We start from the raw sequence: 72,089 nt of genomic DNA, 5'->3' as shown, positions 1-72,089 counted from the left end.
CACCAGAAAACATCAAAAGACTAAAACCAGCTCATATTGCATTTTTTTATTAAAACAAGACTTCAGTTCACTTGTGTTATCCTTAAAATGAGGGACATACATAAATTAATCACTAATCACATGAAATAACTTTGTCAAAGCAACTAAATAGGGCCCTACAATGATAGCGAAACTTGGAGACGTGTGTTAAAAAATGCTTAATTTTGCCACTTTAGCAAATGTTTTTTGGGAGGGAATTCTCTATTGGTTTATTAAAAGGCACTTCATATAAGAACATTGGTGCACAATTTCTACTTAAAATATCTAGAAGGAACTCATTTCGTGGAATGACCCACTTATTCTTTAGAATGCTGTGACATTTAAACCTATGGTTGGGAGCGTTTGCATCTTGTGAAGGTTTCCTACACTGCTTATGAAATTATTTTGATCATTATTAGCTACATATACCAGAGTAACGACAGTGGCTCAGTACAGGTACCCTCTGTATATAGCATATTTTATTGCGTTACTTTTTTTAAATGTATTTTTTACTTTAGTTTATTTAGTAAATATTTTCTTAACTCCATTTTTTGAACTGCATTGTTGGTTAAGGGCTTGTAAGTAAGCATTTCACGATAAGGTCTACACTTGTAGTCAGAGCTTGTGACAAATAACATTTGATTTGAATAACCAATGCAATGACCTTGAAACAATGTTGCCCTGTACATTGTAAGTACCTTTATCTATACTGAACAAAAATATAAATGCAAATTACCCCTTTTTCCTCCCCCAATTTTTGTGATATCCAAATTGGTAGTTACAGTCTTGTCCCATCGAGAGGCATGCGTCCTCTGAAACACTACCCCACCAAGACGCACTGCTTAACATACAACAATTTCAATGAGTTACAGTTCATACGCATTTAGGAAATCAGTCAGTTGAAATAAACTCAGACCCTTATCTATGTATTTCACATGACAGGTCAGGGGCACAGCACAGCCATGGGTGGGCACAGCACAGCCATGGGTGGGCACAGCACAGCCATGGGTGGGCACAGCACAGCCATGGGTGGGCACAGCACAGCCATGGGTGGGCACAGCACAGCCATGGGTGGGCATAGACCCACCCACTGGAGAGCCAGGCCCACCCAAACAGAAATAGTTTGCCCCCACAAAGGGGCTTTATTACAGACAGAAATACTCCTCAGTTTCATCAGCTGTCAGGGTGGCTGGACTCATCCGATCCCGCAGGTGAAGAACCTGGATGTGGGGTTCCTGAGCTGATATGGTTACACATAGTGAGGCTGGTTGGCCGTACTGCTGAATTCTCTAAAACGACGTTGGAGGTAGAAAAATGAACATTACGTTCTCTGGCAACAGCTCTGGTGGACATTCCTGCAGTCGGCATGCCAATTGCACACTCCCTCAAAACATGAGACATCTGTGGAATTTTAGAGTTGCCTTTTATTGTCCCCCAGCACAAGGTGCACCTGTGTAATGATCATGCTGTTTCATCAGCTTCTTGATATGCCACACCTGTCAGGTGGATGGATTATCTTGGCAGAGGAGAAATGCTTACTAACAGGGATTAAAAAACACATTTGTGAACAACATGAGAGAAATCTGCTTTGTGTGTACAGAAAAATTCTGGGATCTTTTATTTCAGCTCATGAAACATAAGACCAACACTTTACATGTGCGTTTATATTTTTGTCCAGTATAGTTTGGATGACTTAACTTAAAATCACTAGTATGCAAAACATACAATTTGCAAACATGTTCAGATTTACATAATAGTTTGTGTGAACTTTTTTTTTTTTTTACTATGAGAAATTACTCAAACTTGCAGGAAGCAATTGTTTTTACTGGGTCAGGAAAAGTGTAGGTTCATCTAATTACAATTAAGTTGCATCACAAAATTGATCATTGTGTTCTGGTGTGCATAAAAAAAAAACTCTTCCTGGACACTAGTGGATTAGAGGTCAACAAGCACAGTATCCTGACCTACAGTATCCTAGCAGTACAAGGTGACATGCAGGATGGCAGTCCAGGATATGAGTCTTTAAAACACGATTCCCCAATTTCGGCCTACAGGTAATTTTATATATATATTTTGTTCTTGGACATAAATGACTGTAAAATCACCAGGAAACGAGCTCAAAGTGATTTTAATTAAAAATATTTGTTCCCAAGTATTCCCCCACAGAGGCATGTGATCATATCACAATGTAATCAAGGTTTTAAATTACTCTGTTTTTCTCAAATATGTTTATCCGTTTAGAATCCTTTCGGTGAATTTTCAGCGCACAAATGATTTATTACTATGTTCCGGCCCCGACCACCCATTCAAGGGGCGGAAAAAATGGCTGAATGGAATAGGGGACCCCTGCTTTAAAGTTTCCCTCAGATAGTTTTGGAAACACTCTTAGGATGCTTATTACGTTGCATAAACAGAAGTGCTTTTTTATTCCCCACAGGAACTTTTCTGGTTTCAATACAGCACTGTTCTCTTCAGTCTCTTGTTCCACACAATGGTTTCTAGTCAATATAACCTCGAGAAAAAGGTTATGCAACTTGTCTACACCCGAAGACGCTGTCAAAATGCTACAATTCACTGACATATGGAACTTAAGCATCATATTAATTTTAAATAGCCAACTACACAAATACACAGTATTTTTTTTATTTTACCTTTATTTAACCAGGCAAGTCAGTTAAGAACAAATTCTTATTTTCAAGTAATATGTATAAAACCATTTCATAAAAGTACTTCAAGTAAAATTCTTAGTCAAAAGTACCATTGATGGAACAGAAAAACAATAGTATTAATTAAATAAATATCCTCACAAATGTTTGGCATAATGGATCTATCAAAACAAACTTGTGTCTAATGCAAATCAAAGGCTGTCACCACTTGCTTCGTCAAATTGATATTCCCCAAAATACCACTATTCTCTGAGCCTGAACTTTCCCCTACTTCACACACGGCCTCTGTTTGAAATCAGCTTTCCAAAACACATAATGATGATGACTGTCCTGTTAGCTTGAGTGCACCAGAATAACAGGATCTAATAGGATAGGCTATATCTGTTGTGCAACACTGCTAAACAAACAATAATGAATGTGAAAAGTAATTTAGTTTAACAGCAACTTCCTTCAGAGATGAGGTGAAAACTAACTTCCTTAAAAGGAAAATCAAGATAGATAAAACACATCTCATATCTTCTTTCCCAAAATAATGTCAGCAATAAACAGTTTTGTTGAATGTGGCCCAAAGATTGGGAAAATGGGACCTGATGAGTCTCTGCTTGGCACTCAGAACAGCGTCCTATCCAGGGGGTGTACTTGTACATCAAGCTGCCTCAGGCTACTGAAACTCATTTGAGACGTTCTGGATCACACAAGCCAAAGCTACTCACTTTATTTTTTATAACGTCACAATAATGTACTATGAGGGTGTATTAGACAGCTTATTGCTCATCAAGGTCCTGTCAATAATGTACTATGAGGGTGTATTAGACAGCTTATTGCTCATCAAGGTCCATGTTCCCTAAAAGAATGTGATGTAATTTCAAAGTGTATTTCCAACTACATTCTAATTCCTAGTCGTTTTAAAAAAAGATTGAAATACTTCCAAATGTCTTTAGAAGTCATTGAAGTACCCTAAATAGTATTTGAACACAGGTTTCACTAACATCCATCTTGTGATGGACAGTGAAGTTATACAAGTCACGCTTCAATATACTGCAATTACGGAAAGTACATCCGTGCCCCACATTATCAATATATATATACTATAACAGAAAACAGATCTCATGTGTCACTTCTTTCCTCAGAGGTTACTGGAGGCACAGAATAAATGGATAGATTACCTGGTGGACAGAATAAGGCAACAGCAGGACAAACTGGGGAAACAGAACATGTACCTACAGGCACTCCAGGGCGAGGTATGTACTGTACAATAACCCCTATTGCGTGTAGGTGTGTGTACAATATCTGATGGAATATGTTTGTCTTTTCCCTCAGGTTAAACAGAGGAGAGTGAAGTCCGTTGTCAGGCGGAAACATCAGGAAATAGCAAAGAAGGATTACACTAAAGGAGTCGCTTCTCTAACTGGTAAGCCTAATACATCATAATAGAATATGGACATCAAGACCTCTGCAGGCTTTTATTGACAATTACATGAAGTTGGTGCAAAGAGTCAATATTTGCAGTGTTGACCCTTTTCAAGAACTCTGCGATCTGCTCTGGCATGCTGTCAATTCACTTCTGGGTCACATCCTGACTGATGGCAGCCCATACTTGCATAATCAATGCTTGGAATTTGTCCGAATTTGCGGGGTTTTGTTTGTCCCCCCGCCTCGAGGATTGACCACACATTCTCAATGGGATTAAGGTCTGGGGAGTTTCCTGGCCATGGACACAAAATATTGATGTTTTGTTCCACGAGCCACTTAGTTATCACTTTTGCCTTATGGCAAGGTGCTCCATCATGCTGGAAAAGGCATTGTTCGTCACCAAACTGTTCCTGGGTGGTTGGGAGAAGTTGCTCTCGGAGGATGTGTTGGTACCATTCTTTATTCATGGCTGTGTTCTTAGGCAAAATTGTGAGTGAGCCCACTCCCTTGGCTTAGAGGCAACCCCACACATGAATGGTCTCAGGATGCTTTACTGTTGGCATGACACAGGACTGATGGAAAGCTCACCTTGTCTTCTAAAAGCTTTTTTCCGAACAATCGGAATGGGGATTCAGAGAAAATGACTTTACCCCAGTCCTCAGCAGTCCAATCCCTGTACCGTTTGCAGAATATCAGTCTGTCCCTGATGTTTTTCCTGGAGAGAAGTGGCTTCTTTGCTGCCCTTCTTGACACCAGGCCATCCTCCAAAAGTCTTTGCATCACAGTGGGTGCAGATGCAGTCACACCTGCCTGCTGCCATTCCTGAGCAAGCTCTGTACTGGTGGTGCCCCAGTCCCGCAGTTGAATCAACTTCAGGAGACGGTCCTGGCGCTTGCTGGATTTCCTCGGGCGCCCTGAAGCCTTCTTCACAACAATTGAACCGCTCTCCTTGAAGTTCTTGAAAATCCAATAAATGGTTGATTTAGGTGCAATCTTACTGGCAGCAATATCCTTTTCTGTGAAGCCCTTTTAGTGCAAAGCAATGATGATGGCACGTATTTCCTTGCAGGTAACCATGGTTGACAGAGGAAGAACAACGATTCCAAGCACCACCTTCCTTTTGAAGCTTCCAGTCTGTTATTCGAATTCAATCAGCATGACCGAGTGATCTCCAACCTTGTCCTCGTCAACACTCACACCTGTGTTAATGAGAGAATCACTGACATGATGTCCGCTGGTCCTTTTGTAGCAGGGCTGAAATGCAGTGGAAAAGTTTTTGGTAGGATTCAGTTCATTTGCATGGCAGAGGGATTTTGCAATGAATTGCAATTCATCAGATCACTATTCATAACATTCTGGAGTATATGCAAATTGCCATCATACAAACTGAGGCAGACTTTGTGAAAATTAATATTTGTGTAATTCTCAAAACTTTTGGCCATGACAGTAGACATTTATAAACTTGTGCATTGCCCTAGACCAGGTATACCCAAAGTGGGGTACGTGCAATGCCATTTGGGCTAAGCAAAATATACACTGCTCAAAAAAATAAAGGGAACACTTAAACAACACAATGTAACTCCAAGTCAGTCAAACTGTCCACTTAGGAAGCAACACTGATTAACAATAAATTTCACATGCGGTTGTGCAAATGGAATAGACAACAGGTGGAAATTATAGGCATTTAGCAAGACACCCCCAATAAAGGAGTGGTTCTGCAGGTGGGGACCACAGACTACTTCTCAGTTCCTATGCTTCCTGGCTGATGTTTTGGTCACTTTTGAATGCTGGCGGAGCTTTCACTATAGTGGTAGCATGAGACGGAGTCTACAACCCACACAAGTGGCTCAGGTAGTGCAGCTCATCCAGGATGGCACATCAATGCGAGATGTGGCAAGAAGGTTTGCTGTGTCTGTCAGTGTAGTGTCCAGAGCATGGAGGCGCTACCAGGAGACAGGCCAGTACATCAGGAGACGTGGAGGAGGTCGTAGGAGGGCAACAACCCAGCAGCAGGACCGCTACCGCCGCCTTTGTGCAAGGAGGAGCAGGAGGAGCACTGCCAGAGCCCTGCAAAATGACCTCCAGCAGGCCACAAATCAAATCAAATTTATTTATATAGCCCTTTGTACATCAGCTGATATCTCAAAGTGCTGTACAGAAACCCAGCCTAAAACCCCAAACAGCAAGCAATGCAGGTGTAGAAGCACGGTGGCTAGGAAAAACTCCCTAGAAAGGCCAATACCTAGGAAGAAACCTAGAGAGGAACCAGGCTATGTGGGGTGGCCAGTCCTCTTCTGGCTGTGCCGGGTGGAGATTATAACTGAACATGGCCAAGATGTTCAAATGTTCATAAATGACCAGCATGGTCGAATAATAATAAGGCAGAACAGTTGAAACTGGAGCAGCAGCACAGTCAGGTGGAAGTTGAAACTGGAGCAGCAGCATGGCCAGGTGGACTGGGGACAGCAAGGAGTCATCATGTCAGGTAGTCCTGGGGCATGGTCCTAGGGCTCAGGTCAGTTGAAACTGGAACAGCAGCATGGCCAGGTGGACTGGGGACAGCAAGGAGTCATCATGTCAGGTAGTCCTGGGGCATGGTCCTAGGGCTCAGGTCCTCCGAGAGAGAGAAAGAAAGAGAGAAGGAGAGAATTAGAGAACGCACACTTAGATTCACACAGGACACCGAATAGGACAGGAGAAGTACTCCAGATATAACAAACTGACCCCAGCCCCCCGACACAAACTACTGCAGCATAAATACTGGAGGCTGAGACAGGAGGGGTCAGGAGACACTGTGGCCCCATCCGAGGACACCCCCGGACAGGGCCAAACAGGAAGGATATAACCCCACCCACTTTGCCAAAGCACAGCCCCCACACCACTAGAGGGATATCTTCAACCACCAACTTACCATCCTGAGACAAGGCTGAGTATAGCCCACAAAGATCTCCGCCACGGCACAACCCAAGGGGGGGGGCGCCAACCCAGACAGGATGACCACAACAGTGAATAAACCCCCTCAGGTGACGCACCCCCTCCAGGGACGGCATGAGAGAGCCCCAGCAAGCCAGTGACTCAGCCCCTGTAATAGGGTTAGAGGCAGAGAATCCCAGTGGAAAGAGGGGAACCGGCCAGGCAGAGACAGCAAGGGCGGTTCGTTGCTCCAGAGCCTTTCCGTTCACCTTCCCACTCCTGGGCCAGACTACACTCAATCATATGACCCACTGAAGAGATGAGTCTTCAGTAAAGACTTAAAGGTTGAGACCGAGTTTGCGTCTCTGACATGGGTAGGCAGACCGTTCCATAAAAATGGAGCTCTATAGGAGAAAGCCCTGCCTCCAGCTGTTTGCTTAGAAATTCTAGGGACAATTAGGAGGCCTGCGTCTTGTGACCGTAGCGTACGTGTAGGTATGTACGGCAGGACCAAATCAGAGAGATAGGTAGGAGCAAGCCCCTGTAATGCTTTGTAGGTTAGCAGTAAAACCTTGAAATCAGCCCTTGCTTTGACAGGAAGCCAGTGTAGAGAGGCTAGCACTGGAGTAATATGATCAGATTTTTTGGTTCTAGTCAGGATTCTAGCAGCCGTATTTAGCACTAACTGAAGTTTATTTAGTGCTTTATCCGGGTAGCCGGAAAATAGAGCATTGCAGTAGTCTAACCTAGAAGTGACAAAAGCATGGATTAATTTTTCTGCATCATTTTTGGACAGAAAGTTTCAGATTTTTGCAATGTTACGTAGATGGAAAAAAGCTGTCCTGGAAATGGTCTTGATATGTTCTTCAAAAGAGAGATCAGGGTCCAGACAAATGTGCATGTGTCTGCTCAAACGGTCAGTAACAGACTCCATGAGGGTGGTATGAGGGCCCGACGTCCACAGGTGGGGGTTGTGCTTTACAGCCCAACACCGTGCAGGACGTTTGGCATTTGCCAGAGAACACCAAGATTGGCAAATTCGCCACTGGTGCCCTGTGCTCTTCACAGATGAAAGCAGGTTCACACTGAGCACATGTGACAGACGTGACAGAGTCTGGAGACGCCGTGGAGAACGTTCTGCTGCCTGCAACATCCTCCAGCATGACCGGTTTGGCGGTGGGTCAGTCATGGTGTGGGGTGGCCATTCTTTGGAGGGCCACACAGCCCTCCATGTGCTCGCCAGAGGTAGCCTGACTGCCATTAGGTACCGAGATGAGATCCTCAGACCCTTTGTGAGACCATATGTTGGCCCTGGGTTCCTCCTAATGCAAGACAATGCTAGACCGCATGTGGCTGGACTGTGTCAGCAGTTCCTGCAAGAGGCAGGCATTGATGCTATGGACTGGTCCGCCCGTTCCCCAGACTTGAATCCAATTGAGCACATCTGGGACATCATGTCTCACTCTAGTCCAGGTCTGGGAGGAGATCCCTCAGGAGACCATCCGCCACCTCATCAAGAGCATGCCCAGGCGTTGTAGGGAGGTCATACAGGCACGTGGAGGCCACACATACTACTGAGCCTCATTTTGACTTTCTTTAAGGACATTACATAAAAGTTGGATCAGCCTGTAGTGTGGTTTTCCACTTTAATTTTGAGTGATTCCAAATCCAGACCTCCATGGGTTGAAAAATATGATATCCATTGATAATTTTTGTGTGATTTTATTGTCAGCACATTCAACTATGTAAAGAAAAAAAGTATTTCATTCATTCAGATGTAGGATGTGTTATTTTAGTGTTCCCTTTATTTTTTTAAGCAGTGTATATTTTTTTCCATTTCTTCACATCTTCAAAACAGCCCCCCCTCGCAGAGTAGCCTTGGTATTTTTTACAGTGAAACATAAAAAAAGGTAGCCTAGTCAAATAACTAACATCCAATCACATTAACCGTTACTCTCTCGCGGGAATTCCACTAACGGTCCGTAAGTAGCTGCTGCTCATTCCGTTTGCTCGAAAATGGATAAACGGTAAAAAAAATATATATTAATAATAATAATAATAAGTAGCTCCTGCGTTCATAAGAGACAAATACCAGATCTACTGGTAGTACTGCTACTACCAGCAGTACTACACCTGCACCTGTCGACATCAAGTTGTTCTGCTTCCATGAGCACATCCAAATGCTAGCATCAGTAATTCTCCATTTGTTGTTAGCCCAGCTAGCATGGACACTGGCAGTTGTGAATGGGCAACAGACAGGGAAGTTGGACCATCAAAGAAGCTCAAATATGAGGAGAACTACATTGATTTGGGGTTCACTTATATTGGGAGTAGTGTCTTTCCTCAGCCCCAGTGTGTTATATGTGCAAAAGTACTCTCGCACAACTCGATGAAACCTTCACTTTTGTGCAATTTGAAAAATAAGCCACAGGAGTTTGAGCGAGAATTAAGACTACGTTTGAGTAGTAAGACATGTATAAAGGCAACAGATACCATTAATAAGAAGGGGCTAGAAGCGTCTTATATGGTGAGCTACCGAGTGGCTAGGACAGGCAACCCCCATGCTATTGTGGAGGACTAAATTCTTCCTGCTGCCGCAGATACGGCTGGGACAATGCTGGAGGAAAAGGCCCAAAAAAACTATACAGACAATGACTTCATCAAACACTGCTTCACGACGCATAAGTGCCATGATAGGCGATGTTTTGAAACAATTACTGCTTCGCATATAAGCCAGTGAATTTTATGCTTTACACTAAATACAGGCACAGACTGTGGGAAATTATTTAAGACTGAGACTCTCCAATACAAACCAACAGAGTTATGAGCATACTTTCAAGCACACCCTTCTCATTAACCTGTGGTGAGTTCACAATTATTGATGAACAAATAAGGTTGTGTGTGCAAGATGGTTAAATAAAGAGCAAAATTATTGATTATTATTATTTGTGCCCTGGTCCTAACTTTGTCACTTCCCACGAGCCGGGTTGTGACAAAAACTCACTCATTCTTATGTTTAATAAATGTATCATACAGTGTGCGTGTGTGTGTGGCAGGCTTGCAATGGTAAAAAAAAAAAAAAAAAAACATTTCAGAGTGCGCTGACCCTGGTGCTAGAGGGGGTACGCAGCTGGAGGTTGAATGTTTGGAGGGGTACGGGACTAAAGTTTGGGAACCACTGCCCTAGACCATTATACAAGTAGCCACCGAATAAGTTTAATGAATGGTTACTGATCAACATGTTTCGTTTTTGCGGTTTCAGAGTTGGCCACGGACTGCCATGACTTGTTCCTGAAAGGGGAGAGAAATAATGGAGTGTACACCATGCAGCCACGCAACTCTCAGCCCTTTGACATCTTCTGTGAAATTACTGCTGAGTGAAAGGAAAACTAACTTGGTTGCTATAAACTTCGATATCGCCAATGACTGGAATTTGTCCTGGCGGATACAGGCTTCTCCAAGAAAAGTTGCTTTGCACAGAGAAAACCCCATCGGCTGTGGAACAATTGGAACATTACTTGGCTAATTCCTTCTCTTCCCGTCTTTTCTTTTACACAAGGTGGATGGACAGTCATCCAAAGACGGCAAGATGGATCCCAAAACTTCAATCAATTATGGGAGGCCTATCAAAAAGGCTTTGGCAGCCTGAAAGGTGTTATTTCATTAGAGCAAATGTATATGGAAACCCTTTCAATACAGCCAATATTCATGTTTAAATAATGCACACGTTCATGTGAATAATCTGGATTCTAATTCTCTTTTAGGCGAGTTTTGGCTGGGACTGGACAACATCCACAATCTGACCAAACAGGAAGAGCTCACATTGCTGGTGGAGCTGTCTGATTGGATGGTAGAGGCTCAGTCTGTGCAGTATACATTCCTATTGGATGGAGAAGAGAGTAACTACACCCTCTACCTCCCCGAGAGTTCATGTGATAGACTGGAAAGTGGCTTAACCACCGAGCCCTCAGTGGAGGACAGACCTATTGACAGAGACAACGATCTGAACACAGACGTCAACTGTGCCAAGCAACTCTCAGGTATTTTAGTGTTTCTTGAACATTTTACTCTAAAAATGTCCTTTTTTTTTTACCTCACTGAACTTATATAAAAGTATGTTGTTTTCTAACAAGTGTTTTGTTTCCTCATAGGTGGCTGTTGGTTCAGCAACTGTGGCCAATCCAACCTGAATGGCAAGTACTGTAGAAAACCCAACATACTTCAAAGATGACAGCAAAGGAGTTTAAGAACTTAATTTCCCACCGTCAACAAGATGTTAGCAGAATTACCATGAATTTTGTTGTTCATAACATCTGCTTTTGTGTAGCAATCTTGCAAGAACATCTCATTCACTTTGGATCAATGTCTCAGTGGACACTATTTCAGTCACATTGCCTGATACATTGTAGCACTTTACACCCTTTGGAAGGGTCCTACTGTTTATTTTAGTTATTATACTTTGTCAGTCGAATGTGAGAAACTCAACGTCATATTGTCACTTCTATACTTCCAATAGTAATATATTGTACATTAATATCCATTTTCAATGGAATTAAACTACTTCAAACAAAATATCTTAAAGAAATGTAAAAGTGACAGTTATATTTGCAATGGTTGATTGCTTGGGTGAAATGAGTCCTTAAATCTATGACTTATTTTGTCTGGATCCTTAAGGTTTATAGTTGTACTCAAGATGGCACAAAGAATCATAAAACATACCGCTCCCCTAGTGAAATAAAAAACGATACAACCGCTTCACTTAAAATTACAGACAGATACAAGCACAACCAAGCTTAGTATTCCCCAAGTTATAAATTAAGGGTTATCATGTCTAATTTGCATAAATGGCCTACACCCCATAGAAACAGAACACAGTGCATAGAACATAAATGACAGACACCCTTACAATAAAGGCATAAGAATTCCAGGGGTTGTTTTTGTACCATATGACTGATAACGGAGTTACAGTGCATTCGGAAAGTATTCAGACCCCTTGACTTTTTCCACATTTTGTTTTACGATACAGCCTTATTCTTACCCCCTTTTCATAATATCCAATTGCCATCTTGTCTCATCTCTGCAACTCCTCAACAGGCTCAGGAGAGGCGAAGGTCAAGTCACGCGTCCCCCAAAACATGAACTGCCAAGCCGCGCTTCTTAACTTGGATGTTAGCCACACAAAAAAAGTGTCTTTTAAGTAGCCACCCTTTGCCTTGATGACAGCTTTGCACACTCTTGGCATTCTCTCAACCAGCTTCATGAGGTAGTCACCCGGAATGCATTTCAATTAAGCTCAAGGATCGGACACTTTTTTTCAATTTTCGCCTAAAATAACACCCAAATCTAACTGCTTGTAGCTCAGGACCTGAAGCAAAGATATGCATATTCTTGATAGCATTTGAAAGGAAACACTAAAGTTTGTGGAAATGTGAAATTAATGTAAGAGAATATAACATTAGATCTGGTAAAAGATAATACAAAGAAAAGAACATGCTTGTGTCATCTTTGAAAATGCAAGAGAAAAGGTCACTATGCATTAGTCCAGATTAGGCACAATTTTGTCCACTAGATGGCAGCAGTGTATGTGCAACATTTTAGAGTGATCTAATGAACCATTGTATTTCTGTTCAAATTGATGTATCAAGACTGCCCAAATGTGCCTAACTGGTTTATTGATACATTTTCAAGTTCATAACTGCTAATCGCATAAGCCTATGTTAGCTCAACCATCCTGCATTGTGGGGGGGGGGGGGGGGGGGGGGGGGGCACCGATCCTGTAACAGGTGTGCCTTGTAAAAAGTTCATTTGTGGGATTTATTTCCTTAATGCATTTGAGCCAATTTGTTTTGTGACAAGGTAGGGGTGGTATACAGAAGATAGCCCTATTTGGTAAAATACCAAATTCATATTATGGCAAGAACAGCTTGAAAGTTTCTTCAAGTGCATTTGCAAAAACCATCAAGCGCTATGATGAAACTGGCTCTCATGAGGACCGCCAATGGAAAGGAAGACCCAGAGTTACCTCTGCTGCAGAGGAAAAGTTCATTAGGAGTTACCAGCCTCAGATATTGCAGCCCAAATAAATGCTTCAGAGTTCAAGTGACAGACACATCTTAACATCAACTGTTCAGAGGAGACTGCATGAAATCAGGGCTTCATGGTTGAATTGAACTACTAAAAAGGACACCAATAAGAAGTGACTTGATAGGGCCAAGAAACACGAGCAATGGACATTCGACTGGTGAAAATCTGTCCTTTGATGTGATGAGTCCAATTGAGATTTTTGATTCCAACTGCCGTGTCTTTGAGACACACAAGAGCAGGTAAACGGATGAACTCTGCATGTGTCTCACCGTGAAGCATAGAGGACGAGGTGTGATGGTGACACTGATTTATTTTGAATTCAAGGCACACTTAACCAGCATGGCTACCACAGAACTCTGCTGTGATAACCATCCTATCTGGTTTGCTCTTAGTGGGACAATCATTTGTTTTTCAACAGGACACTGACCTAATACACCTTCAGGCTGTGTAAGGGCAATTTGGGTGGGGTTATATCCTTCCTGTTTGGCCCTGTCCGGGGGTGTCCTCGGATGGGGCCACAGTGTCTCCTGACCCCTCCTGTCTCAGCCTCCAGTATTTATGCTGCAGTAGTTTATGTGTCGGGGGGCTGGGGTCAGTTTTTTATATCTGGAGTACTTCTCCTGTCCTATTCGGTGTCCTGTGTGAATCTAAGTGTGCGTTCTGTAATTCTCTCCTTCTCTCTTTCTTTCTCTCTCTCGGAGGACCTGAGCCCTAGGACCATGCCCCAGGACTACCTGACATGATGACTCCTTGCTGTCCCCAGTCCACCTGGCCATGCTGCTGCTCCAGTTTCAACTTCCACCTGACTGTGCTGCTGCTCCAGTTTCAACTGTTCTGCCTTATTATTATTCGACCATGCTGGTCATTTATGAACATTTGAACATCTTGGCCATGTTCTGTTATAATCTCCACCCGGCACAGCCAGAAGAGGACTGGCCACCCCACATAGCCTGGTTCCTCTCTAGGTTTCTTCCTAGGTATTGGCCTTTCTAGGGAGTTTTTCCTAGCCACCGTGCTTCTACACCTGCATTGCTTGCTGTTTGGGGTTTTAGGCTGGGTTTCTGTACAGCACTTTGAGATATCAGCTGATGTACGAAGGGTTATATAAATAAATTTGATTTGATTTGATTTGAATTTGACCAAGAAGGAGAGGGATGGAGTGCTGCATCAAATGACCTGGCCTTCACAATCACCCGACCTCAATCCAATTGAGATGGTTTGGGATGAGTTGGACTGCAGAGTGAAGGAAAAGCAGCCAACAAGTGCTCAGCATATGTGGGAACCCCTTCAAGACTGTTGAAAAAGCATTCCATGTGACTACCTCATGAAGCTGGTTGAGCGAATACCAAGTGTGTGTCCAAAGCTGTCATCAAGAATGAAGAATATCAAATATATTTAGATTTTTTTAACACTTTAGGTTACTACATGATTCCATGTGTTATTTCATAGTTTTGATGACTTTACTAATATTCTCCAATGCAGAAAATAGTCAAAAAAATACATTTTAAAATCCTTGAATGATTGACTGGTACTGTCACTATTCAGACCCTTTATTCAGTACTTTGTTGAAGCAACTTTGGCAGCGAATAACAGCATCAAGTCTTCTTGGGTATGACGCTACAAGCTTGGCACACCTGTATTTGGGCAGTTTCTCCCATTCTCTGCAGATCCTTTCAAGCTCGGTCAGGTTGAATGGGGAGCGTCGCTTCACAGCTATTTTCAGGTCTCTCCAGAGTGGTTTGATCCGGGCCACTCAGACTTGTCCCAAAGCCACTCCTGCACTGTCTTGGCTGTGTGCCTGGGGTCGTTCTCCTGTTGGAAGGTGAACATTCGCACTTGTCTGATTTCCTGAGCGCTCTGGAGCAGGTTTTCTTAAAGGATTTCTCCATTCACGTTTCTCTCGATCCCGACTAGTCTCCCAGTCCTTGCTGCTGAAAAACATCCCCACAGCATGATGCTGCCTCCACCATGCTGCACCGTAGGGATGGTGCCAGGTTTCCTCCAGATGTGACACATGGCATTCAGGCCAAAGAGTTGAATCTTTGTTTCATCAGACCAGAGAATCTTGTTTCTCATGGTTTGAGAGTCCTTTAGGTGCCTTTTGGCAAACTCCAAGCGGGCTGTCATGTGCCTATTACTTAGGACTGGCCACTACCATTAAGGCCTCATTGTTGGAGTGCTGCAGAGATGGTTGTCCTTCTGGAAGGTTCTACCATCTCCACAGAGGAACTCTGGAGCTCTGTCAGTGACCATTGGGTTATTGGTCACCTACCTGACCAAGGCCCTTCGCCCCCGATTGCTCAGTTTGGCCAGGTGGCCAGCTCTAGGAAGAGTCTTGGTGGTTCCAAACTTCTTCCATTTAAAAACGATGGAGGCCACTGTGTTCTTGGGGACTTTCAATGCTGCAGAAATGTTTTTTTTTTTACCATTCCCCAGATCTTGGCCTTGACACAATCCTGTCTTATAGCTCTACGGACAATTCCTTCGACATCATGGCTTGGCTTTTGCTCTGACATACACTGTCAACTGTGGGACCTTATATAGACAGGTGTGTGCCTTTCCAAATCATGTCCAATCAATTGAATTTACCACAAGTGGACTCCAATCAAGTTGTAGAACCATCACAAGGATGATCAATGGAAACATGATGCACCTGAGCTCAATTTCGTGTCTCATAGCAAAGGGTCTGAATAGTAATGTAAATAAGGTAACTGCTGTTTATTTTAAATAAATTTGCAAAAATGTAAAAAAATAAAATAAAAAATAAAAACCTTTGTCATTATGGGGTATTGTGTGTTGACTGATGAGGGAAAAAAATAAAATAATCCATTTTAGAATAAGGCTGTAACGTTAAAAATGTGAAGGGGTCTGAATACTTTCCGAATGCATTGTACATGTGACCCTATTGATTCATCTCAATCGCAATGTTAAATGTAAGTCAGTAAAAGTTATCAAAAGCTAAAGAAGCCTGCTTCTTCTGAGGCGACAAGCTCAGCAAAGACTTGATCACTAGAGTGAAATGGCATTGGAGATAGTAGTCTTAATGACTTACTACATTTAGACACTCGTTATAAATGAAGAATTCCTAAAAATACTTTTTTTATTTTAATACACACTTAAAATACCAGTTGCAGGTAGTGTGTGGTTTCCGTCCTCAGCGGCCACACCATTTGGCTCACCACACAACACTGTAATCCATCATGACTTACAACAGCACAGTCCAAAGTATGAACAAAAAAATCATTTACATTTTAGTCATTTTCAGATGCTCTTATCCAGAGCGATCAAAAGTAGTCCATATACTTTCATACTGATCCCCCTTGCTAACAGGGTGTGGCACAAATATCCCAAATAAAAACAGAAAATCACTCCTTGATGCTAACAAGCTCTTTTTCTCAAAATGCTCATGTTTGCTCTATATTTTCTACTTCTCTCCTTCTTTGCAGTCATTGTCCAGTTAAAAACTGACAGGTGACGACCCTCTGCTCTCGGCGTGGGAAGGGGTTGGTAGCATGGGAGGGCTTCTCCAGGCTGTTATAAAAATTCTTGTTTTTTAAGTGTGGTGTGAGGGATCGGATGCAAATCGCAGATGGGGCACAGTGTTTATCACAGGTGGCACCTTAATTGGAGAGGACCAGCTCATAGTAATGGATGAAATGGAATGGTTTAAAATACATCAGACATGTTTGATACCAATCCATTCACTCCATTCCAGCTATTATGACCAGTCCTCCACTCACCAGCCTCCTGTGGTATATGTGAAGGGGCATGGTAACATTGGGCAGTGGTTCTGTTCATTCAACTGCAGCCCTCAGAGGTACTGCTGGAGGAAGTGCAGCAGCATAATCTCATAGTGCTCTCCAGACTCTGGGCAGCGGATGCTGTGTCTCTCATTGGGGTAGATCTGAAGAGATGGAGACAAAGGAACAGATGGAGGAAAGAGAAAGCCCCCGGAAAGGAAGCACCGGTCTTCCTCATTTATAAAATGTTTATTTTAATGTGCTCTGAAAAGAGGCCTTGAAAAATAAATGAGTCCCATACTTTTCTTCTTTGTAGCGAATGCGTTTGTTTGTTTTCAACAACGTGTCAGCCTGGGAAAAGGTTCCACTCCATATATTCAATTCTCTCATCATCGCGCGCCATTTTATACAGTGAAGTTGAATGAACACTGTTGTCGGTCTGTGTACACAACTAAACCCACTGCCCTCCTACCTGTAGCTGATACGGTTTCCCCGCACGGATCAGTTGAGACACCAGGAAGTTGGTGTGGAAAAAGTGCACATTCTCGTCAAGGAATCCATGTAATATAAGTAACCGGTTAGGCCTGGGTAGGAAAACAAAATATAAAAGATTATCCCTAGAAAAGTTTTTAAAAAACACATTTTAGTTTCCCCTCGCATCAGAACTTATCCTGGTCCCAGATCTGTTCGTTATGTATAGCCAACTCCTATGGTCATTGTCATAAGAGTTGCCTATACAGCAGCTGAAACAGAGCTGGGATCAGGCTAATTGAGACATACATTCCAAGCAAGTCTGTCCCATCAGGACCATATCAAAAACAAGTGATGAGCAGTGTTGCAGGACAGCCGCACTTTGGAATCTCTTTACTGCTGCCTTTACGTATTGCCTGTGAAGCACCCTGAGGTTGACAGTAAACGGTAATGAATGGTGATGACTCACTCGCTGGGCAGCTTGTCTACGTGCAAGGCGACAGAACCGGCTTCGTATCCCTGCTGGTTGTTCTCAGGTAGGTCCATGTAGCGCTCCGTGTAACCGGTGTCATAGGCCATCCACACCGTCACAGGGGCACCCGCTATGGCCACCTAGACCATACAAGGACACCTCAAATCAACCAGGCTTTAAAATTAATGCTAAAATGACTTAATTTTAACTGATTGAGTGAACAGTAACCATATGTACAGTACAACCAGTCAAGATTTTGGAGCGTTAAATTCAGTTTTAGAGTCAATATTTTGAGCTTGTTGATTTAAACCAGGGCTGGGCCACATTGCTACCCCTTCATGGTTCAAAGCCATAGAACTTCACAGCCTGCAGTCACGATTAATTTCTTACACAGAATGCATGTGAGGTGAAGTTGTGCGGCGACTTCGACCTTTCCTCTCACCTTGAAGACGTTGGGCCTGTGGACGAGGCCCATGAGGGAGAGGAAGCCGCCGTAAGACCAGCCGTGGATGGCCACGCGACTCAGGTCCACAAAAGTGTAGTTTTCAGCCACGTACTGCAGCCCCTCCACCTGGTCCTCGATCTCCACCTGGCCCTGAGAACCACAGGTGAACCTAGGTGAAAGACTGACACCTACAACACTGGTGTATGGTTAGTAGAGATGTGAAGTCGTGTTACTGTTTACCATTTTGTTTTTCAGAGCCCCCTCGAACTTGAGGCCTCTCTGACAGGAGCCTCTCCCATCAATGACCACGACGGCGTAGCCTAGTGACGCTAGCGTATTCAGTCTCAGGTACTTCACTCCTTTGTATGTGTTATTTACTAACTGCACCTGGAGCACACAAACCCCCCCCCTCAACATTAAAAACATACGAGATAAAACCTTTAATATTAATATTTTTTTATATAACTAGCCTTGAAATCCAAACTGTCACAAACAAGACTATATTACAGAATACAATTTTTTTATTGAACGAACCTGGGGGCCTCCATACACAAAGAGGATTGTAGGGTGCTTCCTGCCAGGTACCAAGTTGTGTGGTTTGTACAACATGCCGTAGAGGTGGAACCCTGAATTCCCTGGGAAAGTAAAGATCTCTGGTGGGATGTAATCTCCTGGGCGCCCTGAGAAATAACATTAACACCAATATGAAGTCAAATGCATATCACTATCGAGGTTAACTGTAGATACTATAGATGTTCATTCCATTGGGGGAGTTATTATTGCAAGGGCAGATTCTATTGATGTGACTGCCCTGGGAAAGTGACTCATTCAACTATAAATAAGCAACATTGAATTTGCAGGGCCATTCTGTAGTCTCAACATGTGAGTTAAGTGTGATGCCGACAGCGTGCTTATGGTAACACAGTTCATTGATACATTCATGTTTTGTAGTCAGAGGTGAAAAGCCAACAGAAGATTTCAATGCATTGACCCTAGTGATGAGGGGGATACTTAGATATTACAATATTATTTTGGACGATATTAGAAAATTGATAAGTTCACACACAGAAAATATTCAGACCCCTTGACCTTTTCCACATTGTTAACTTAGCCTTATTCTAAAATGGATAAAATACACACACCACCCCCCCCCCCTCTCAATCTACACACAATACTCCATAAAGACAAAACCAAAGCAAAAACAGGTTGACATTTTTGCAAATGTAATAAAAATAAATAAAAACCCAGAAATACCACATTTACATAAGAATTCAGACCCTTTACTAAGTACTTTGTGAAAGCACCTTTGGCAGCGATTACAGCATTGAGTCTTCTTAGCCCCTTTTCTCTCAATTTCTGCCTGAATGACATGCCCAATGTAAACTGTCTGTTGCTCAGGCCCTGAAGCCAGGATATGCATATAATTGGTACCATTGGAAAGAAATCACTTTGAAGTTTGTAGAAATGTTAAAATAATGTCGGAGAATGTAAAACACAATAGATATGGTAGGAGAAAATCCAAAGAAAAACCAACATTTTTTGAGAGAGAGACCATCCTCTTACAATGGCAAGTATAAGGTCACACTGAAAATTGAATTGCACGCACTCAAGTTTCACTGGAAGTTGTCCCGCTAGCTGGAAGCATAGCCCTAAAAAGGTTAGCCTTATTCTAAAATGGATTCCATTTTTCCCCCCCTCATCAATCTACACACAATACCCCATAATGACAAAGCAAAGCAAAAACAGGTTTAGACATTTTTGCAAATGTATTCAAAAAAATATATATAAAAAATTAATAAAAAAATAAAAAAAATCACATTGACATTAGCATTCAGACCCTTTACTAAATGCTTTGTTGAAGCACCTTTGGCAGCGATTACAGCATTGAGTCTTCTTGGGTATGACGCTACAAGCTTGGCCCACCTGTATTTGGGGAGTTTCGCCCATTCTTCTCTGCAGATCCTCTCCATCTCTGTCAGGTTGGATGGGGAGCACTGCTGCACAGCTATTTTTAAGTCTCTCCAGAGATGTTAGATCGGGTTCAAGTCCAGGCTCTGGCTAGGCCACTCAAGAACATTCAGAGACATGTCCCTGAAGCCACTTCTGTGTTGTCTTGGCCGTGTGCTCAGGGTCATTGTCCTGTTGGAAGGTGAACCTTCGCCCCAGTCTGAGGTCCCGAGCACTGTGGAGCAGGTTTTCCTCAAGAATCTCTGTATTTGCTCCGCTCATCATTCCCTCAATCTTGACTAGTCTCCCAGTCCCTGCTGCTGACGAACATCCCCACAGCATGATGCTGCCACCACCATGCTTATTTGCTTGACAATCACCGGTTGACTAAATTTTGTGACCGCCACAGACCTAGCCACCACCATGCTTCACCATAGGGATGGTGCCAGGTGGCTTCAGTCTAGCCACTCTACCATAAAGGTATTGGTAGGGTGCTGCAGAGATTGTTGTCCTGCTGGAAGATTATCCACAGAGGAACTCTGGAGCTCTGTCAGCATGACCATCGGGCTCTTGGTCACCTCCCTGACCAAGACTCCTCTCCCCCAATTGCTCAGTTTGGGCGGGGCATTCAGCACTAGCAAGAGTCTTGGTGTTTCCAAACTTCTTCCACTTAAGAAGTGAGGCCACTGTGTTCTTGGGGACCTTCAATGCTGCAGAAATGTTTTGGTACCCTTCACCAGATCTGTGCATTGACACAATCCTGTCTCGAAGCTCTACAGACAATTCCTTTGACCTCATTGCTTGGTTTTCACGCTGAAATAAAAGGTGGGACCTTATATAGAAAGGTGTGTTAGGACACCTACTCATTCAAGTGTTTTTCTTTTTACTATTTTAGAATAATTGAGGACATCAAAACTATGAAATAACACATGGAATCATGTAGTAAGCAAAAAAGTGTTAACAAATCAAAATATATCCTATATTTGAGATTCTTCAAAGTAGCCACACTTTGCCTTGATAACCGCTTTGCACACTCCTGGCATTCTCTCAACTAGCTTCACCTGGAATGCTTTTCCAATAGTCTTGAATTAGTTCCCACATATGCAGAGCACTTGTTGGCTGCTTTCCTTCACTCTGTGGGGTCCAACTCCTCCCAAACCATCTCAATTGGGTTCAGGTCGGGTGACTGGATGCCAGGTTCACTGATGCAGCACTCCATCACACTCTCCTTATTGGGCAAATAGCCCTTACATAGCCTGGAGGTGTGTTGGGTTATTATCATGTTGAAAAACAAATGATAGTCCCACTAAGCACAAACCAGATGGGATGGCGTATTGATGCAGACTGTAGTAGCCATGCTGGTTAAGTGTGCCTTGAATTTTAAATAAATCACCAACAATGTCACCAGCACCCCCACCTCCATGCTTCACGGTGGGAACCACACATGCAGAGATCATCTGTTCACCTACTCTGCGTCTCACAAAGGCACAGTAGTTGGAATCAAAAATCTCAAATTTGGACTAATCAGACCAAAGGACATATTTCCACCGGTCTAATGTCCATTGCTCGTGTTTCTTGGCCCAAGCAAGTCTCTTCTTATTATTATTGGTGTCCTTTAGTAGTGGTTTCTTTGCAGCAATTCAACCATGAAGGCCTGATTCACGCAGTCTCGTCTGGACAGTTGATGAATCAGATACGTCTGCTACTTAACTCTGTAAAGCATTTATTTGGGCTGCAATTACTGAGGCTGGTAACTCCACTGAACTTCTTCCTTTCCTGTGTCAGTCCTGTCATGACGTTGGCCTCTTTGGGTATAGCAAGCCACATCCCCCTCTCCCTGCCTCCCCCTTTCCTCCTTCAACTAGGTTGCTGTGGTCAGAGAGACGTCGTAAATTCCTGAGGATCTCCTCATGGACACACAGTACAGAGAGAGTACATTTTCATAGAGGACAAAGGAAATCCTTCCACCTCACAGAACTTGAGGTACGAACAAATATCATGTTCCGGAGAAAGTATAAAAGATTGAAGAATCCAGCTACGAACTGGTCCGTTTGTCACAACTTGGGGAAGCTCATGGGAGAAGATGTGACCACATTACCATAACGTTGTTTATATAATAGCCTCAGATATGAGGTTTACATCTAATTGTTGTATAAGATGAATGAGTGAGTATGATACTGTTTGTATAATTGTGTAATATGATTTTGGACTGTTTAATGAAGAAAAATACAATTACCTTTTGATTTGAACTAAATCAGAGGACTGCCCCTGAGCCCAGTTAGGGTCAGGCCTCCTGGAACAGCCCTTTTTAAGCTCTTCCGAATAAAACCCCCACTCGGGTTTTCGATCAGCAGACCGAGCTTACCTCAATTACGACATGGCTAAAGGTTACAGACCATGTTTTTCTCCATTAGGGGAGACAAAGGTTGTAGACCATTGCTGAATCTTTTAACCATACCATGTGGCTAAACTCTTAGACTATCGATACCGACAGAATAAGAACAAGTCTTTGATATTAATTACTAGTCTGCAGCTAGGAATTCGATATCATTGAATGTGAAGAACGACAACTGCCGAAACATCCATTCTATAAGGTAATGAATGAATGTCACTGAACTATCCACTATAACCACGGCAGAGAGACAAGGAGAGAGACGGACAAGTCTACAAAAGAAACAAACTTTTCACCAGGGATCAAGACGACACACTGAGCGTAAATATATATATTGATTGCAATTGTTCTCGAATGAGTGAGCGTTCATGTGTAAAGGATTAGCATTTCAATTGTTATAATTATCACTCTGTAGTGACTTCTTAGGTCAACCCTCACTTCCCCTTTTGTCTAACAAGCCGCCATGCCGGTTTAGCCCACTAGGGCACATTCTCCTATCATTTCATGTAACCACATTTACCTTGTTTGTTTGTTTGTTTATACATTTCTGTGAATTACTAAGTAATAAATAAATTATTTAAGACAAATGATGTATGGATGACTCATAGTGAAGACTGGGTTCGTGCAGATAACCAACGTTTGGAATGAGACTAACGTGAGGTAAAGTAAATAATTCATTAATTCGAAGACTAATTGATCAGATAAAATATCTGAAAAGTTATATTAGGAAATTATAAATTTGTAATCTGAGTATTCTTCCTTGGTGCCGACTTCCTAGTAATTACAGTTACATGATTAATCAGTCTAATCGCGTAATAACTAATTACAGAGAATCTTTGATAAAAACTATCAGTCTTCAGTTAATGATAGTAAAGACACGACAGTCCTCATGAGAGCCAGTTTCAACATAGCGCTTGATGGTTTTTGTGACTGCACTTGAAGAAACTTTCAAAGTGCTTGAAATGTTCCAGATTGACTGACCTTCACGTCTTACAGTAATGAAGGACTGTCGTTTCTCTTTGATTATTTGAGCTGTTCTTGTTACCAACACTACTGATTGGCTCAAACAAATAAAATTAACAAGCATTCCAGGTGACTACCTCAAAGCTGGTTGAGAGAAAGCCAAGAGTGTGCAAAGCTGTCATCAAGGCAAAGGTTGGCTACTTTGTAGAATCTCAAAATATAAAATATATTTAGATTTGTTCAGCACTTTTTTGATTACTACATGATTCCATATGTGTTATTTCATAGTTGATGTCTTCACTATTATTCTACAATGTAGAAAATAGTAAAAATAAAGAAAATGTGTGTGTGTATATGCATGTCTGTATGCATGCATGCATGCCTGTATGTATGTATGTATGTATGTATACACACACATACGCCAAAACTCAGGTATTTTTCATCCTATAGCTTGTACTCCATATTTTTTAAATAGTGAGCCAACATGTTTTCAGCACTTTCATTTCCATAACTGATCAAACTAATTTTCTCATGCTCTCTCGTCTCTCTGAGGCAGACATATAGTAAGCAATATGTTTGCAGCACTAAAATCGCAATAAAATTGCAGCATTGAATCGCAATACATATAGAATCGTGAGAACCGCAATACATATCGTATCGGCACCCAAGTATCGTTATAATATCGTACCGTGAGGTCCCTGGCAATTCCCAGCCCTAACTGACCCCCTTTCTTACTTACCTGTGGCCTCCATCATGCTAGCCCAGAACTCAGGCTCTTTGTGCAGTGGATCACTCTCTGGGCCCATCAGCTTGTAGATGTGGACACAGGGAGGTGTGCTGACATTACTGTAATGGCTGACAAACATGTCAAAATTCTACAGAAAGATAGAGCAGAAACATAAGAACAGGTGCAGTCAACTAAATCTTCAAAAAGCTAAAATGCCAAAACCTCCAAGCTTAATTTCAAGGAAAAAAGAAGATGACAGAGCTTGTCGCTAAGGTAATGTACCTACCTGGCTTACAGAGCAGCTGTGGGAGAAGCCTGGCTTGGTCAGCCTGACCATATCCCCCGGGGAGTCGTAGCTCACAGTGTATAGGTGATGCTCCAGGGGCGTGTCCCGCGTGCCTTGGAAGTACACCAGCTGGGTAGCCTCGTTCACCCAGATCTGAGTTGGTAGGGATGCTAAAATGCTAAAACCCTTTAGGCATTCATTTTAGATAAGAGGTGTGTGTCTAGGGCTTACCTTGGAGCCATGTCTGGCCAACACCTCCCACTCTCCACTGGTTAACGTCACCTCTTCCTTGATCGGGCACTTAAAGTCCTCTGAAAGGAACAACCAGTAGACTAAATGAGTTGACCACAGGTGGCTGGAGGCACCTTAACTGCAGAGGATGTGCTCATAGTAATGGCTGGAATGGAATAAATGGAATGGTATCAAACAAACCAAACACGTGGTGTCCATGCATTTGATACCCATTCCATACATTATCATCAGCCGTCCTCCCCTCAGCAGCCTCCTATGGAGTTGACCTCCCAAAATATTATCAGAAATAGATTTGGGAAGGTGCACCTCTATTCACATCTTTACCATTAATCCATAAATCAGAGTATAAACAGTGTATTCTGCTACCCTCTGTCTGCATGTAGTCTCTGGTCCACTGGTAGCAGCCCTGTTGTAACAGCGTGGTGACTTTGTACAAATGGCAGAAGCCAGTTTTGGACTCGTTCGCCCAGAGGAAGGTGATCTCATCATCGTTTGTTTGAATGAAAGGATAAAATATGTCATGGACCTGAAACAAAGAAAAGGCCTTGCCATAACATGAGTCCTAGAAGAAAGAGCATTTTCTGGTTTCAAAAGGTTAAGACTAAATCTTTTCATTTCAAAATGTATAATTAGAAGAGAATTTTAACTTAACATTCATGTGACAACAAATTAACCAATAAAAACTACAGTACAAGTAACAGCAATATCAAACAAAGACATGTAACTACAACTTCGTGAAAATCAGGGCACTGCAAGCAGTAAGGATGATTTCTATTACATATTGAGTTCCATGCTTAGATCTCAAGTCAAAATCTAGGCCTTAGAGCCGAAGCCAGTTTTATTTTAACTCACGTTGATCCAGATGTCGGTGATCTCCTCGTAGATGATGAAGGGGTGAACCCCCTCTGGCACAGCCTCCACACTCTCCTCCCGTTGGGCCTGGTCCTGGGTTACAGGGATGAACAGGGCCGGGGGCAGCAGGACCAACTGGAGCCTCTGTTGGCTCCTGTCCAGCAGTACCGCCCATGCACTGCACAGAGGAACAGTGGGTTGTCAGGGTCAAATAATTAGCTGGCTAACGTTGCTAAATCGCCTCATGAATTCCATATTTCCTAGTTGATGTAGAGAAAGACGGCCTTGAAATTGAAAGGGTATATACACTATTTTAATTAAATTAAAAATCATTTGTTACAGTATACAGTGGGGCAAAAAAGTATTTAGTCAGCCACCAATTGTGTTCTCCCACTTAAAAAGATGAGGCCTGTAATTTTCATCATAGGTACACTTCAACTATGACAGACAAAATGAGAAAAGAAAATCCAGAAAATCACATTGTAGGATTTTTAATGAATTTATTTGCAAATTATGGTGGAAAATAAGTATTTGGTCACCTACAAACAAGCAAGATTTCTGGCTCTCACAGACCTGTAACTTCTTCTTTTAGAGGCTCCTCTGTCCTCCACTCGTTACCTGTATTAATGGCACCTGTTTGAACTTATTATCAGTATAAAAGACACCTGCCCACAACCTCAAACAGTCACACTCCAAACTCCACTATGGCCAAGACCAAAGACACCAGAAACAAAATTGTAGACCTGCACCAGGCTGGGAAGACTGAATCTGCAGGTTTGAAGAAATCAACTGTGGGAGCAATTATTAGGAAATGGAAGACATACAAGACCACTGATAATCTCCCTCGATCTGGGGCTCCACGCAAGATCTCACCCCGCGGGGTCAAAATGGTCACAAGAACAGTGAGCAAAAATCCCAGAACCACACAGGGGGACCTAGTGAATGACCTGCAGAGAGCTGGGACCAAAGTAACAAAGCCTACCATCAGTAACACACTACGCCGCCAGGGGCTCAAATCTTGTAGTGCCAGACGTGTCCCCCTGCTTAAGCCAGTACATGTCCAGGCCCATATGAAGTTTGCTAGAGAGCATTTGGATGATCCAGAAGAAGATTGGGAGAATGTCATATGGTGAGATGAAACCAAAATATAACTTTTTGGTAAAAACTCAACTCGTCGTGTTTGGAGGACAAAGAATGCTGAGTTGCATCCAAAGAACACCATACCTACTGTGAAGCATGGGGATGGAAACATCATGCTTTGGGGCTGTTTTTCTGTGAAGGCACCAGGAAGACTGATCCATGTAAAGGAAAGAATGAATGAGGCCATGTATCGTGAGATTTTGAGTGAAAACCTCCTTCCATCAGCAAGGGCATTGAAGATGAAACGTGGCTGGGTCTTTCAACATGACAATGATCCCAAACACACCGCCCTTGGCAACGAAGGAGTGGCTTCGTAAAAAGCATTTCAAGGACCTGGAGTGGCCTAGCCAGTCTCAACCCCATAGAAAATCTTTGGAGGGAGTTGAAAGTCTGTGTTGCCCAGCAACAGCCCCAAAACATCACTGCTCTAGAGGAGATCTGCATGGAGGAATGGGCCAAAATACCAGCAACAGTGTGTGAAAACCTTGAAGACTTACAGAAAACGTTTGACCTCTGTCATTGCCAACAAAGGGTATATAACAAAGTATTGAGAAACTTTTGTTATTGACCAAATACTTATTTTCCACCATAATTTGCAAATAAATAAATTTAAAATCCTACAAATGTGATTTTCTGGATTTTCTTTTCTCATTTTGTCTGTCATAGTTGAAGTGTACAGGCGTCATCTTTTTAAGTGGGAGAACTTGCACAATTGGTGGCTGAATAAATACTTTTCTGCCCCACTGTATATGAATATCAAATCATAGTTACTGTAGCTGGCTAACTTTTTGGTCATGCTCTGTGATACACCCCTCTGGAGAGAAGAGATAAGTGCTGTTCAAAAGATAACCAGCCCGCATTAAGATTGATTGGCTATTGGTTTCTTGATGCGGTGACGTTTGCCTTAGCGGAGACCAAGACAACTGTCACCCACCAGGAGTGGTTAACTTGCCATTTCAGCCCAGCCGGTAGCACAATGGTGTGAGAACTAGTCCAGATTGCTGGTGAGTGTGGGATGGAATAGAACTTTAGGTGGTGTTGACCTACGTAACACGATCGGGCTGTCATTGTAAATATACATTTGCTCTTAACTGACTCGCCTGGTTAAATAAAGGCTAAATAAAAAAATATCTGAGATGAAACCACAAGGCTTGGTGAGGTTTTCATATTTACAAGGACTTTACTCAATGACAGGAACAATTACACCTTTACATCACAGATATAATCCACTCCATGGCACAGATAGCTTTGCTTAGTTGTGTTTGTTCCAGTCTTTTGAACTCACTATTTGCCGTCTTTTGTCCAGCCGGCGCGGGCGATGTACTCAACCCCAGGGAACAGGGTGGTAAAAGGCAGGACCAACTCCTTGTCCTGGGTGCTTACAATCTAATGATAACAAGGACTCATAAGAATAGGCAGAAAGGCATTGAATGACATACAGAAACATATGGAACACATAAAAGACCACAAAAAGGGAACAGAAGGCAACATACAAGATGACATGCAGAATACGAAGACAGACCAATACAGTTCAAAACCATGATAACTTTTTAAGCTGTTCTTACTCTGCCAAGGTGGTCGGTTCTGATTTCTACCAGTTTGAAAGTAATTTGAGGATTCTTACTCCCTGAAAAGAAAAATGGAGAGGAGGGCAATACAAGTTACCCGTCTTAGATATCACGTCTTGTCTGGCACTCCTGTCTAATAGCTCAAGTTACTCAAATGTACAGTACCAGAAACACCTACTCATTCAAGGGTTTTGATTTATTTTGACTCTTTTCTACATTCTAGATTAATAGTGAAGACATCAACACTATGAAATAACACATATGGAACCATGTAGTAACCAAAAAACTATTAAAAAACAAATAAAAATATATTTGAGATTTTTCGAAGTAGCCACCCTTTGCCAAGAGTGTGCAAAGCTGTCAAGGCATTCTCTCAACCAGCTTCATGAGGTAGTCACCTGGAATGCATTTCAATTAACAGGTGTACCTAGTTAAAATGTAATTTGTGGAATTTCTTTCCTTCTTAATGCGTTTGAACCAATCAATTGTGTTGTGACAAGGTAGGGGTGGTATACAGAAGATATCCCTATTTGGTAAAAGACCAAGTTCATATTACATCAAGAACAACTCAAATAAGCAAAGAGAAGCGACAGTCCATCATTACTTTAAGACATGAAGGTCAGTCAATACATAACATTTCAATCACTTTGAAAGTGTCTTCAAGTGCAGTCGCAAAAACCATCAAGCGCTATGTTGAAACTGGCTCTCATGAGGACCGACACAGGAATGGAAGACCCCAGAGTTACCTCTGCTGCAGAGGATAAGTTCATTAGAGTTACCAGCCACAGAAATTGCAGCCCAAATAAATGCTTCAGAGTTCAAGTAACAGAGCCATCTCAACATCAACTGTCCAGAGGAGACTGCGTGAATCAGGCCTTCATGGTTGAATTGCTGCAAAGAAACAACTACTAAAGGACACCAAAAATAAGTCTTTCTTGGGCCAAGAAACACGAGTAAATGGACATTAGACCGGTGGAAATCTGTCCTTTGCTCTGATGAGTCCAAATTTGAGAATTTAGGTCCAACCGCCTTTTCTTTGCGAGACGCAGAGTAGGTGAACGGATGATCTCTGCATGTGTGGTTCCCACCGTGAGGCATGGAGGTGGTGGTGTGATGGTACTTTGCAGGTGACAGGTCATGATTTATTTAGAATTCAAGGCACACTTAACCAACATGGCTACCACAGCATTCTGCAGTGATTGTTTGTTAAATGTGATAAGCCATGTGTAATATCAATTTGTATAGTTTACTTAGCTACTTGAGTCATCTCTCTCCACTCTTTCTCTCCGTGCCACTTTCCACACATAGCCACGCCCCCTTTCACTCAAGGAGCGTATTTGATGTTCCTCAACCACGACACACTTGCACTCAGTCTGCATGGTCAATGCAGCACATACAACAATGCTGATGATGACAAGAATGCCGTTTTCACTTTGCAGCTTAATATAAATCCACTAGCATTCTATAATGACACTATTAGTTTGTGTTTCTTACATCAACAAACAGCTAGTTTGTCTTCACTTAGCAAATTGCCCTGAATCTTGAGATATTAAATGTTAGCCACTAATACTAATAGCTAGCTAGTGAGATGTACTGAGTAAGAGCAAATGTAGCTAGCTAATATGGCCTGATAATACCAGTGATGGTGTAGACCTAAATCAGCATGTTGTTTGTGCAACAGTATCTTCCAAATCAAAGAGGAATATGCAAAGCAGGAATATGTTAGCTACATGAAATAGCTAAGAGAAAACATGCAATGTATTTAAAGCTTGTAGGATCCCCTAGGAAACACTTAAACACTTTGGTTCCTACCCTGTCCCAATAACACCTCCCTGGCATTTTAATTTGCCGTCATCTCAAACCCTATTCAAAGTGCACACTATTATAGTCTAACTATAGAATTAGAATAGACATTATATTTCCATGATTCCAACAGTTTTGCTCTACTTCTCAAGTCAAATCGCAATTGGTAAAAAATAAGTCCTAGATTATTTGCCCATATCGTGCAGCGTGAAATTGTCAATTGAGCAGTGGTGTAAAGTACTTAAGTAAAAATACTTTCAAGTACTACTTAAATATTTTTTTGGGGTATCTGTACTTTACCATTTTTGACAACTTGTACTTCACTACATTCCTAAAGAATATACTGTACTTTTTACTCCATACATTTTCCCTGACATCTAAAAGTACTCGTTACATTTTGAATGCTTAGCAGGACAGGAAAATGGTCCAATTCACGCACTTGTCAAGAGAACATCCCTGGTCATCTCCTGCCTCTGATCTGGAGGACTCACTAAACACAAATGCTTTGTTTGTAAATGATGTCTGAGTGTTGGTATGCCCCTGGCTATCTGTAAATATATTTAAAAAATGAATTTTAAATGACTTTTACTTAAGTATATTTTATCAATTACATGTACTTTTGATACTTAAGTATATTTCAAACCAAATACTTTTACTCAAGTAGTATTTTACTGGGTGACTCACTTTTACTTGTGTCATTTTCTATTAAGGTACCTTTACTTTTACTCAAGTATGACAATTGGGTACTTTTTCCACCACTGCAATTGAGTGCAGGAAAGTTGAAGTTGAATTGAACAGTAGAAAACAAGAATGGAATGGAGAAAGACTCACTTATAATGTATGTGCTGCCACCCTAGGATCATGTAGAACTTTTACTTTTCAAAAACAAAAAAATACCATGATATAATATTTTGGCCATATCGCCCAGCCCTAGCTTAGCATATATGGGAACTCCTTCAAGACTGTTGGAAAAGCATTCCATGTGAAGCTGATTAAGAGAATACCAAAAGTGTGCAAGGCTGTCATCAAGGCAAAGGGTGGCTACTTTGAAGAATCTAAAATATATTTTGATTTGTTTAACACTTTTTAGCTTAATACATGATTCCATATGTTATTTCATAGTTAATGTCTTTGCTATTATTGTACAATGTAGGAAATAATACAAATAAAAACATTGAAAGACTAGGTGTTTGCAAACTTGACTGGTACTGTATATTGAAGTATAAAATCCAACTCTGCCTAGCCACAATAGTCACATGAAAATGTAGATAGTAGCCAATACAGTTCAATAAAAGGTTATGAATCAGTACTACTAATACTTAAAAAAGGCGATTTGGGGTGGGGATGAGGGTGAGCGCGGACCTGTGCGGGGGTATCTGTAAACATCAGCCTTGCGCTCCTCCAGGGCTGGGGAGGGAACGTGAATTAACTCCACCTCTGACTCATCCACCTCCTCATACAGTAACTGGAGGGTCTTCCCCCCATCTGGGTCTGAAAGAGAAACTTATTGAGTTGACCATTTTATTCAAAAGCAAGTATGTGCTAAAGTCTTTGTTGGGTATCTGTATTTTACTATTTATATTTTTGCAACTTTTACTTCACTACATTCCTAGAGAAAATAATGTACTTTTTACTCCTTACATATTCCCTGACACCCAAAAGTACTCGTAACATGTTGAATGCTTAGCAAAACAGGAAAATGGTCTAATTCACACACTTAAAAAGAGAACATCCCTGGTCATCACTACTGCTTCTGATCTGGCAGACTCACTAAACACATGCTTCATTTGTAAATTATGTCTGAGTTTTGGAATGTGCCCCTAGCTATTTGTTTAATACAAGACATTTGAAATGTTTTGTACTTTTGATACTTAAGTATGTTTTACCAATTCCATTTATTTTTGATACTTAACTATATTTAATACCAAATACTTTTAGACTTTTACTCAAGTCGTATTTTACTGGGAGTAGCCTAACCTGGTTTAATTTGTCTTCAACAATCCAGTAAGATTTAACTAACCTTTTTTAAATTATTAAACTTACAGTAGTAATGAAAAACAAAATGCATTTTATTGATAAGATAAAGAGAAATCAGGAGTCCCTGTTCAGTCAAAAGCTACATCTCTGGTAGAGGGAAAGGAAACATAAGGACAAGCATCACAAAAACCATCCAGAAAAGACTAACCTTCAGGAGCAGCTGGCGACCACCAGTAGCCCGTGAAGCGGTCAAACTCCTCCTGGATTACAAAGGTGGCAATGCCTGCAGACTTGGGGTCCTCCTTCACATTATTCATCCCTAAGAAAAAAGGTAGAGAAGGATGCACTGTCAGGAGAATGCTCTCTGCTTTCCATTTTACGTTAAAAGATGATGCCCTTTCATTAACCTTAATTTAAAAGATTAAAATAATAACAAAATTGGTCATCAACACTACAGGATACTATTTTAAAGAAAACTCTTGCTAGTATATTTGCACATCATATATCGTAGCACGCACTCCAGCAGTTATATCTCACTGGCCACACCCAAAAGCCAATTCCTCCTTTGGTCTTCTTTCCTTCCAGTTCTCTGCTGCCCATGACTGGAACAAATTGCAAAAATCTCTGAAGCTGGAGACTCACATCTCCTCACTAGCTTTAAGCAACAGCTGTCAGAGCAGCTTACAGATCACTGCAGGTGTACATAGCCCATCTGTAAACAGCCCATCCATCTACCTACCTCATCCCCATACTGGTATTTATTTATTTTGCTCCTTTGCAACCCAGTATCTCCATCTGCACATTCATCTTATGTCAATCTACCATTCCAGTGTTTAATTGCTATATTGTAATTACTTCACCACCATGGCCTATTTATTTCCTTAACTTACCTCATTTGCACTCACTGTATATAGACTTTGTTTTCTTTTGTTCTACTGTATTATTGACTGTATGTTTTTTGTTTATTCCATGTGTAACTCTGTGTTGTTGTATGTGTCGAATTGCAACGCTTTATCTTGGCCAGGTCGTAGTTGCAAATGGGAACTTGTTCTCAACTAGCCTACCTGGTTAAATAAAGGTGAAATAAAATTTTAAAAAAATATGTTTTTACCTTTATTTAACTAGGCAAGTTAGTTAAGAACAAATTCTTATTTTCAATGACGGCCTAGGAACAGTGGGTTAACTGCCTTGTTCAGGAACAGAACAACAGATTTTTACCTTGTCAGCTCGGGATTTGACATTGCAACTTTTCAGTTACAAGTCCAACGCTCTAACCACTAGGCTACCTGCCTAGTGATGGAAATGTCATGCAAATGAAATCCAGGCCTGTATGCATCTTTGGTATTACCCCAAAAGAGCACCCTTTGATACATTGAAGAGCGTGCATTCAACATAAATCTAATTCAATTGAGAAATACCACAACTCTGAAAGCTGACAAGCATCAGTCTCAAAATAGTTTGCTTGTTTAGTAGCATGCCAACCTTCATGGCTGTAGGAAAGTCTATCCTCCTAATTTTTGAAAGTTCTAATGTTACTGGCCCCATTACAACAAAAATACATGTAATTTTGTTCTTGAAACAGTTCATTGAAATACTGTAGAATCCCATTCATTCCTAATGAGTACTGCTTCTTCTGGGGAGTGCCAATACGGCGGACCGGTATACAGTGGTCACCAACCAGTCGATCTCCAAGGCATTCCTCGTAAATTCACTCTGGGGTGCCAGAGTGTGCGTCCGTAAATTCAGAGCGCTCCGCTCTGAGAGTGTTCAGAGCGCACACTTGGAAGCTCTGGCCGAGGAGTAGAGTTGATCCGAGCGTTCTGACCACACAATGGCAGCCAAGCACCCAAGCTAACGTTGGCTAGCTACTTCCAGACACAAATGAGAACACCTCACTCGGACCATTTTTCACACCCTAGCAGAGCTGGTTAGGCTGTTATGTTATCCAGAGCGTTGTTGACTAACTGTGCTGCTGGCAACAATTTAAATACGTTTTTTGCCAACGTTTACCGACACCGGTCATTTTCAACGGGTGCTGAGGATTCGTAAATTAATCCGTTATTCTGCACTCTGGTGCACTCAGACGAGAGTGCTCTGAAATCGAAGTAGATAGCCAGAGCGAATTTACGAACCGTTTCGCGCTGTTGATAGTATATATGCCTACTATTGGCCAATCAGATAGCTCGGATCACTGTGCCGGCACAGTTTCCTCGAGCCAAAGACTGTAAAAAAAAACTAAAAGTAAAGCAAAGTTGATACTGTGAGCAGGGCCGAATTAACGTTGTGGCTTACCGGCGCTGAAGCCGCTGGGCCCAAGAGGCAGCCAAACAAAATAAGTAAAACATGTAATATAAATAAATATATATATATATATATCTGCACAACACAAAGGGCAACCAAACGCCTGCAATTAAGCATAGGAGAGATCAACCCATGCTGCATATGCAGTTGAAGTCGGAAGTTAACATTCACCTTAGCGAAATACATTTAAACTCCGTTTTTTTACAATTCCTGAAATGTTTTTATGCTAGTAAAAATTCCCTGTTAGGATCACCACTTTATTTTAAGAATGTGAAATGTGAGAATAATAGTAGAGAGAATTATTTATTTTAGCTTTTATTTCTTTCATCACATTCCCAGTGGGTCAGAAGTTAACATACACTCAATTAATATTTGGTAGCATTGCCATCAAAATGTTTAACTTGGGTCAAATGTTTTGGGTAGCCTTCCACAAGCTTCCCACAATAAATTGGGTGAATTCTGTCCCAAAAGTACAATCTTTGTCCCCATGTGCAGTTTTCATGGCGGTTTTGGAGCCGTGGCTTCTTCCTTGCTGAGCGGCCTTTCGGGTTACGTCGATATAGGACTAATTTTTCTGTGGATATAGATACTTTTGTACTTGTTTCCTCCAGCATCTTCACAAGGTCCTTTGCTGTTGTTCTAGGATTGATTTGCGATTTTCGCACCAAAGTACATTCATCTCCCGGAGACAGAATAAGTCTCCTTCCTGAGTGGTATGACGGCTGCGTGGTCCCATGGTGTTTATACCTGCGTACTATTGTTTGTACAGATGAATGTGGTACCTTCAGGCGTTTGGAAATTGCTCCCAAGGATGAACCAGACTTGTGCAGGTCTACAATTTTTTTCTCTAAACAATTGTTGCAAAAATGACTTGTCATGCACAAAGTAGATGTCCTAACCGACTTGCTAAAACTATCGTTTGTTAACGAGTTTTAATGACTCCAGCCTAAGTGTATGTAAACTTTCAACTTCAACTGTACTCTGCATTTGGTTGGGGTAAATACTGTGAACTGCTGCCTTGAGACAGATTCGTGTTTAACGTTTGTGCAGTCACTATATTTTTTTATTTTATTACTTTTACCCCTTTTTTGTGATATTCAAATTGGTAGTTACAGTCTTGTCCCAACGCTGCAACTACCCTACGGACTCGGGTGAGGCGAAGGTCGAGAGCCATGCGTCCTCTGAAACACGACGCTGCCAAGCCAAACTGCTTCTTGAAACACTGCTCGCTTAACCCGGAAACCAGCCGCACCAATGTGTCGGAGGAAACACTGTCTTGCTGGTGACCGAAGTCAGCACGCCACAAGGAGTCACTACAGCGCGATGGGACAAGGAAATCCCAACCGGCCAAACCCTCCCCTAAGCCAGACGATTGCTGGGCCAATTGTGCACCGCCTCATGGGTCTCCCAGTCACGGCCGGCTATGACACAGCCTGGGATCGAACAATGGGCTGTAGTGACGCCTCAAGCCTAGACCGCTGCACCACTTGGGAGGCCCTGTGCAGTCAATATTTAACTTTTGCTCCAAATCTACCTGGCGTGGCAGACTGTTTTCATTTTTTTCTAAACCTGATATTGCAGTCTAATTGAAACCCTCAAATCCTTTTCCGGTATGAGGTGGCCTGCCCATGCACAATCAACAAAAGCATTATGCCTCAATTATGCCAATGTTAGTCAGCCTCTTCTAGAAGTATCTGAGGATGAAAATCTAACATGGCTCTACCACTCTACACCCAAATGGATAAACTTGAAATAGCTTTCTCTTTAACTTGTGAAACACAATACTCCAACGTTTTCAGAATACAAGCACTGCACTTAAGGTAGTCCAACTGGACCTGTCTAAGGGTGTTCGTTTGGTAGTCTCCTTTAGAGATTGTGGCCTCCTTTAGAGAATGTGGCTGTGCTCCAGGATCAGTTTGATAGCTTTGAGGCAAAAGGAAAGGACATGTCGCCAAGCGTTCTAACGCTTTACAGACCTAACACAACTGAGAAGATGACAAAAACACACTGATGAGTCAAAAGAGGCAGAGCCTGACTGTCGTTAATCAATGACAGTTTAGCAGAAATTTGCTGTTTGTGTTCACCGTTGTGATTGACACACTTATTGATGAGTTGGATAGGAGGTATGAGTCATACAAAGAGCTAAACAACTGCTTTGGATTTAATATACCTTCACTTTCCACATAAGACCTACATGGATCTGCACTCAACCTTCAAAGTAAATATCAATCTGACTTGCAACATGATTTTCCAGATGAAATTGTCCAGTTTAAAGAATGTATTAAAAGTAGGGGGGAAAATTGCTTCACATGTTCTAACAGAGCAATCTACATGAAGTCTTTCACAATATTGACATTGCCTTGCGAATATTCTTGACTTTACCCGTTACCTATGCATCAGGCCAGTGGTGCTTTTCAAAGCTTGCTCGACAAAAACAGACAAATCAACAATGGGACAAGAAAAGACAAACATTTTAATCTTACGGCTCTTGGGAATGATCTACTCAGAGCACTTGATTTCAAGGACATAGTTGCAGATTTCACTGCTTGGAAAATTAGGAACAAAACCATTAACATAAGCCAAGATGACACTTTTTGTAACAGCATAAGGACTGAAGCTCGTCCGCTGGAGAGGCTGTCCAGGCAGCTGGTAGTGCTGAAATAGCAGAGGCCGCGCTCTTGTTTTCTTTGCGTAGGCTGTCTGGATGGTATCTGTCCATGGTCCTCCTGAATCAATATTGTGACCATGCTGTGTAGCCTAGGTTATGCAACTGTAATAATATGCTTTGTGGACTTTAATGTTGCTCTCCGATTTTAACTGTGATAATTATGAAACAAACATATAAAATGTTATGCTTACTGTGTTGTATTGTAGCCTAGGCTCAATTTATTTAGTTTATTTTGAGACGACACACACGTATATAATCCCATGCATAAGGGGCTCATTCATCAAGCTAGGGGAAGCTAAGCTCTAAATAAATTGAATTAAATTTGCCCAAATTATATAGCTCATGATTAGCCTACTCCTGTCTATTATACAGAAATAAAATCATTCAAAATAGGCTACTAAAGCATGATTTGGCCACAGAGGATCATTAGACTTACATCGCATTGCCTACAGTCAGAAGGAAAGGCAGCATGCACAATATGGGCAGATGATTGTTGTGTTGCGACTGTCAGTGAAAAGTAGAGGCCCAGCCAGGCATATCGCAATATTTAAAAATACAATCACAGGAAAACATAGTTTGGTAAGCAAATGGTTATTGATGTAATGAGAAAGCAATGAAAAGACTAAATCTGTCTAAGTTATCCAAATTCTCAAATTAATTGGTGAGGGTGCACTACGCATATTCACTCTTTATCATTGTTGGGTCAGTGCAAAGTTTGTTTTTGGACAATTTCCTCCTCCAATTTAGATGGACGTTATATTCTGTTTGTGTCTCCCCTTCTTGTAGGCCTATTTATATGGACATCATTTTTATTGATATGTTTGTCAGTAAAGTAGGCTATTGGTAATTTGTTGTACTAAAAAAGATTCTGCCAATGCCTCTAGTCATGTAAAGTGTAGTAGAATTACAGGAAATGTGTTTATAAAAAGCCAAAAAATAAATTCTGTCCAAAGAAAGGTAGGCCATCTGATATAGCCTAGGCCTACTCTATACGTGCTCAGCCATGCATTGAACGGTCTTTTTTCGCAAACAGTGATTATTAGCCTTTTTTTTTTTTTATCGTAAAAAAAAATATATATATATTTTTGGGCAGGCCATCTAACGATTTATCCAGGTAAAAATGTACTTGATCATGCATTTCACAATCTGACATAATGGTCTCCTACCTTTTGGGCTTTACATTGCAGATAGTACATTTGTTCATGGTTCTAGGTCGTTTTTTAAGCATTTTGAACAAAGAGCAGTTTGGGAGCCAAATAAGCAGTCTCTTTTACGTGAATGGAGCCAAATGAGCCAGCTCACAGAAAAGACTCAGAACGCCCATCACTACCCTCCCTCCCGTCACACTGACCATCAGATGCAGGCCTTCAGTCCAGTAAAAAAATAGATTATGCTCTCTCAGCTGTGCCTCACAAGTAATACAACAAATGATCCATTATGTGTGATCATATATCTAAAATGTTGCATAATATTGTATTGGGCCTATAGCACAAACCTCATTGCTATATAATTGTTTTTATATGGTTAATGTTTCAAAAACTTAAGTTGTTTTTTTATCTGAGAGGTAGATCTCGGCTTGAATTTTTAATCAGAAAGTGATCTTGATTCAGTAAAGTTTGGTGACGACTGCTATACATCATTTGTCCCAACCTTTATGGCAGTAGGTGAGTCTCCTCTCCTCCCCAGTCTCGATGCTGGCCACCCACAGGTCGTTGCTATTGATGAAGGCCATGAAGGTGGGGTCGCCTGGGGAGATCTTGGGGTCCATTCGAGTGCCTGAGCATTGGGTCTTAATCTCTACAGGCTTCATGGGGGACGCCTGCTAAACATCACACAGACTTTAAGGTATAGAAGTTACCATGCAACAGACAGGTTGGTTACCAGAGTGCCTACATATCAAAGTATTTTCTATCACAAACACTTGTAGGTGACCACTTGGTACACTTCTTTATTTTAGAAGTGTATAAGGCACTTTGTATACTTCACCGTAGCAATGTACAGTCGTGGCCAAAAGTTTTGAGAATGACACAAATATTAATTTCCAAAGTTAGTTGCTTCAGTGTCTTTAGATATTTTTGTCAGATGTTACTATGGAATACTGAGGTATAATTAAAATCCTTTGGCACTTTTGAAATGCTTGTATTGACAATTACATGAAGTTGATGTGTTGACCCTTCTTTTTCAAGACCTCTGCAATCTGCTGTCAATTAACTTCTCGGCCACATCCTGACTGATGGAAACTCATTCTTGCATAATCAATGCTTGGAATTTGTCAGAATTTGTGGGTTTTTGTTTGTCCACCCGCCTCTTGAGGATTGACCACACGTTCTCAATGGGATTAAGGTCTGGGGAGTTTTCTGGTCATGGACTCCCTTGGCTGAGAAGCAACCGCACACATGAATGGTCTCAGGATGCTTCACTGTTGGCATGACACAGGACTGATGGTAGCGCTCACCTTGTCTTCTCCGGTCAAGCTTTTTCCAGATGCCCCAAACAATCGGAATGGGGATTCATCAGAGAAAATGACTTTACCCCAGTCCTCAGCAGTCCAATCCCTGTACCGTTTGCAGAATATCAGTCTGTCCCTGATGTTGTCCTGGAGAGAAGTGGCTTGTTTGCTGCCCTTCTTGACACCAGGCCATCCTCCAAAAGACTTCGCCTCACTGTGCATGCAGATGCACTCACACCTGCCTGCTGCCATTCCTGAGCAAGCTCTGTACTGGTGGTGCCCCGATCCTGCAGCTGAACAACAATTGAACCGCTCTCCTTGAAGTTCTTGATGATCAGATAAATGGTTGATTTAGGTGCAATCTTACTGGCAGCAATATCCTTGCCTGTGAAGTCCTTTTTGTGCAAAGCAATGATGACGGCACGTGTTTCTTTGCAGGTAACCATGTTTCACAACGGAAGAACAATGATTCCAAGCACCACCCTCCTTTTGAAGTATCCAGTCTGTTATTTGAACTCAATCAGGATGACAGAGTGATCTCCAGCCTTGTCCTCGTCAACACTCACAGCTGTGTTAACGAGAGAATCACTGAATGATGACAGCTGGTCCTTTTGTGGCAGGGTTGAAATGCAGTGGAAATGTTTTTGGGGGATTTAGTTCATTTGCATGGCAAAGAGGGATATTGCAATTCATCTGATCACTCTTCATAACATTCTAGAGTATATGCAAATTGCCATCATACAAACTGAGGCAGCAGACTTTGTGAAAATTAATATTTGTGTCATTCTCAAAACTTTTGGCCATGACAGTACAGAGCACTTTGAACAATTCTTTCCTTTAAAAACGCACAGAGCACTTTGCACACTTCTTCATTTTCACAATGTACAAGTTCGGACTACCGTACATATATTTGAAGGACTTTGCTTTCATGACACTTTGCTTTCATGACCACCTAAATAACCAAGATGCCAAGATAACAGTATGATTCAAACTTTAACAGGAAGGTATGAGCTGTGTTGTGTAAATAATACTCACAATGAAGCCATTATGGCCTCCGTCCCGACAGTAGAACAGGCTGTTGCTGGCCTGGAACAGGAAAAGGCCGCTCTCGGCGTGATAATCATACGATGTGATCCCAAAGACCCCCAGACGCTTTCTCTCCCTCAGCAGCTCCTCCTCCCGGGAGTACACCCCATGATGAGGGGTGGCCTGATGGTCAGGGAAGATACATAGCAGACAGTGAGACAGAGATGCAGTGTTAGATTAGCATGAACACCAGCGTGTTTTGCCTTTAACCAAAGTGCGGTTTTCTGGGCAACAATAGTGGTACCTTCATTTTGCCACTCGTGTTTACAGGGGAAATTAATGATAATGTGTTTTTTGGGGGGCATAGTATTGATGGCTGTGTCATAAACAGAGCATAGACAAACACAGGCACTCCCAAAGGTCGGAAGTACAGTAGTATTCCATTAGGTGCCAACTGAACTGACCCGTGTATGTCCTCCTCTACATAGTTCACATCAGTGCTGTGGATGAGGACATGCATGCAGAAATGCCTTGTGAATGTGTGACGAACTTCTTGAGGTAAACAACATTTATGTTTAGATTTCCCAGAAATCCGACAAGTGGCAAAAGGGAGCCCAGCGGAAGGGGCTGAGGGTTCATTACCTGAAAGTGATCTAGCATCTGTTTCCACGACAACACCAGAAGGGCCTCTTTCCGAATCTTCTTGGGAATCTCTGAGTAAAGTAATGAGTTTTCCCTACTTCCATAGGGCATTCCTAAATGACCATGGAGCGGAGGAAACGGGTTGAGTTAAAGAATATTTTTGCATCGCTAAGTCTGTTTATCTTTTGTCTGTGTAACCACAAAGTTCAAGGATATTGTCACTGATATTGGTTGTTCTGAGGTTGTTCCTAAAGAGTTTCTTCCCATTGTAATGTTCCCTTCTAACATTAATGGTGCAGAGGGAATCAAACACAAGTATAGAGATCAAATATACACATGAGATTCCTCCATTTCCCACCCCTATTCACATGAGTTAATTATGATACACCGTACTGTCACCATTGCGGTGCTGTTTGTTGACAGAAATTATGACGACTCCTCAAAATCCATAATGGGATATCCAGTGAGGGTGTGGGGGTGTAACCTCACCAAGGTAGTAGAGTCGATGGGAGTATGGGCCTGACTCGTCCTGCCTCTGGACAAACTGGAAGTCGTGCGGGGCCTTGTTGATGACCATGCCCGTGTATTTGCGGCTACTATGGATGATGTTCCGCAGGCCGTCCCACGAGTGCTTCTCCACAAAGAACTGGGAGGGCACGTCCTCCATCTCCACTACCTCCGAGCTGTCCGAGAGCTCATCTACAGCAGTCATTCTGAAAGCTGAATAACTGACCCATAACAATAGAAGTCAACAACAACATGATACAAAGCTGAATATAAGTACATACATGTAACTGAGTATTGAATACAAGTAAACGATGAGAACACACGGACCAGCTAGTTATATAGGTTAAAAAAGGTCCAACATGTCACATTAAGCCACATTTGACCAAATGAGCACTGTAGAATGCAAGATTAGTTACGCACCTTTTCCAACTACCTTCTGTTTCGTCTTCAAGTTTCACCCTCTTAACTCTATGCATTAACCGGCCAACAAGCCTGAACCAGATTTGAAAACCTAAAACAGAGACATTGGATTTCTTTGATACAGTCACTATAATACATGCCCATCATCTTAAGGAACATTACAGTGTGAAACAAAAGCTAAAACCCTACCGTGACATATTGAAGAAATTGTTTTAAGAATACGTAGGAGACTGACACCAGACTGAAAATTCCCTGCATAAAAGAGGATTAACGTACAAGGACAAGCCAGAGAAACAGCACAGAATCTGCCATAAACATCCCGGATGAACAAGACTTCACATAACAATTCCCTAAAAACTGCTATACCGAAGAAATCTCCACACCATTGTTCTTTGACCTGCTTCATTAAGGCACAGCTCAGCGACTCACTTGGGAAAAACCTTTCTCCTGCGATGGTCTAACTATGTGTGACTCAGGACAATGCTAGAGAATGCTACATGCCTCTAATGTCTCAACACGAATATATCACCAGAGTGAGGAATGTTTGGCTATTACTCTACAATTCAGAGGTTAGTCATGCTTGTTGATCTGCCTTCATTTTTTAGGCCTAAATGAGGTCATTCACATAGCCTACAGTACATTAACATAACCATCCAATTAATATTGAAAGGAAGTAGGGTTGCAAAGGGTCAGAAATTTTCCCAGAAATTTCATAGGGGAGGTTAAGCCTGGGAATCTTGCTTAAATTCATCAAAACAAACAAAAAGTTAGCTTATAACAGTGAACCTTTTTTTGTGGGATACACAAAGCAATTCTAGGTCTTCTGGCATATTTTGGTTGAACAATCCCCAATTCAATGGAATTGCAACCCTCTGCATGCACAGTGTATTCTTCTATCACATGTGTTGTGCACTCTTCCATCACATGTACAGCTGATTCTCAAGATCTTGCACACTAATGAGATGCTATTGAGCCCACACTACTACACTGTCTTAGCCAAGGACTAAGACAGCTTTCTGGTAAGTTTTGATTACAATACTGGGTGGTTGAATATATTTTATGACATACATGTTTTTTGTTAACTACTAAATAGTAGCCTGCGGCAAAGTGTGTTTAAATCATTTCGAAGTTGATACCCATTTCTGCTAGTTAGTTTTTGCTACCATGTGGGTTTTAGCTTGCTTGAGCATGCTAACTGGGTGTTAATTTTAAAACATTTATCTTACAAAGGATTTGTTTAATCTAACTGCTTAACTATTTATCTGTACATGGAATTGTTTAGATTTTTTTTTTTACAACAAAAAAATTACAATCTTTACAGGAAAATGCCACGGGCACTATCTGATGTGTGGAGACATTTCACTGCAGCTAATGTAGAAGGACAATCTGTGTACATTTGCAAATACTGTGCCAAATCATGTGTGACAAATACAACAAAGATGCAGAATCATCTGGCCAAGTGCATCAAGTTCCCTCACCACTCACAAGAAGCAACCTTTGACAAAAGTCCCTCTACTTCTATTCGAGGTGAAAATGATGAATCAGACACCTTATCAATAGCAACAGCTCATGGTCCTCCTGGAATCAGAAATGTTTTTGACTCAATGGAGGAATGTAGACAGAGAAATGCTGATGAATGTCTTGCTCAAGCTGTGTATGCAACTGGTTCACCTCTGATGCGCACAGGCAATGTGTATTGGAAGAGATTTCTGAATGTTCTTTGCCCAACATACACCCCTCCAACCAGACATGCTTTATCTACTTATTTGCTGGATGCAGAGTTCAACAGAGTTCAAGTGAAGGTCAAGCAAATCCTAGAGAAAGCAGACTGTATTGCAATCATCTCTGATGGGTGGTCGAATGTTCGTGGGCAAGGAATAATTGACTACATCATCTCCACCCCTCAACCAGTATTTTACAAGAGCACAAGACACAAGGGACAACAGACACACCGGTCTCTACATTGCAGATGAGCTGAAGGCAGTTATCAATGACCGTGGCCCACAGAAGGTATTTGCACTGGTTACAGACAATGTGGCGAACATGAAGGCTGCTTGGTCTAAAGTGGAGTCCTACCCTCGCATAACACCCATTGGCTGCGCTGCTCATGCATTGAATCTGCTCCTCAAGGACATCATGGCACTGAAAACAATGGACACACCCTACAAGAGAGCCAAGAAAATGGTTAGGTACGTGAAGGGTCATCAAGTTATAGCAGCAATCTACCTCACCAGGAAAAGTGAGAAGAGGGGGTTGTCGAGGACTCCGGCCACCCTGGTTGTGGACTGTTCTCTCTGCTGCTGCACGACAAACCAGTCTGGGTCCAGGAGGCTTCTGGACAGCTTCTACCGCCAAGCCATGACTCCAGGACATCTAGTCAGGTGGCTGCCCCACCGCCACTCTGTTGTCATCTATGCATGGTCACTAATTGGCTCTACCTACATGTACATACTTCCTCGGCTGGCCAGTGGCCCCACGCATTGACTCTGTAAAGGTGCATGTGACTAATAACATTTGATTTGAATAAGAGCACCACATTGAAGCTGCCCACCAACACCCGTTGGGGTGGTGTTGTCATCATGTTTGACAGTCACCTGGAGGGGAAGGAGTCTCTCCAAGAAATGGCCATATCACAGTCTGCCCTGCCCACTTCACTGTTGCTCTAAGCAGAGGAAACTGCAGTTCTGAAATGCATCAAAAAGCGTGAAGACTTCTGCCTGAAGCCCATACACACCGCAGTGTACATGTTGGACCCCGAGCATGCTGGCAAGAGCATCCTGTCTGGTGCAGAGATCAACAAGGCCTATGATGTCATCACTACCATGTCTTGCCACCTAGGCCTGGATGAGGGCAAGGTTCTTGGCAGTCTGGCGAAGTACACTTCCAAGCAAGGGCTTTGGGATGGAGATGCAATATGACAGTCGTGCCAACATATCTCATCAGCCACCTGGTGGAAGGGATTTTGTGGATCTGAGGCTCTTTCCCCTGCTCTTTTCCCCCTCCAAATCCCACCAACATCAGCCGCCTCAGAGCGCAACTGGTCCTTGTTTGGGAACACACACACCAAAGCATGCAACAGGCTGACCAATACAAGAGTTGAACAATTGATGGCCATCCGGGCAAATTTGAGGCGTTTTGAGCCCGACAACAAGCCATCGTCAACATGGATGGAAAGTGACAGTGAAGATGAGACCTCAGAGTCTGATGTTCAAGAGGTGGACATTGAGGAGGTCCAGGGAGAAGACATAGAAGCCTGAGAGAGCTTTGGTTATCATTTTACAGATGTATGTTGAAACCGTTTTTGAGAGATGTGATGGATCATTGGGGATCATTCAATATTCCCTTTCGTTGTTCAGTGAAATCATCCCATGTGAAGAGTCAACTAACTTAAAGTTAAATTCGTAACTAAATAGTTGTTTTTATTTCTATTGGAAGGATTTAATCATTTGCAATTATGTCTACTTATGATAAGGTAAAAGGTTAATGTTTCAGTCTCCATATGATATGGTAAATATATCCAATGCAAAGAACAAACATTTAAACAGTATTAATATGAATTTGCATACATTTCCATTAATTCCCTAATATTCCCATGGAAAGTTTCCACCTCTGAATATTCCCCAAAATGTGCAACCCTAAAAATAAGAATATGTATGCTTTTATCCTCAATGAGCTACACAATCCCCTTTGAAAGCTGAACATGTAAGCATATCAAACACTGAAAAGGCAACAGGTTAGTGGGTTAACAGCTTAGTATGCAGCTCAGCCTAAACCCCTCATGGTGGTGTTTTCGAAGGTGACCGTGGCGAGAACTAAACTATTCTTATTGAAATTTGAATATCTCCATTGAGAAACTGAAACAGCCAGAAGGAAGAACCCCAACTCACAAAAACCCAGAAGAGCTTCAATGACTAAGTAAACAATGATGGGTTTGTGGTGGTACTATGGGATTTTAGCAAGGCGGGTGTATTTACACTAGCGTTGCTTTCAATTGTATTTGATTTATTTTACCTTTATTTAACTAGATGAGTCAGTTAAGAACAAATTCTTATTTTCAATGATGGCCTAGGAACAGTGGGTTAACTGCCTTTTCAGGGGCAGAACGACAGATTTGTACCTTGTCAGCTCGGGGGTTTGAACTTGCAACCTTCCAGTTACTAGACCAATGCTCTAACCACTAGGCTACCCTGCCACCCCAGGGTAGCCTTTTATTGGGTTGCACAAAAACAGTTCATGGGAAGCCAGAATTTAAATACATTTCAACTGAATTTTTATCAACACATCGCCTGCGCTACTCGCTCATCATTCTTCTCCTCCGTCCTATTGGCAGAAACTTAAACAGGAAGTACCCGTGAAAAGGACTGTTCAACGTTGGTCTGACCAATCAGAATCTATACTTCAAGTTTGTTTTGATCATGACGACAGGAATATGTTCTGGGTTACCTCAGTAACATTGACGTTATACACTGACTCGTTCCCCCACCCACTGTGACGATTAGAATTTATCCAAACCAAACACCATGGATAGAAGCATTTGCACAAAACTGTAAGCAGGAACCACCGCATTTAACCACAGTAAGGTGACTGGTAACATGGATGCGTACAAACAGTCCAACTATGCCCTCTGTAAGGCAATCAAACCAAAACGTCAGTACAGAGACAAAGTCGAGTCGCAATTCAACTGCTCAGGCACGACATGTATTTGGCAGGGAGTTCCGACAATCATGGATTATAAAGGAAAAGCCAGCCACGTCGAGGACACTGACACCTTGCTCCAGGACCAGCTAAACACCTTCTTTGCCTGCTTTGAGGAAAACACATTGCTACTGATGGGGGCCACTGCCCCTCAAGAAGTCTGTGAGCTCTCGTTATCCATGGCCGACGTGAGTAAGACATTTAAGCGCATTAACCCTTGCAAGGCTGCCGGCCCAGACGGCATCCCTAGCCGCGTCCTCAGAGCATGTGCAGACCAGCTGGCTGAAGTGTTTGCGGACACATTCAATCGCTCCCCATCCAGGTCGGTTGTCCCCCACTTCCTCCAAAATGTATACCATTGTTCATGTAGCCAAGAAAGCAAAGGCAGCCTAACTGAACTAAATGACTATCGCCCCGTAGCACTCACTTCTGTCATCATGAAGTGCTTTCAGAGGCTAGTTAAGGATCATATCACCTCCACCTTACCCACCACCATAGACCCACTACAATTTACATACCGCCCCAACAAATCCATGGATGACACAATCGCCATTGCACTGCACACTGCCCTATCCCATCTGGACAAGAGGAATACCTATGTAAAAATGCTGTTCAACTACAGCTCAGCTTTCAACACCATAGTGACCTCCAAGCTCACCACTAAGCCCGGTCTGAACCACGCCCTGTGCAATTGAGTCCTCGACTTCCTGACGAGCCGACTCCAGGTGGTGAAGGTAGCCAACCTCCGTTGATCCTCAACACATGAGCCCCACAAGGGTGCGTGCTCAGCCCTCTCCTGGGCCGCTTGGGGCGGCAGGGTAGCCTAGTGGTTAGAGCGTTGGACTAGTTAACTGAAAGGTTGCAAGTTCGAATCCCCGAGCTGACAAGGTACAAATCTGTCGTTCAGGCAGTTAACCCACTGTTCCTAGGACGTCATTGAAAATAAGAATTTGTTCTTTACTGACTTTCCTAGTTAAATAAAGGTAAAATTAAATATATAAAAAATTAAATATGTTCACTTGATCAAGCATGTCGTCTCAACTCTACCACCAAAATGGCAGACGACACAAAATCAAAGAGACAGCCTACAGACAGGAGGTGAGGGCCCTTAGACTTCCCAAATGTGGGACCCACTTCCTCTCTGCTTACCTCATGTCAAAATAAAAGTCCTGCATGTCTGCCATATGTGGACAAAAAAGGGATAACGTGTTTTTGACACGAGGTAAGTAGAGAGGAAGTGGGTCTACAACAGACTCATGTTTGGAAGTCTGTTGAATAACAAAATCGTTTAGATATTTTGTCTCAAATTCCCCCCAATCATAATGACCAACCTTTCTGCCTACAGACACAAAGTTGAAATAGCATTGCATTTAACATTTGGCTTCCCACGGAGTGTTTTTATGCAACCCAATCCAATAGAAAGCAACGCTAGAGTATGTAAATACCCCTGCGTTGCTAAAAGCACCTACCGTGGTACATGGCTAGTTTTGGGTTGGCCGTTGATCATGACTCAGTTCCATTACATTACACATAAGAGTCATTGGACGAAGGCATCTACTGTAAAGGGGAGTTTTGTTAAGAGCTGCGACGCTCGGTCGGAACATCAACATGCATCGCTTGCAGTGCGGTTTTGGTAGCATAAGAACCTTATCAAAAAACAAAAAGGTTCAATTGATACACATCTTTATAGGGTTAGTGTTCCCAAACGGCCATATATCCATGTTACAGTGCGTGTTAACGGAAAACAGAGGTGCTAATTAGCATGCTCCGAACAAATCCAAATGTATTTGTCACATGCGCCGAATACAACAAGTGTAGACCTTACAGTGAAATGCTTACTTACAAGCCCCTAACCAGCAATGCAGTTTTAAGAAAAAAATTAAGAAAAAATTGAAAATATTATAATAATAAAGAGCAGCAGTAAACCGGTGTTTAACGGAAGAAGGCCGCCAGAAACGTGTTTTCACTGAAAAATACTGTCCGCTGCAAATCTGATAAAGCCGGTAAAGCTAGCAACTCTACATTGTTATTTGTATTATTTAAAACTCCTAATGTTAGGGGTTGGTGGCATTGGGAAGTGTCAACACAGCCCATACATTCACTTACATTAAACATGCCCAAGTGTGGATTGTAATCTGTCCAGGTCCATAAAAAACTATTTAATTAACTAGCTAGTAAAAGTTAAATAGATTCATCCTCGGATACTGACAATGACGATTGGAGCTAGGTAACGTTAGTTGGTTCTATGGCTAGCTAGCTAGATAACGTGAACTAGTACGTTATCGTTATATGTCACGCCATTAGCAATCCAACAAACTCTAAACGTAACGCTAAAAAAATGTTTTAACAAGGACCCGTTTTCAGTAATTCATTTCAAGATAAATGTAAGCAATTGTCGGAGCTTTACTAGTTACACTGCTATGTTGACAGCAGGGGGCTGTTCTGGCTATCGAGTTAGCCTCAGCGACTAGCAAGCTAACGGTTAGAAACGGATCTAGAACTGTCGGTTTACGGAAATAACATCAGGTTTGGTACTTACAGGTTCAGCCCTAGATTTTCTCTCACACGTTTCTAACTTCTGCTTTAATGGTGCGATTAGATGTTAACCAGTTATAACTGCGTCCATGGCCTGTAGCTCATCAGACAAAACAATCACGGAAACGAATTTGGGAAGCCTTAACGAAAAGCGACCCTTCAACCGGAAATCATACATATTTCAGCATCAACCAAAGCTAATATCAGAGACGGAAGAGGAAGCGAGACACCCCACAGACTGCGTTTTTTTCCCCCTAACATTTTTATTTATTTTTAAACACAGGCTGCGTTTTCGTCTTATGGTTCAATCAAAGTCAATTGACTAAGTAGGCCAGACCCAGCTGATATTGCGTTGGTTGTTTAGAAACAAAACTTTAGGTTACGACCGTAACCCCGTTCTCTGACAGTATGAGTGAGGTATGTAATTCGTCAGAAGCCTTTAAGAAGAGGCCTTTAAGCCAGCCATGATTGGCTGGACGTCGAGACCTATGTGTCGGGGGAAAAGTGTCTATCCTACCCTAAAAGGTCCAAGTGAGCGTCTCTGAGTCTTTCAAAAATAAGCAACACCTAGTCCTCGCACATGCAAAAAGGTTGGTGCAGTGACCTAAAGTTATTTTTCAAGTATTTGTTTCGGTATTTCACTTAAGGGAAAACGGACTCCTGTATTGCCAGACAAGCTTATCCTGACGACCGACTGCCCTGTGCGATATATCACACAAATGGGCTTTGCCACCAGAAGACCCAACACGTAAAACAGTATGCGCCAGGGTCGGTGCAGTGACATCGAGTCTATAAAACTTCGCAAATGTATGAGGTGAAGTCCAACTCGCTGCTGAGCAAATATCTTGGATAGATATACCCAAAAATAAATCGCAGAACGTAGCCATTCCTCTAGTGCAGTAGTTCCCAAACTCTTTACAGTCGTGGCCAAAAGTTGAGAAGGACACAAATATTAATTTCCACAAAGTTTGCTGTTTCAGTGTCTTTAGATATTTTTGTCAGATGTAACTATGGAATACTGAAGTATAATTACAAGCATTTCAAAAGTGTCACAGGCTTTTATTGACAATTACATGAAGTTGATGCAAAGAGTCAATAGTTGCAGTGTTGACCCTTCTTTTTCAAGACCTCTGCAATCTGCCCTGGCATGCTGTCAGCCCATTCTTGCATAATCAATGCTTGGAATTTGTCAGAATTTGTGGGGTTTTGTTTGTCCACCAGCCTCTTGAGGATTGACCACACGTTGTCAATGGGATTAAGGTCTGGGGAGTTTCCTGGCCATGGACACAAAATATTGATGTTTTGTTCCACGAGCCACTTAGTTATCACTTTTGCCTTATGTCAAGGTGCTCCATCGTGCTGGAAAAGGCATTGTTCGTCACCAAACTGTTCCTGGGTGGTTGGGAGAAGTTGCTCTCGGAGGATGTGTTGGTACCATTCTTTATTTATGGCTGTGTTCTTAGGCAAAATTGTGAGTGAGCCCACTCCCTTGGCCAAGAGGCAACCCCACACATGAATGGTCTCAGGATGCTTTACTGTTGGCAATACACAGGACTGATGGTAGTGCTCACCTTGTCTTCTCCGTACAAGCTTTTTTCCGGATGCCCCAAACAATCGGAAAGGGGATTCATCAGAGAAAATGACTTTACCGCAGTCCTCAGCAGTCCAATCCCTGTACCTTTTTCCTGGAGAGAAGTGGCTTCTTTGCTGCCCTTCTTGACACCAGGCCATCCTCCAAAAGTATTTGCCTCACTGTGCATGCAGATGCACTCACACCTGTCTGTTGCCATTCCTGAGCAAGCTCTGTACTGGTGGTGCCCCAATCCCGCAGCTGAATCAACTTTAGGAGAGAGTCCTGGCACTTGCTGGACTTTCTTGGGCACCCTGAAGCCTTCTTCACAACAATTGAACCGCTCTCCTTGAAGTTCTTGATAATCCAATAAATGGTTGATTTAGGCGCAATCTTACTGCCAGCAATATCCTTGCCTGTGAAGCCCTTTTTGTGCAAAGCAATGATGACGGCACGTGTTTCCTTGCAGGTAACCATGGTTGACAGAGGAAGAACAATGATTCCAAGCACCACCTTCCCTTTGAAGCTTCCAGTCTGTTATTCGAACTCAATCAGCATGACAGAGTGATCTCCAGCCTTGTCCTCATCAACACTCACACCTGTGTTAACGAGAGAATCACTAACATGATGTCAGCTGGTCCTCTTGTGGCAGGGCTGAAATGCAGTGGAAATGTTTTTTGGGGATTCAGTTCATTTACATGGCAAAAAGGGACTTTGCAATGAATTGCAATTCATCTGATCACTCTTCATAACATTCTGGAGTATATGCAAATTGTCCTCATACAAACTGAGGCAGCAGACTTTGTGAACATTTATTTGTGTCATTCTCAAAACTTTTGGCCACGACTGTATTGTCCCATACCCCTTCAAACATTCAACCTCCAGCTGCGTACCCCCTCCAGCACCAGGGTCAGCGCATTCTAAAATGTGTTTTTTTGCCATCATTGTAAGCCTGCCACACACTAAACGATACATTTATTAAACATAAGAATGAGTGAGTTTTTGTCACAACCCAGCTTGTGGAATGTGACAAAGAGCTAATATAGGACCAGGGCACAAATAATATAATAAATAATTTTGTTCTTTATTTAACCATCTTACATATGAAACCTTATTTGTTAATCAAAAAATGTGAATAACTCACCACAGGTTAATGAGAAGGGTGTGCTTGAAGGGATGCTCATAACTCTGCAATGTCGGGTTGTATTGGAGAGATTCTCAGTCTTAAATCATTTCCCACACACAGTCTGTGCCTGTATTTCGTTTTCATGCTAGAGAGTGCCGAGAATCCATTTTTCCTATTTTGTTGCATTACAACCTGTAATTTAAATTGATTTTTATTTGGATTTCATGTCTTGGACATACACAAAATAGTCCAAATTGGTTAAGTGAAATGAACAAAATTACTTGTTTAAAAAAAGAAACAACAGAAAAGTGGTGCATGCGTATGTATTCACCCCCTTTGCTATGACGTCCCTAAACAATATCTGGTGCAACCAATTACCTTCAGAAGTCACATAATTAGTTAAATAAAGTCCACCTGTGTACAATCTAAGGCGTCACATGATCTGTCACATGATCTCAGTAGATATACACCTGTTCTGAAAGGCCCCAGAGTCTGCAACACCACTAAGCAAGGGGCACCACCAAGCAAGTGGCACCATGAAGACCAAGGACCTTTCCAAACAGGTCAGGGACAAAGTTGTGAAGAAGTACAGGTCAGAGTTGGGTTATAAAAAAAATATCTGAAACGTTGAACATCCCAGGGAGTACCATTAAATCCATTATTAAAAAATGGAAAGAATATGGCAGCACAACAAACTGGCCAAAAGAGGGCCGCCCACCAAAACTCACGGACCAGACAAGGAGGGCATTAATCAGAGAGGCAACAAAAAGACCAAAGATAACCCTAAAAGAGCTGCAAAGCTCCACAGCGGAGATTGGAGTATCTGTTTATAGGACCACTGTTCAAGAGATTTGAGACTGGGACGGAGGTTCAGCTTCCAGCAGGACAATGACCCTAAGCATACTGCTAAAGCAACACTCGAGTGGTTTAAGGGGAAACACTTAATGGCTTGGAATGGCCTAGTCAAAGCCCAGACCTCAAACCAATTGAGAATCTGTGGTATGACTTAAAGATTGCTGTACACCAGCGGAACCCATCCAACTTGAAAAAGATGCTGGAGCAGTTTTGCCTTGAAGATTGGGCAAAAATCCCAGTGGCTAGGTGTGCCAAGTTTATAGAGACATACCCCAAGAGACTTGCAGCTGTTATTGCTGCAAACGGTATCTCTACAAATGATTGACTTTGGGGGGTGAATAATTAAGCACATTCAAGTCTTCTTGTTTGTTTCACCCCCAAAACATATTTTGCATCTTCAAAGTGGTAGACATGATGTGTAAATCAAATGATACAAACCCCACAAAACTCTATTTTAATTCCAGGTTGTAAGGCAACAGAATATAAAAAAATGCCATCGGGGGTGAATACTTTCGCAAGCCACTGTAGGTACATGGTTGTAAAGGGCATCAGTGTCTTAACAGCACGATTTGCCAAGGCAGGATACTCTGAGCGCAGCCCAATCCAGAAATCTGGCTGTGGCTTCTGATTAAATAAAATTTCCCCAGAACCGCATGTTGCAATTTCGATGAGGCTCTCTTGTGAGATATCGGTAAGTGGACTGGAGGCAGGGCATGAAAGGGATAACAAATCAGGTCTCCCGGTTGGCGCAGTGGTTAAGGTGGCGCAGTGGTTAAGGGCCACCAGAGACTCTGGGTTCGCGCCCGGGCTCTGTCGTAACCGGCCGCGTCCGGGAGGTCCGTGGGGTGACGCACAATTGGCCTAGCGTCGTCCGGGTTAGGGAGGGTTTGGCCGGTAGGGATATCCTTGTCTCATTGCGCACCAGTGACTCCTGTGGCGGGCCGGGCGCAGTGTGCGCTAACCAAGGTTGCCAGGTGCACGGTGTTTCCTCCGTTTCCTTCCGGGTTGGATACGCGCTGTGTTAAGAAGCAGTACGGCTTGGTTGGGTTGTGTATCGGAGGACGCATGACTTTCGACCTTCGTCTCTCCCGAGCCCGTATGGGAGTTGTAGCGATGAGACAAGATAGTAGCTACTAACAATTGGATACCATGAAATTGGGGAGAAAAAGGGGGTAAAATAAAAAAAAATGGGATAACAAATCCAGTTGTTTGTGTCATCTGTTTCGGGAAAGTACCTGCGTAATTGCGCACCCAACTCACTCAGGTGCTTCGCTATATCTCATTTGACATTGTGCTTAAGCTTGAGTTAATTTACACACAAAAAAATCATACAATGATGGAAAGACCTGTGTGTTGTCCTTGTTAATGCAGACAAAGAAGTGCTCCAACTTATAGCCTCAATTTTATCCCGCACATTGAATATAGTTGCGGAGAGTGTAATCCTAGATTCAGATCAATAAAGTGAGAAAAAACATCACCCAGATAGGCCAATCGTGTGAGAAACTCTTCATCATGCAAGCGTTCAGACAAGTGAAATGTATGATCAGTAAAGAAAATTTTAAGCTTGTCTCTCAAAAAACAAAAAACCTGTCAATACTTTCCCCCTTGATAACCAAGGGGGAAAGTATGTTGTAAAAGCGTTACATGGTCGCTGCCCTTAGTGCAGAAAATACACAAGAGTTCAGGGGCCTTGCTTTAAGAAAGTTAACAATTTTCACTGTTGTGTCCAAAACGTCTTTCAAGCTGTCAGCCATTCCCTTGGCAGCAAGAGCCACTCAGTGGATCCTGCAGTGTACCCAAGTGGCGTCAGGAGCAACTGCTTGCATGTGCATTACCACTCCACTATGTCTCCCTGTCATGGCTTTTGCGCCATCAGTACAGATACCAACATGAGCAGCAGCAGCTACGTTTGGCTACATACAGACCGTTAGTGGAATTCCCACGAGAGAGTAATGGTTAATGTGATTGGATGTTAATTATTTGACTAGGCTACCTGTGTCTTCCTATATGGGGTGGCAGGGTAGCCTAGTAGTTAGAGCGTTGGACTAGTAGCCGAAAGGTTGCAAGTTCAAATCCCCCAGCTGTACAAGTCTGTCGTTCTGCCCCTGAACTATTCCTAGGCCATCATTGAAAGTAAGAATTTGTTCTTAACTGATTTGCCTAGTTAAATAAAGGTAATTTTAAACAAATCTGACATTGTGTTGCTATTTTGCTGAAAACTAGATGGTTTCATTTTCTTTTTGGCAGTGAAATGACGCTACTCGGCGAGAGAAAAAACTCACCCAAATGTATAGCCCCGTTGGAAAATATACATGGACTGTTTGAAAATGTGAAGAAATAAAAAAATATATATTTTTTTTTTTGTTAAAAATGTTAATCACATTTTTATTTGGCGTACCCCCATACCCCCACGGCATTGCGCGTACCCCAGTTTGGGAATACCTTCTCTTGTGGAATGAGCCTATAGGCCAGCAGGAGACTGAAGAACCTTACTTGTGTAGGCCAAAGCAATAGCCCCCACTATCCAGTAGGATAGTTGTTTTAGTGAACGCTTTACCTGTTCACATTTTCTGAATTCCTTAGGTCTGTCCATGGATATTGGCAGAGTGTGTACTGGGCACAACATATGCAATTGTTGATATTCCGGAGAGGAAAACGGTGGGAGATAAAAAGCTACCAGCCGCAATGATACCCTATTGTTACTGGGTGCAAATTGTGCACATGACGAGTGCACTGAGAGTGTGTGAATGTCACTTACATGCTTGGCGGAGGCCAATGTTAGTAATAGCAAGGTCTTAAATGAAAGCATCTTCAGTTCCACCTGATCCAGGGGCTCAAAAAGATGTTGGCATAGAACATCCAAAACAATTGATAAATCCCATGATGGGCAAGCTGTTTGGACACTGGACGCAAACGACAGGCACCCTTCATGAAACGGGCGACAAGGGGGTGTTGTCCCACTGCCGTGCTGCCAAAACCCACACTACAAGCCAAAAAAGATGCTAGATATACTTTAATAGTAGAAAAAGCATGTCCTTTTTCTAATAATTCCTGTACAAATGACAGGATTACCAGGACAGAGCACTGGAATGACACTGTCTGTGTTTTAATGCACCATTCCTCAAATACAAGCCATTTACAATTGTAAAGGGACCTGGTGGATGAGGCTCTAGCACTCTGAATTGTCAAATTACATTTTAGGGAAGCCCGACATTGTTCAAGTTGAACCATTCACGGGCCAGGCCCAGAGCGCCAACCGTTCTGGTTGAGGATGGAAAATCTACCCTCGCGCCTGGCACAGTAGGTCCAGACGCTGGGGGGGGCCACGAATGAACGCATAGTAGTTGAGTGATCTCCACTAACCAGTATTTCTCTGGCCAATGTGGGGCTATTAGTATGAGAGATAGATCCGTCTCCCGCATCCTGGCTAGGGTGGGGGAAATCAGGGCTAGTGGGGGGAATGCATACAGGAGGATGCGTGACCACCCGTGTGCCAATGCGTCCACACCCATCGGTGCATCCCGATCCCTCACGGAAAAGAACAGTGAACACGGAGTATTCTCCATTGATGCATAAAGATCTGCTGGCATGCCAAAGTGCATCCAAGCCTGTTTGGCTACCTCTGGGGGGAGCTTCCACTCTCCGTATAGAGGGTTCCCCCTGGAAAGTAAATCTGCAACCAGATTCAGTAGTCCCGGTACATGAGTAGCTCTCAGTGACTGAAGATGCACACTGCTCCACATAATCAGTCTGTGTTTAAGTAAGGGGATCGCACTCCCCCTTGTCTGTTTATGTAAGCCACAACAGTGGTATTGTCTGTTCTGACTAGAACATGACGACCCTCCAGAAATGGGAGGAATTACTTTAATGCTAGGGACACTGCACGGAGTTCCAGGCCGTTTATGTGAGTAGATCGGAGATGGGGTCCCCACACCCCATTGACTGTTCTGCCCTCGTGGGTCGCACCCCAACCCAAGAGATGAGTCTGTTGTGACTACGTTTCTGGATAAAACAGTGGCTATCTGGGCACCCTGTGACAGAAACGTACGGTGTCTCCAGGAGGGCAGTGCTACCATGCAGTCAATAAGATCTGTACACAGTGATGTTTGTGACATATTGGGGTCAGACCTAGAGAAGAGACCCAGCCTTGAAACCCTCTCATATGCAAACGTCCTAATGGGATGACTACTGATGCATCAACCAGCGGCTTTCAGTAGACACAGGTTGAGGTCTGTGGCAATATAAATCTCATCCCACAGACCTGGCTCCGGTGACCGCTAGCTCCTCCTGTAGCTCAGCTTTGTATGCCAAGAGCATGGAGGCGGTGCTGAGAGCCCTTACCGCTGTGGCGACCGATCTGTAGACCTTCTCTGTCGCAAAGGACTGGAAGCACTCGTACTTGTACTTGTAAGGTGGGGCCAGTCAAGGTCATGGAGGACTTCTGGCTAGGGTGTAGATGGGAAGCCACAAAGGGGTTCGATGGGGGGTATGTAGGCAAGCCCAATCCCCACCATGTCAACACAGTCCATCACCGACCCACCTTGGACAGGGTACTTGGAGGAGAAAGGTGTACTCCAGGTACGGGTAACCTCTTCCAGGCATTCTGGGAAGACTGGTAGTAATTGCCTGTTTTCCCATTTTATTTTTGGGTAGCCGCTTACCTCGTAGCGGGACGTGGTTGTCTCTGCTAATACATTTGGCCAGGGAATCACTAGTTTATTCACAGAGAGCTTGCACACGTCCTGCAGGTTCACACCAGGAACTGGTGGGGATGGCGCCCCGCCTGCTTGACCGGTTTCAGATTCCCCGGCAGGAGGCTTGATGGCCTGGCCTGACGGGGATGAATGAGTCTTTGTCTCCATCTGATGATTCTGAAAGGAGGCTGTCGCAAAACCCTGTGGAGTCGTTATCATCTCCAATCAGGAAGCCTGGCAGGGAGGCCTCAAGGTCATTGCTGGAGTCCTCCAACAGGGGGGCAATGGCATCGAGCTGGTCGCCTCAACTAGCATTAGCCGTCGATCCACGATTCCACGTGGGGATATCCATAGCCTCTGGTGAGCCATCGGGGACGCCGGCCTCCATGTTAGGGCCCTGTTGACTCTGCGATGGAGGCTCTTCACATTGAAGAGGGCACAGCGTTGACAGTAGCCAGGGGAGTCTAAGTCTTCCTGGGCATGTTGCAGCCCAAGGCAAGCGGAGCACACCGAGTGGGTGTCTTTGGGCGATATCTTGTTTCCACAAGAGCGGATTTGTGCCAGGAGCTTCTCCTTGTTTGGGGTTGGAGATGCTTTTGTTGTCATAGCTTGGATGCTATGTTTTTAGCTGTCAGAAAAAAACTAGAGTTGTAGGCTAGTCCGATAGCTAGCGATTAGTGGGTTATGTGCGACGGTGGCACTCGGTGTGATGGCCGCATACCGTTTTCAAAACAACAGGTTAGAAAAGATAGCTTGGTGTAGCTATCAAAAAGGTTTCTTGTCGAAGTAAAACCACAAAAGCTAGCTAGCGTGGTGGCTTGCTTGCTAACGACTTGTTGCTGTTTGGATACAGCTAACTTGGTTGTGAACAGGTTAGCCGTGTCACAGCTGTACCCGTTCCTCCCTCAAATAATTTCCTCTAACTGTGGTGAAGGAAAAGGAAAATTGTGACCCCCACACAGTCCCGAGAATAGCGCCCGGTGAGCGAGTTCTGGAAAATGCAGTCGTGTTGAGGTAAGTTTTATGATGAAAAGCAAGAAGAGATGCTGCATTGGACCTTTTATAGGGTAGGAGGGACACTCTTCCCCGATGCACATGTCTCGACGTCCATCCAATCAAGGCAGGCGAAGTGTAATAAAGGCTTCTGATGAATAAGCTGGGGGCATATCCCATTAGTGAAATACTTGAAAGAAAGTTGCGCACGCGTCAGTTATGTGGCAAAACAGACAGGGTTGGCTTGGATTGCTGACAACATATAAACTATATTTTGTCTCCAATGTTTGTTGAAAACAAATACATTTGCACAATGAGCACTCGTTGTCTCTCAAATACATAGTTACAGTTATTGGTTGGTTAGCTAGCTAGCACAATTTTTTTCCATTTTCCATATTAGCATAGATGTGACGAAAGTCAAAACACCTCAAAACAAGATATGCTATCAAGAACAAGATCAAAATTACAGCTGCAAGCAGAGTAGCCAGGGTTCAAGCTGTGGGCCCACCATGCCACCATCAGGACAATTGGTCACATCGTCCTAGGATGAGCTACTTCTTTACACCTTACTATGCTTGAATAATGAATGGCGCCGGTGGAGATGGCTGCCATTTTACAGACTCCTAACCAATTGTGCTATTTGGTGTGTTCTCGCGTTGTTTGTAACTTATTTTGTACGTAATGTTTCTGCCACCGGCTCTTATGACCGAAAAGAGCTTCTGGGTATCAGAACAGCAATTACTCAGTTCAAACTGGACAAAGACTTTTCTTTAATGAGTCGGACGCAAAGGATTTACTCCAGATACCTGACAAGGCCCAAATCCCCGTTATGAAGAGAATCCGCCGATACAGGGCACACAGGTCCGGGTGCCTTGTGAGAATTAGTTTGCGAGTGGGTAACCCGCCTCTACCATCTGTCCTATTGGCCAACGTGCAATCATTGGAGAATAAACTGGATGAGTACCATTCAAGACTATCCTACCAACAGGACATTAAAAACTGAAATATCTTATGTTTCACCGAGTCGTGGCTGAACGACAACATGGATAATATACATTTGGCTGTTTTCTCCGTGCATCGACAAGACAGAACAGCTGCCTCTGGTAAGACAATGGGTGGCGGTCTCAAGGTTTTGATCAGCTGAGGAAGGGTATCTCATGATAAGCTGTAGACCACACTATTTACCAAGAGAGATTTCGAAGCTGTGTATTTACCACCACAAACCAATGCTGGTACTAAGACCACACCCAAGAAGCTGTATAAAGCCAGGCGGCACTCCTAGTGGCCGGGGACCTTAATACAGGGAAACTTAAATCCGTTTGACCTCATTTCTACCAGCATGTTACATGTGCAAAAAGAGGGAAAAAACACTCTAGACCACCTTTATTCGACGCACAGAGACGCATACAAAGCTCTCCCTCGCCCTCCATTTGGCAAATCTGACCATAATTCTATCCTCCTGATTCCTGCTTACAAGCAAAAACTAAAGCAGGAAGTACCGGCAACGATGATACAGCCTATAGGGATGAGGTCAGAGACCTGGAAGTGTGGTGCCAGGACAACAAACTCTCCCTCGACGTGAGCAAGACAAAGGAGATGATTGTGGACCACAGGAAAAGGAGGACCGAGCACACCCCCATTCTCATCAACAGTGCTGTAGTGGAGCAGGTTGAGAGCTTCAAATTCCTTGGTGTCCACATCATCAATAAACTATCATCGTCCAAACACACCAAGACAGTCGTGAAGAGGGCACGACAATGCCTATACCCCCTGAGGAGAATGAAAAGGTTTGACATGGATCTTCAGATCCTCAAAAAGTTATACAGCTGCACCATCGAGAGCATCCTGAATGGTATGGAAACTGGCTTGGCCTCCGACCGCAAGGTACTACAGAGGGTAGTCTGTACGGCCCAGTACATATCTGGGGCCAAGCTTCCTGCCATCCAGCCGGTATCAGAGGAAGGCCCTAAAAATTGCCAAAGACTCCAGCCACCCTAGTAATAGACTGTTCTCTCTGCTACCATACGGCAAGCAGTCCCGGAGCGCCAAGTCTAGGTCCATAAGGCTTTCTAGCCCCAGCTATAAGACTGCTGAACAGCTAATCAAATTGCTACCCGGACTATTTGCATTGACACCACCCCCTTTTTTACGATGCTGCTACTCACTGTTTATTATCTATTATCTATGCAATAGTCACTTTACCCCTACCTATACGTACTGTAAATATTACCTCAATTCCCTCGACTAACCTGACTCGGTACCGGTACCCCCTGTATATAGCCTTGTTATTGTGATTTTATTGTTGCTCTTTTATTTTTTACTTTAGTTTATTTAGTAAATATTTTTCTTAATTCTTATTTTTCTAAAAACTGCATTGTTGGTTAAGGGCTTGTAAGTAAGCATTTCACGGCGCATTTGACAAATAACATTATTTGAGTTGATTTGACAATTATCAGCAGTTGAAATCATGACGTTGATTACTTTAAACGTCTTCTCCAGAACCGCTTGACCGATTGCCACCAAATTTGGTCTATAGTATCTATGGATGAACACCTTGGTTAAGGGCTTGTAAGTAAGCATTTCACGGCGCATTTGACAAATAACATTATTTGAGTTGATTTGACAATTATCAGCAGTTGAAATCATGACGTTGATTACTTTAAACGTCTTCTCCAGAACCGATTGCCACCAAATTTGGTCTATAGTATCTATGGATGAACACCTTCAAACACATTTTCCAAGAATCTAGCTAAAACAATGTGGTCGCTATGAGCCAATGAGTTTGTATGAATGGTTTTCCCATTCGACAGCGCCACAATGTGGCCAAACTCAGCCACACTTTACAGGTTAGTTAGAGTCATATAATTGAGTCAAACAGATCAAGACATCTAAATATGTGCCCGTTATAGCACCACCGTGTGGTCGATCTAAAGGTGCTTGCATATGTTGAGTGTTGACACTGTTTGCAACATGTGTACCAAACGTGAGTGATTTATAGGCATTTATGTGCGAGACCACACCCACATTAATGTTTATTGGTCAATAACGGCCATTTTGTTTTTGGTATAAGTCTGGAAAATATTGCGTTGAGAGATCTTGGTCCATAGATGCCACGTATCAAGTTTTGTGCAGATCGGTCATTGGATGCCAGAGGAGTGCCATTTTAAGTGGCAGAAAATCCATCATGGTCGACTTAATGGGTCCTTCAGACAAAACTGTTCCTTGTGAGAATGACCTATGTACTGATTTTCATGCTTCTAGCTCAAACAGGGTAAAATTAGACATATTGCCTTCGGATGAGCTACTTCTGTACTGTTTACCACACTTGCCAAATTTCAGAATTCAACATACAAACGATACATCAGAATTCAAAATCAAACTGACCCTGCAAAATAATATGCTTTTGATGTATTTTGGATTATTTTCAATGCTGTTAACTACTTTAAACGTTTTCACCTCCAGAATCGCTCGACCGATTGGCAACACATTTGGTACATAGCATCTATGGATGAACATCTTTAAACACACTATTGTCTAAGATTCTAGCCGAAACAATATGGCTGCTATGAGGCAACAAGCTTAAGTGAATGTTTTTTCCTGTCCAACAGCACCACAATGTGACCAAACTCAACCCTATTTTACAGGTTAGCTAGACTCACACCCTTGAGCATTTGTGCCAAATTTCATCAGATCAAGAGATATAAAAATGTGCCCAACGTGTGGTAGATATGAATGTGCTTGCATATGTACCACATTTCATTAAACATACGAATATCTGTGGCTGATTTACAGTATATGCATTTATGTGACAGACCGCACCCACGTGAATGTTTATTGGTCATGTTGTTTGACATACTATCCAGGATGTGTTTACAGACCTTGGTCCATAGATACCATATATCAAGTTTCGTGAAGATCGGTCATTTGGTGGAAGAGGAGTAGCATTTGAACTGTTTTTCTGAAAATTCTAAATGGTGGAAAATCCTTCATGGTGAACCTTGTGGGTTCTTGAGGCAAATTTGTTCCTTGTGAGGAGATGGACCCACAGGGGCATGGCCTTTCAAAGTTTGCATTTTCAATTGCTTGTTTTTGGCCTACCATGTTGTCAATTGTCATGGCATTGCATGGGAGGGTGTGGCTTTTGGCCCTTTACCATCATGCCAGGTTGCATCCTCCTGGGACTTACCTTCTCACGAAAATGTGCATGTGAATTTCGGCTTTACAGAAGAAGATTAAAAAGAAGAATGAACCGGAACAAAAACAATAGGGTTTCACCAGCTTCGCTGCTTGAACCCCTAACTAGCTGAAACGATCCACCAATGATACCTTATATGGCATCTTCTTGTCATTAACCACGTTTCCACTCAATTGTTATGCAAGAAAAGTCATACCGGGCTTCCGAGTGGCGAAGCGGTCTAAGGCACTGCATCTCCATGCTAGAGGTGTCACTACAGTCCCTGGTTCGATTCCAGGCTGTATCACAACCGGCCATGATTGGGAGTCCAATAGGGTGGCACACAATTGGTCCAGCTTTAGGGTTTGGCCTGTGTAGGCCGTCATTGTAAATAAGAATTTGTTCTTAACTGACTTGCCTAGTTAAATAATGGTAAAATAACACTGTCATGACAGCTGTGATGGAAATAGGAAGTTTCGGTAAAATTGTATAAATGCCGACACATAATTTGTTCGTTTGACATGGTGGGATCTTTTTGTGTCGGTAATTAATTATATGAGAATTCTGCCTTTATGCGCAAATATTGACATAATAACTATCATATTGAAGTAAACTTGGAGTCACGTGATGGTATGGCGTGTGGCCTCCCACTGCGACTCTTGAAACCATGCCGTTTATTAGGCTGCAGATTAAATACATTGGGGTGGTGAACGTGCACGATGATTTGACAAATAAAAATATTCTCGCTCTTATCCATAATAATGTCATCATGTAAACTAGCCTCCCCGCACCGTATCTGCGAGCCGTTGGCTAGAGCGAACGTAAAACCAGAGTAGGCACATTTGCTATTTAACGCAACCGTTTTTGTGGCAAAACTATCCGTAGAGGTGAAAATCAGATGCAAACAATTAACTTTAGATTTTTATTCGGTACATGAACACGAAAAAGTACATTTTGGTTACACTGTCATCAAGCAATAATTTCTAAAAGCAACATATCCGTTTGTTGGAAACACCACTGGTGGGGAAATTCACATTTTTCCACCAGTAGATTTTTGAATATTCGCATGAAAATCTTTTGCCAATTGGATGGAAACCTAGCTATTGTTACGAACTATCTGGCCACACAGAATCACAAGACCCAGACTTTTGACCCCTTGAAGCGTGCGCATCTTAATTTATCCACCATCTTTGATAATATAGTCAATGAACAAAAATATAAACACAACACGTAAAGTGTTGGTCCCATGTCTCATGACCTGAAATCCCAGATATTTTCCACATGAACAAAAAGCATATTCTTATCTCAAATTGTGTGCACAAATTTGTTTACATCCCTGTTTGTGAGCATTACTCCTTTGCCAAGATAATCCATCCACCTGACAGCTGTGGCATAATCGAGAAGCTGATTAAACAGCATGATTATTACAGGTGCACCTTGTGCTGGAGATAATAAAAGGCCACTCTAAAATGTGCAGTTTTGTCACACAATGCCACAGATGTCTCAAGTTTTGAGGGACTGCAATTGGCATGCTGACTGCAGGAAATGTTCGTTCATTTCTCAACCATAAGCTGCCTCCAAAGTCATTTTAGAGAATTTGGCAGTAAGTACAACTGGCCTCACAACCGCAGACGTGAACGGCGTCGTGTGGGCGAGCAGTTTGCGTTGTGAACAGAGTGCCCCATAGTAGTGGTGGGGTTATGGTATGGGCAGGCATGAGCTACAGACAATGAACAATGGCAATTTGAATGCAGAAATACCGTGACAATATCCTGAGACCTATTGCTGTGCCATTCATCCTCCGCCATCACCTCGTGTTTCAGCATGATAATGCACGTCACAATGTCACAAGGATCTGTACACAATTCCTAGAAGCTAAAACTGTCCCAGTTCTTCCATGGCCTGCATACTCACAAGATATGCCATCAATTGAGCATGTTTGGTATGCGCTGGATCGATGTGTACAACAGCATGTTCCAGTTCCCGCCAATATCCAGCAACTTCACACAGCCATTGAAGAGTGCGAAAACATTCCACAGGCCACAATCAACACCCTGATTAACTACAGTGCCTTGCGAAAGTATTCGGCCCCCTTGAACTTTGCGACCTTTTGCCACATTTCAGGCTTCAAACATAAAGATATAAAACTGTATTTTTTGGTGAAGAATCAACAACAAGTGGGACACAATCATGAAGTGGAACAACATTTATTGGATATTTCAAACTTTTTTAACAAATCAAAAACTGAAAAATTGGGCGTGCAAAATTATTCAGCCCCTTTACTTTCAGTGCAGCAAACTCTCTCCAGAAGTTCAGTGAGGATCTCTGAATGATCCAATGTTGACCTAAATGACTAATGATGATAAATACAATCCAGCTGTGTGTAATCAAGTCTCCGTATAAATGCACCTGCACTGTGATAGTCTCAGAGGTCCGTTAAAAGCGCAGAGAGCATCATGAAGAACAAGGAACACACCAGGCAGGTCCGAGATACTGTTGTGAAGAAGTTTAAAGCCGGATTTGGATACAAAAAGATTTCCCAAGCTTTAAACATCCCAAGGAGCACTGTGCAAGCGATAATATTGAAATGGAAGGAGTATCAGACCACTGCAAATCTACCAAGACCTGGCCGTCCCTCTAAACTTTCAGCTCATACAAGGAGAAGACTGATCAGAGATGCAGCCAAGAGGCCCATGATCACTCTGGATGAACTGCAGAGATCTACAGCTGAGGTGGGAGACTCTGTCCATAGGACAACAATCAGTCGTATATTGCACAAATCTGGCCTTTATGGAAGAGTGGCAAGAAGAAAGCCATTTCTTAAAGATATCCATAAAAAGTGTTGTTTAAAGTTTGCCACAAGCCACCTGGGAGACACACCAAACATGTGGAAGAAGGTGCTCTGGTCAGATGAAACCAAAATTGAACTTTTTGGCAACAATGCAAAACGTTATGTTTGGCGTAAAAGCAACACAGCTCATTACCCTGAACACCATCCCCACTGTCAAACATGGTGGTGGCAGCATCATGGTTTGGGCCTGCTTTTCTTCAGCAGGGACAGGGAAGATGGTTAAAATTGATGGGAAGATGGATGGAGCCAAATACAGGACCATTCTGGAAGATGGTTCAAAAATAAACATATCCAGGTGTTAGAATGGCCAAGTCAAAGTCCAGACCTGAATCCAATCGAGAATCTGTGGAAAGAACTGAAAACTGCTGTTCACAAATGCTCTCCATCCAACCTCACTGAGCTCGAGCTGTTTTGCAAGGAGGAATGGGAAAAAATGTCAGTCTCTCGATGTGCAAAACTGATAGAGACATACCCCAAGCGACTTACAGCTGTAATCGCAGCAAAAGGTGGCGCTACAAAGTATTAACTTAAGGGGGCTGAATAATTTTGCACGCCCAATTTTTCAGTTTTTGATTTGTTAAAAAAGTTTGAAATATCCAATAAATGTCGTTCCACTTCATGATTTTGTCCCACTTGTTGATTCTTCACCAAAAAAAATAGTTTTATATCTTTATGTTTGAAGCCTGAAATATGGCAAAAGGTCGCAAAGTTCAAGGGGGCCGAATACTTTCGCAAGGCACTGTATATGTGAAGATGTACCGCTGCATGAGGCAAATGGTGGTCACACCAGATAATCAACGGTTTTCTGATCCACACCCCCACTTTTTTTTTTTTTAAAGGAAGCTGTGACCAACAGATGCATATTTGTATCCCCAGTCATGTGAAATCCATAGATTAGGGCCTAATGAATGTATTAAAATGTACTGATTTCCTTACTGTATGAACAGTAACTCAGTAGAATCTTTGATATTGTTGCATGTATATTTTTCAGTATAGATTTTACAACCAAACCAAAAATTACAAAGCTGGAACTAGAGCACCCGTGGGAAAACTGCCCTTTGAATTTCTTAAGAGAAAAAGTCACCCAAAAGGTTCTGTGCCATGATAATGTAGTTAGGCTAATGATAGGTAAAATAATATTTCATGATGGCTATTCCATGGTCTAAGCATGAGACCAACTGGGTTTGAAAAAGTGTCATCTGCACAACGCAGAATTGTTAGCCCGCTGAGCTAAAGCCTATTGGCATTACCTTGGGAGAAAAAACCATTGACATATATTTTTGATAAACTAGGGGGGCCAACCTGATTGGGTGTGATAGAACATTCAGGTTTTAGTTGATATAGTAAGTGAAACCTGGTACATTATAATTCCACTGTATTTAACCCTTGAACATTTCCATGGATGTTTTTTGCCCAGAATGTGGCCCTGTCCAGAAACACAGCTCCTACCCCTTCATGATTCATGTAAATACAAAATCATTTGATACGTGTAAGCAACTTGGTATTCAATCCAAGCTGATACTAAACATACAGTACATGGTTATACTAGATAATAATTTTTAGCACCAGTATGCCATCTACTGATGATTGTCTATCCAAATCATTCACTTCCACAGAGGACTCAGCAGTTTAAATGCATCATATTGTCAGGTTTGGGGGAAATGAGGCTATTATCTGGCCTAGTAAGTAATTTGTACAACTTAAAGACCACATAGAGTGGTGTTCATCTCATTTAAAAAAAATGGTTTTAGTCATTTTAATGTAGTACAGGTACGGTAGTGCATGAGTAAGTAGCCATGTACGAGCCTTGGCTTGTCCAAGCCGGAACAGCTCATAGCAAGAGGCTAAGTGCCAAGCAGAGACGCATCAGGTCCCATTTTTACAGTCTTCGGTATGACTTGGCCGGGGATCAAATTCACAAACTTCCAATCTCAGGGTGGCAACACTAACCACAAGGCCACTGAGTTGATGGAAGAATCCGGTAGTCTTAACCAATCCCTAGTAGTTATACTCAAACATATTTAGTGACATTTAAGTTGAAGTATTGATGGCCAAAATGCAGGACAGCAACCAGAGGCAGGATATCTTTTATTTGAAATAAGTTCCTTTCTTTTTGCATAAGTGAAAAATGCACTCAAACAGCCACCTGAGGGAAGTCTACATCTTTAAATAAAAAACAAGCAAAGTGTACATTTTTAGTACAAAATTGTCTTAAAAAATTGCACAGATTGTGTATAATATATATTCATATTTTCCATTTTAAACAAACTTTAAAATAAAGGCTCAGAAAGTAAACAAAATCCACCAAATGAAAAATAAAAACATTTTCCCTAGAATTTAAAGCTGAGGAAACTTGAGACCCTGTTTTCATTTCTGTATCCAGCATAAATATACATATCCTTATATATATATAATTTTTCCAATCTCTGTGCTATTGTTTGACCAGAAAATCAAAACCTATTGCAAAGTAGTTAAGTCCTACTATAAAACATGGGGGGAGAAACAAAGGTTATTTCATTTCAACAGGTTATGCAAAAGTCTTACATCAACTTTTACATCAAGTGACATTGTAACAGAAGTAATTGGAATCCCTGGTTTTATGAGTTCACTTTTTCTCAAATTGTGTGTATTTGTGTTCCAAAAAACATCAATCCAGAAATCCAGTTTTGCTTATTACCAGAACACATTTCCCTGACTTTAGAACTGAGCGCTGTGGCGGTTGGAGACACTCAGCGCCGGTATGGATGGAAGCCCGTTACGTTGTGATTCTGTACACGAGCAAAAACGGCTGCGGCAGCCTGGGGTCCCACTGCCGGTTGTGCTGTTGGTGCCCCGTAAGAGGCAGTCTGCTGGCTGGGGTCTGCGAAAGTATGCCCAAACCCACTCAGGTCCTGACCATAACCTGTGAGGGTGGGTAGGTGGAGAACAGGGAATAGAGGTTCATTATCAGGATCGTAAATGGTATTAAGTGAAAGTCCCTTATTTGACCTATAATATATACATTGATCATAGTTTCAGGGCCTTCTAATGTTCATGTTAAATATTGTATTCCTTCCATCGTGAGCCTCCATGAACCTACATTCAGAGTTTGGTTAGCCAATTAGGAATGAGTGCTTCCAGTGTAAATCAATTGACTTATAATTGAGGATTCAAAGATGTAATCTGAACTCTTGTGGAAGGCATAAACAAAAGGAAAACAGTATAACAAATACTTAATCAGTTTTCAGTCACACAAGCACACACGTTCTTTTTCCAGACACTGGATGGCACCATCTCCCTGCAATCCACTGTAATCAGAGAAGCAGGGAACTGCATAGACATTCAGTGAAGACAGGTCTGAACAGTTCCAACTCATGTCGGACAGTACAGAATAACAAAAACATTTATGAAATGAAACAATAGAAATGGTATAATACAAGGCTGGAAGAAATAATTAAGAAGAGCTAATAGCAGAGGGGCTAATATGACCAAAGAAATCAAATATAAATTGGGTATTCGTTCACCAGCCAGAAGTTATTTTTTCTTCATACAAAAGTCCCTTAGATTATCATCATTCTTTTAGCTGTCATAAAGGAGATGGCATATGAAAAACAACAAGTGAATTGACTGCCATCACATTGAATAACAGAGCAAAATAACAGAGAGCAAGAGAAAAAGTAAACAATGTTGAACATAGTACACCACAAACGCATTTTGCCAATTAGATCATCCCCTTTTTAACAGCAAAGCTATGCAGAGAGAGAGAGTGGACAAAGTGAGGACGCAGGTGTTGTTAGTATAACAAACTACAGCTACTACAGGAAATGAGATGTGTAACACTGTTAGATGGAATTTTCATACCTTGAGATATGGACAAAAATAACTCAACCTCAAGTCAATGAATACTGTAGCTGTATTTTAGTATACTCTAGAACAGTGGTATTCGAAGTCGGGGTCGTGGGGGAACAAAAGGTCAGGTGTAGAGATTATTGTATGGGACAATATACAAATGTTTTTGAGAAGGAATTAGAAAATGTTCATAAGATATGAAAACGAATGTAAGATTATTTGTTGATGTAAAATTTTAACGTTAACCATTGTAAGACTGTGTCGTTATTTGGGGTGGGGTCGTGCGAAATTCTTGGGGAAAACATTGGGTCCCCAGAAATTCTGGTGGAAAAAAATGAGGTGCCCGCTGAAAAAGTGTGACTACCACTGGTCTAGGAGTATGTACTTTGTATGCACAAACATACCAAAGTACATGCAGGGGAAAAGTATGCAAGGGAACATTAAAGTTGCAGTTATATGTCTATGTACCGAACTGTACTTTTGGTGGTTGGAAAAGACGATGCTCACACCTACCTGCACTACTTCCTCCCTGCACATCCTGACCATTACTGTGAGAAGGACGCGTTGGTCCGTAGGAAGAGGGCTCCTGAGGGTAGTTACCCAGGCCTATCAGGGAGACGAGGAGACTACGTTGACTGAACCCAGATAGAGAGTCTACTTTACTTTAAAATGGTCCCCTTCTTAGACCTGCCACCTGGGGCTTGGCTTAAATTAACACTTATTACACTCTCTCTGACTGCTGTGAGACTCCTGCTAAAATCAGTGCACACATCCTTATTACACTCTCTCTGACTGCTGTGAGACTCCTGCTAAAAATCAGTGCACACATCCTTATTACACTCTCTCTGACTGCTGTGAGACTCCTGCTAAATCACATACACCTTGAATTAGAAACACATGGGGTAGATGGGCTACTTGCTAATGCCCTTTGCTGCCTGTGGCTATGGTTACTGTACTAAATTATTCTAAAATCAGGCGGCTGACGCTAATGGTTAAGAGCAGGATGGGTATGCAAAGCACAAGCATGAAACACCGAACAAGATGGGAATCTCACACCTGACAGTTATAGGGAAATATATAATTTATATAGTCAAATATAAATTATGGTAGAATATAGATATACACACACAGTGACCAGTTTATTAGGTACACCACCCTGTTCACAAAAATGGTTAGCTCCTAAAGACAGTGAGTCATGTGGCTGTGGCTTGCTATATAAAGCAGGCAGACAGGCATCGAGGCATTCAGTTACTGTTCGATTGAACGTTAGAATGAGCAAAATGAGTGACCTAAGCGACTTTGGGCGTGGCATGATCATTGGTGCCAGAATCTCAGAAGCGGCCACCCCCTATGGCTTTTCACGCACCACAGTGTCTAAGGTTTACCAATAATAGTGCAACAAACAAGAAAACATCCAGTCAGCGTCAGTCCTGTGGACAAAAACAGCTCCTTGATAAGAGAGGTCGAAGGAGAATGGCAAGAATCATGCAAGCTAACAGGTGGGCCACAAACAGACAAATAATAGAATAGTACAACAGTGGTGTGCAGAAGAGCATCTCGGAACACAACTTGTCAGTCCTTGTCATGGATGGGCTGTTGCAGCAGACGACCACACCGGGTTCCAATCCTATCAGCTAAAAACAAGAAGCGGCTCCAGTGGGCACGTGATCACCAACATCGGACAATTGAGGAGTGGAAAAACGTTGCCTGGTCCGACGAATCCCGGTTCCTGTTGCGCCATGCTGATGGCGGTCAGGATTTGGCGTAAGCAGCATGAGTCCATGGCCCCATAATGCCTTGTGTCAACGGTACAGCTGGTGGTGGTGTAATGTTGTGGGGAATGTTTCCTGACACACGTTAGGTCCCTTGTTACCAATTGAGCCACATTTGAACGCCACACCTTGTAGAATCCATGCCCCAAAGAATATGGCTGTTCTGGAGGCAAAGAAGGGACAGACCCAGTACTAGATGGATGTACCTAATAAACTGGCCACTGAGTGTATACAGTCTTGAAGAGCTATACACTAAGAGATATTAACAAAGCAATATATCCAAGTCTGTGTCTCCCCATTGTATTTTGTTTACGAAGGATAAATGCCAGTAGGAAATGAGGGGGAACACAGAATGAACTAACTAGGCTACATAAATTAACCTTCCAAACAGCAAGGATTTACCAATGCATTTTGTTTAAAGAGGGAGAGACCTTGTGCAAAAGCCCCGCAATTGATGACAATGCTGGATTTATTGGTACAATAAGTATAATTGGAGAGTAACTGAAAAAATCCTGATACATTTCATAATGATGCATTGCATTGAGTCTTCTCATAACAGCTGTAATCTGTTAGTAGGAAAATATTGGTTTCAGGCAAATTACGCTCAAGAGAAAAATAACATGCAGGATCCATCGACACCAGAGCTCATGCCAGGAGAGAAAAGCCAACCAAGTCAGTGACAAAAAGGGAACAGTTGGCCAAACTGCCTGTCACTTTTGCCAGTAAAATATCTACCTGGTTTATCTGCAGTTTGGTGGGCATTCAAACTCCTCTCAAAAACATTGAGAGGCAGGATGATCTAATTCAAACCTACCATGGGTTACCCATCCCCATTATTCCCCAGCCCCACCTGG

The 72,089-nt window shown here is 42.4% G+C and overlaps 2 protein-coding genes and 1 long non-coding RNA gene across 10 annotated transcripts in view; 1 reads left to right on the top strand and 2 right to left on the bottom strand.

Moving 5' to 3' along the window:
• Window positions 1-10,110: 10,110 nt before the first annotated feature.
• On the top strand, window positions 10,111-12,667 carry LOC109888607 (uncharacterized). The gene is made up of 3 exons (XR_002255155.2): window positions 10,111-10,662; window positions 10,775-11,050; window positions 11,162-12,667. It is a non-coding gene; the product is annotated as an uncharacterized LOC109888607 (long non-coding RNA).
• Window positions 12,668-16,176: 3,509 nt separating this feature from the next.
• On the bottom strand, window positions 16,177-52,256 carry LOC109889146 (dipeptidyl peptidase 9). Of its 5 annotated transcripts, none has more exons than XM_031822537.1 (21): window positions 52,087-52,256; window positions 42,143-42,233; window positions 41,705-41,943; window positions 41,216-41,328; window positions 40,583-40,756; window positions 38,749-38,920; window positions 32,338-32,448; window positions 31,515-31,643; window positions 28,347-28,408; window positions 28,067-28,167; window positions 25,642-25,819; window positions 25,156-25,315; window positions 24,769-24,848; window positions 24,538-24,690; window positions 24,264-24,399; window positions 18,757-18,902; window positions 18,463-18,609; window positions 18,220-18,372; window positions 17,775-17,917; window positions 17,307-17,418; window positions 16,177-16,998 (listed from the first exon to the last, which is right to left on the bottom strand). In XM_031822537.1, the coding sequence occupies exons 1-21, from the start codon at window positions 52,124-52,126 to the stop codon at window positions 16,906-16,908; spliced, it is 2,733 nt and encodes a 910-aa protein (XP_031678397.1). In that variant the 5' UTR covers window positions 52,127-52,256; the 3' UTR covers window positions 16,177-16,905. The 5 variants fall into 5 exon arrangements, with proteins under 5 accessions (XP_031678397.1, XP_031678398.1, XP_020335949.1 ...); XM_031822538.1 differs by having other exon boundaries at window positions 38,749-38,917; window positions 52,087-52,105; XM_020480360.2 differs by lacking the exon at window positions 52,087-52,256 and adding an exon at window positions 49,377-49,525.
• A 15,449-nt stretch (window positions 52,257-67,705) lies between these two features.
• Window positions 67,706-72,089, bottom strand: part of dazap1 (DAZ associated protein 1) — a 19,016-nt gene continuing 14,632 nt past the window's right edge. For 2 of the 4 annotated variants that reach the window (XM_020480357.2, XM_020480356.2), the window contains exons 12-13: window positions 69,977-70,069; window positions 67,706-68,537 (exon numbers count right to left, since the gene is read on the bottom strand). In XM_020480357.2, coding sequence (XP_020335946.1) covers window positions 68,365-68,537; window positions 69,977-70,069 — 266 coding nt within the window. In that variant the 3' untranslated portion in view covers window positions 67,706-68,364. The remainder of the gene's footprint in view (window positions 68,538-69,976; window positions 70,070-72,089) is intronic. The other 2 variants (XM_020480358.2, XM_031822536.1) reach the window with 2 other exon arrangements.

Source organism: Oncorhynchus kisutch, linkage group LG4 (assembly GCF_002021735.2).
Source record: "Oncorhynchus kisutch isolate 150728-3 linkage group LG4, Okis_V2, whole genome shotgun sequence".
In the NCBI taxonomy this organism is placed as follows: Eukaryota; Metazoa; Chordata; class Actinopteri; order Salmoniformes; family Salmonidae; genus Oncorhynchus; species Oncorhynchus kisutch.
Note: the sequence above shows the minus strand (reverse complement) of the source record. Positions and strands in the feature narration are given on the sequence as shown.

Coding starts and splice junctions, on each gene's coding strand:
- LOC109889146 (XM_031822537.1), bottom strand. CDS start 52,126: ATGAGCATCCCTTCAAGCACACCCTTCTCATTAACCTGTG. Junction 40,757..41,215: donor AGATGCTAGATCACTTTCAG/GTAATGAACCCT, acceptor CCTGACCATCAG/GCCACCCCTCATCATGGGGT. Junction 25,316..25,641: donor TCACCGACATCTGGATCAAC/GTGAGTTAAAAT, acceptor TCTTTGTTTCAG/GTCCATGACATATTTTATCC.